The 58632-nt window shown below is 40.6% G+C and overlaps 2 protein-coding genes across 11 annotated transcripts in view; one reads left to right on the top strand and one right to left on the bottom strand.

Annotated features, from left to right (window-relative positions):
• gbf1.S (golgi brefeldin A resistant guanine nucleotide exchange factor 1 S homeolog) overlaps nt 1-16139 on the top strand; it is a 144615-nt gene extending 128476 nt beyond the window's left edge. For 9 of the 10 annotated variants that reach the window (XM_018227592.2, XM_018227597.2, XM_018227591.2 and 6 more), the window contains 7 exons: nt 4852-5002; nt 6509-6639; nt 7295-7396; nt 8700-8813; nt 8993-9170; nt 11083-11178; nt 15479-16139. In XM_018227592.2, the coding sequence (XP_018083081.1) occupies nt 4852-5002; nt 6509-6639; nt 7295-7396; nt 8700-8813; nt 8993-9170; nt 11083-11178; nt 15479-15747 (1041 nt within the window). In that variant the 3' untranslated portion in view covers nt 15748-16139. Of the gene's footprint in view, nt 1-4851; nt 5003-6508; nt 6640-7294; nt 7397-8134; nt 8280-8699; nt 8814-8992; nt 9171-11082; nt 11179-15478 lie in introns of those variants that run through there. The other variant, XM_018227598.2, reaches the window with a different exon arrangement.
• Nucleotides 16140-30463: 14324 nt separating this feature from the next.
• On the bottom strand, nt 30464-51280 carry LOC108697499 (elongation of very long chain fatty acids protein 6). The gene is made up of 5 exons (XM_018227602.2): nt 51160-51280; nt 45204-45380; nt 41137-41268; nt 35091-35242; nt 30464-31127 (listed from the first exon to the last, which is right to left on the bottom strand). The coding sequence occupies exons 2-5, from the start codon at nt 45305-45307 to the stop codon at nt 30685-30687; spliced, it is 831 nt and encodes a 276-aa protein (XP_018083091.1). The 5' UTR covers nt 45308-45380; nt 51160-51280; the 3' UTR covers nt 30464-30684.
• Between the last annotated feature and the right edge of the window lie 7352 nt (nt 51281-58632).

The following is a 58632-nucleotide window of genomic DNA, read 5'->3' on the forward strand; positions in this document are numbered from 1 at the left end:
TAAAGGGCTGTACACACCTACCTATGACGTCATATAGTAGTCTTTGGCGCCAAGTGGGGCATTTAAATGGAGTGTCTGTTTGTGTGATTTTCACTTCCTGATGACGGCTTAAGTGAATAGCCGAAACGTTGAAATAAACATTATTTTTGATTTTGCACCTTCAAAAAGTCCTGTGAGTGCGGTTTTTTTGCTCTTTTATTGATTTATTATAACCAGCACCTAGGCAGCTGCACTTGTTTTGTGTGCACCAGAATTTGGACTATGTATGTATGTATGTATATATATATATATATATATATAGATATAGATATAGATATAGATATAGATATAGATATAGATATAGATATAGATATAGATATAGATATAGATATAGATATAGATATAGATATATATATATATATATATATATATATATATATATATATATATATATATATATATATATAGAAAATTTTTTTACATGGGTCATATTTGTCTAGCTATCATAGACAGAAGCTCATCCCTAGGGGTTTTCGCTGAAGAATATTGATTCCAATTTACAGAAGTACAAACAGGAATTAGTATCATTCAAGGAGAGGAAACTGTTAACTGTTAAGGAGGATTATAGGCAGAAAAAAGTATATAGATGGTTACTGGGAATCTCGGATCAAACCACTAGGAGATCAAGTCGTAGATTTAAACCAAGGTCATTTAACACAATAGATAGTTCAGGTGACTCCACTGATTCAGATCCCAGTACCTCCACACAGACTGCCCAGCCTTTTTTAGGCACTCACCCTTCCCCTCCCACTCACCCAGACAGAGGAAGAGAGGGGCAACTAGGAGGGGAGGAACCAATCGTCACAAAAAAACCACCACGGGGGGGCACGAGGAGAATATAGTGGTAAATCTATCACAACACTCTCTAACCATGGGGGAGAGTAGACTTTTAAACAGGGGCTTGAAATTCATTCCCACTAACCATTCTGATGCATTTGGGGTTTATAAAGACATACATAGGTTTAAGAGGAATCTTAAACTAAGGGACTACTTCAAGGACAAGGATAAAGGGGAGATACCTGCTAAAGGACTCAAACCCAGAAGTAGTTTTGAACCTCCAAACACAGCCCCGTCGATCGCCACCTTTACCCATTTACTGGCTAATGATTCATGTACAATACATCAAAAGAAGGGCCACATGTACTCGAATTTACCCACTTGTGAAAGGGATGCCCTTAAATCTTTGAAAGCGGATAACAATCTTATCATTAGACAGGCGGATAAAGGTGGGGCGATAGTTCTATTGGACAGAACATACTATGAAAGGGAGATTCTCCAACAATTAGCTGACACGAACACGTACTCCAGACTGACAGGGGACCCAACAAAAGCTTACAAACAGTCGTTGGACTCTCTAATCAAATTAGCCAGGGACTCAGGATGGATCAATGACAGTATACATAGATTCCTAGTGACAGATTTTCCCAAGATACCTTTTATTTATACTCTACCTAAGATCCATAAATCCATAACTGAACCCCCGGGGCGTCCCATTATCTCGGCCATGGATTCCCTATTCCAACCAGTGGCCAAATATTTAGATCAGTATTTACAGTCCTATATTAGGGACACCACACATCTATTAACACTCCTGAAGGATTTGAATTTATCAGAAGACAGTCTATTGGTTACAATGGATGTGTCTAGTTTGTACACAGTAATTCCACACACTGGTGGTATTGGGGCATGCAGGGATGCGCTAACCAGAAGACACACAGGGGTACCTCCACTGAATTTTTGATGTCATTATTGGATCTCATTCTGTCCCATAATTACTTCACGTTCAAAGGGGCCTTTTTTCTACAAACCTCAGGGACCGCAATGGGCTCTAATGTCGCCCCGTCATTCGCCAATTTGTATATGGAACAATATGAGACCCAATATCTATTACCTATGGGTGGAAAGAATATCCACTTCTATAAACGCTATATAGACGATTTGCTGGTGATTTGGCAAGGTTCGGAAGATGAACTCCTAAGTTTCCATTCCTCTTTGAATAAGTTGGATTTACCCATTAAACTCAGCTTGGAAAATGATAAACAACAAATTCATTTTCTTGACATCACTATCTTCAGAAAGGGGGATAGACTAGGTACTTCTCTTTATAAGAAACCGACTGATCGCAATAGCCTTGTACATGCACACTCACACCATCCACCGCACATGTCTCGAGGGGTCCTTTTTTCCCAGTTTTTGCGAATTATTCGAAACAACTCTGACAGGGAGACTGCTGAACTTCAACTCTCTGCATTAAGGTCACAATTCGCCTCTAGGGGATACTCTAGTGTGTTGATCAATGAGCAGTTGCAACGGGCCAAATTGTATACACTGGAGGAGCTATTGTCTAAAGAGGAACACCACCCCAGAGAAAATCCTGACATAATCTTTGTGACAGATTGGACGGACAAGAGTGCACACATTAAGAAATCCTTAAAGAACAGATGGGAAATTCTAAAATCTGATGGCAGTTTGCCGTTTTTTGGGACAAAAACTCCATTGGTTGCATACAGAAGGGGTCCCAATTTGAGTGACTTGCTTGTAAAAAAAGACCTAATGGACACCCCTAAGAAGGGTACCACATGGTTAGACAAACCACTAAGAAAAGGATGTTTCAGGTGTGCTGGTTGTCTAACTTGTAACGGGATGTTACAGGGTTCCCAGTTCACGCATCCTAGGACTGGCCAGAAATTCAACATTTCACACAGGGTGACCTGCACCACGGACCATGTGGTGTATATGGCGTGGTGTCCATGTGGACTACACTATATAGGAAAAGCCTCTACCACCTACCGTGAGAGAATGAACAATCATAGGAGTGCGATCAGAATTGCCCTCAATTCAGGAAAAGCGGATCAACCGATATCGAAACACTGGCTGCATTGTAAACATACTTTACCACAATTTAGACATATGATAATAGACCACATACCGGTCCCCAAAAGAGGTGGTAACAGGGACTTACTATTAGTCCAAAGAGAATCAATGTGGATTTACAAATTGAACACCCTCGCTCCCCATGTTACTGATTTTTTGTAATTTTTTGGTGATTTAATAACTTATGAACTGTTTCTCAGGTGTCTTTTTCTTTATACCCCCGATGGAATAGGAAGGGTGGCGATTGAAGGTCGGCCGTGAGTAGTAAGACATGCCTTTGTGCATAAGTAAGCAAACCCTGACTGCCCTACCCACTAGAAGTACGAGCCCAAGGATGTGATATTGTGGAAAGCTTAAAGCAAAGCGACTTTCCAGGGCCCAAATCCAGCAATATTAAAATATAATGTTCCAATGGGATTGGACGTTTCTGACAGGGCTCCCCTCTGACTGACTGATGGTCGTGAACACCGGCATCCTTTGGACAACCTGTGCCCCACGCTGATCGCTGCAGTCATAATGAGAAGGCCCTCGACATAAATGAATTCGGATGATTGCCTGAGCGACGCACAGAGATGCGGGACCACTGATACCTTAGGACAGCGCTTGACACACGCGGATTGGTGCTAGTAGGACAGGTCGGCGCTTCACATCGTCACAGAATGACGAATACACAGTGTGCCACAGGGCTGATGGCAATCCAGATGTCAGCCAGATGGATGCCGGCAAGATGCGCAGATCTGCGTGAACACTGGTGCCTATTGGCAGCCTGTGTCACGCGCGGATCGGTGCAATTGAGAGAGGCCGGCGCTTCAGAACCGCTGCAGAAGGACGAATACACCGTGAGCCACAATGTTGATTGATGGGCGCGCGCACTCCAACCACACGCTGGGATTCTCGGGGAGCTTGGAGTATCTTGCTCTAGACACAGACGGATTGTCTTTGGATTCTATCTGAATGTTGCGGCAGCATAGGGCTTACTATTGCAATTATCGGAGGTGTCTGCACTACAGATACGGCGATAAGGTAAACAGGAGCGTTGTTAATAATTTCCTTGGGGGTATGAGACTAATAGCACATTAAATAAGTTTTTTAATCTACACATGAACACCGGATATGAGCACGATAGTTCACATGTGTCACTATGTATATATTTTAATAATGTGATATATGAAGTCCCGGATTGGACTCAACTATGTATTTTATAGCATTGTTTTCTTTATCCCAGCCATTATGGGGCCATACACGTTGTATTCACGATCACCAATGGAAACACTGTGGTGTGATGACGTCATCACCTCATGGTTGGCGCCATTTTAGCATTTAAATATGTGTGTTGTGTGTGCAGTTTTCACCTCCTGAAGACGGCTTAAGTTAGGAGCCGAAATGTCGAAAATAAAATAATCTTTGTTTTTTTCACACTTTACTAAAGTCCTGGTTGTGCGGTTTATTTACCAATTTTGCTATATATATATAGATATAGTTTGTTCAGGGCACTGAGCACCCCCAGCCACCCATAAGTTTGGATGAACTTGACTTACGTTGTTGAAAAATGGAACGCATAGCATCATACAACTGCATTCTGTACTGATAAATAACTTTTGTTTATGATTAGCAGGGCTACACACTGTGCCAGGGATCTGTGCCCTATTGTAGAGGTTGCACCACTCCCAGTGCCTCCTGCAAGTAACTGTTTGATTGGTTTTGCATAGCGCAGTGGCATAAATCATGACTGACATCTATTTTTTTACAGGTTTTTAGCAAATGTCCCTGCTCAGAGAAGAATCACTGAAAACTTGTTTTTCCATTTTTATTTATTAATGATTAGACTTTTGTATTGATTTGATACAATGTTTTGTAATGATCTCTCATATAAATGATTTTATCTGTTGCCTCAGAGTACTGCAGGCTCTGCAGCTCATGCGTGTCCTTCTCTTTCAGCTTTTGGACTTAATGCACACACTTCACACAAGAGCTGCCACCATATACAGTTCTTGGGCAGAGGAACAGCGCCACCTAGAGACAGCAACTGAGAAAATTACAGCTGATTCTAAGACACTGTGGTCAAATTGTTGGTGTCCTTTATTGCAAGGTGAGCAATAGCAACAAGAATTCAGATTGAAATGTAAGATTCCCTAAAGGGGTTATGTTATAATTCTTTTTTTCTTAACTTCAGAAAAGGCCTGTGAAAACTGTTTGTGACCAGTCCTGCTCCTCTTTACATATTTGTAACCAACAAAGCAACAGTACTGATACTTGTGTAATGGACAGCACCACTCACGATTCTCTGTTTCTTTAAAAAGCCTTTATTCAGCCATGGGCTCTGACCCCAAACAATTCGGCAACGTTTCAGACCGCCATCGGTCTTTTGTCAAGCCACCTTGGCAACACCTGTGCACAATCATTTATACAATACATCACAGTGCCCCCTACTGGTGCATTAAAACATTTACAAACACCTGAAAAATTGTGTCACATATGCAGTCTGCAACATTATCTCAATATCATTACATTTAAATTACACGTGGATACGTTCTATCTACCTTAGTGCAATATCCTTTTCGATAGTGTCCATAAGTTTTCTCGTGAAAAAATTACACTGTAAAAATACAAAAAATACATATAATTAAAATATTCTCCATCCATATACAGATTAAAATTTACTCCTTTAAAACTAAATTAACGATAAATCATACTTAAATCATATTCCCTGTTGAGGCCATGGGGAGCTAAAGTTTCCAATTTTCTGATCCATCTGGCTTCTTTTTTAAGTAATAATTTTACTCGGTCTCCACCTCTCCGTAATTTAGGTACGCTGTCTATTATTTGATATTTTAATTGTTGTACCCCATGGCCTGCAACAAGGAAATGACCTGCAACTGCTTGATCACTCTTTTTTGTATTGATAGCGGACTTGTGTTCTCTTATGCGTTCTTTTGCGCTTCGTGTAGTTTGTCCAACGTAAGCTAGCCCACATGGGCATTTTATCACGTATACCACAAAGGTACTTTCACATGTATAAAAGCCATTTATCTTAATAGCTGTACCTTTCCTCGGATGGTATAACACCTCTCCCTTCTGACAGTTTGAACAGCAACTGCATCCCAGGCATGGAAATGTTCCATACGCAGCTGTCGCTCAGTACTGATACCCTGTCCAATAGTTGTGTCATCTTTAAGCGCCCAATCCACACCCTCTAAAGACTGGCCGCACTGGTGTTGGTTACTGACAGAAAACTATAGTATTAACAAATGGTTAATAATAATAATAATACATGTGTAACCAGAATGTGTATAAAAAAGGCTTGAACTTCAACATTATATGAATTATAGATAAATGTATTTTCCAGTTAAGTACAAATTTGTAGACGGTTCCTTGACCATTAATCAGAACCTGAACCTTATCTACTGTATAATGGTCAGTAGGAGCCTTTATTCATGTATCTCTTATTTCCTATTATCCTGCAGTCTTCATACTCTGTATGGCACTTTATCTAGTAACTAATTGGAAATTGCCATGGGCACCAGGGATACATGGAGTGCGTTGAATGGCTTATTTCTTTCTTCTAATGATACACAATTTTTAAATATTTTTTCAGGTATTGCTTGGCTCTGCTGTGATGCTCGACGCCAGGTCAGAATGCAGGCTCTCACCTACCTGCAAAGAGCACTTTTAGTCCACGACTTACAGGTTCTTGATGCACTAGAATGGGAATCATGTTTCAATAAGGTCAGTAAATATACTATTAAAATATAGAGGTTTTATGAATACTGCTGTTTTATTCCTGTCTTTCAGTTTTAGTGAATGGGAAAAAATTATTTTAATTCATTAAATTCAAATTAACTCATCAAGTCTTTTAGTGAGCCTTACAGATTATTTGCTGTACTCGGGCTGATGCAGTATCTTAGAGTTGTATTATGTATCTCATAATATCAACATGCATGGAGCAGAATAAATTTCTTGTAAGATATGATGAATTGTAGTGGAACTTTGGCCGAATTGAGCAGGAGAAAAATGTCACATTTTTCTAGCTTGTTCTGCCATTAATAATTTTTTTTTAATTTTTATCCTTTTGTTCCAACTTTTCCCTATGACTGTAATGGAAAGGTACTTAAAATTCCCAGTATTAAATCAAACAAACGGCAGTAACAGACAGCAACACTGCAAGTACATTTAGGGCATTACAGATGTGAAGCAACATAGGTGGTTCTTCACAGTGAGGTTAAGAGAAAGTGGAAGCAGCACATTTTACTACTCAAAGTAAATTTGAGAGAAGAATATGTAATAACTTTATTAATTCCATTCCTATAAAAAATGAATTTATGTAAATCTGTTCTGTGATTTCATGTTATGTTATTATATTTCTCTGTATCTCTCTGTGTAGGTGCTGTTTCCATTGCTGACCAAACTATTGGAAAATATTAGCCCAGCTGATGTGGGTGGAATGGAGGAGACCCGGATGAGAGGCTCCACTCTGCTCTCAAAGGTATCTTTGGTTTAGAATTCTGATAGTAGAGCAGTTAGGCGTAAATAATTCTTCTTTTGTTGCTAATTTTTTCTAACAGAAGTTTCTAACATTCTGCCTCAGCACCAGAACAGAAACAATTTTTATGATTGGGTTTAGGGACAGTTTTGGGATTTTCTTTTTCTTTTTTTTGTGGGTCTATGGATTATGGCTTGCCAAATTTTTCAGGGAAATGGCAGATGGACAATTTTCCATTCACATTAAATCACAGGCAAAAACACCTCAAAAATGTCTGGTGCCATTTTTCAAATGTGCCTGCAATGCATTTCAACAAGCTTGCACGATTTGGATAACTTAGCCGCAAAAACGTACTTTGTGGGCAATGGAAAAGAGCTTTATTGCCCACAATTAAACACAGGCATTAAATGCCTCATCTAACATTGCCCTAATATCCCAGAGGTCTAGGCTGCTCAACTTTCCTGCAAATTCATTCACATTGCACCAGTTTGGGGACTCACACAGTAAGTGCCAATCCATGCATGCACATGGCATTCTCAGGAGAATGGGACCAGGTGCTTTGGATGCCTGCTTTTAAAAGAACAGTAACACCAAAAAATTAAAGTGTTTTAAAGGAATGGCAGTGTGACGTACTGTTGTCCTCCACTGTTACAACTGGTGTGTTTTGGATAGAAACATAACTATTTTTTACAGTCATATGATAAAGTTTGGGAACGAGTAATGTTTATGTGTACACTGCAGTTTGTGTATGTACTGGTGCCGAAACTTCTGTCTGCGCGAGTGGTTGAAATGGAATGCAAGATTTGTTATCACATGCTACAATTCAACTTTTGACACGCAAGAGCATTTGGAAAGATTGGAACAGTGTTCAGGATTTTTCATGTGGCACTTTGCGTTTTGAGTGAGTATATCTGTTGGAATGGATCTGTTATTCAGAATGCTCAAGACCTGGGCTTTACAGATAAGGGGTCTTTTCATAATTTGGATCTCCATGACTTAATTAAACTAAAAAAATTATTTAAAGGCAATCCTTTTTAAAAATGTAAATAATTTTATTAAAATGGAGTCTATGAAAGATGGCCTTCCCATTCTTCATAGTTTTCTGGAAAATGGATGGCACGCCTGGAATTAACTACAGATTATACAATTGAAAGTACGATTTGTCAGAGATCATAAATAATAAATTTCTTTCTTATCCTAGCAATCCCAGCAAGTCCTACACCCTGCTTTGTGGCATTTTAATGTAATGCTATATTCTAGCAACTACTATACATTCCAGTTAATTAATGAATATTTCTTCTGATAGGTATTTCTCCAGCATCTGTTTCCGCTGCTTTCTTTGTCAACATTTGCTGCCTTGTGGCTCACCATTCTTGATTTCATGGACAAGTACATGCATGCTGGCTCCAGTGACTTACTGGTATGGATTTCAAGGGAATTTGTTTGTTTTTTGTTTTGTTTTGCAAAAAAAAAAAAGAATATTAAATACATTGGCCCATGGTAGGGTACTTTGTAACATTATTTTTTCTTTTTGGATTATGTACCATTATATGCTCTTCAAACAAAAATAATTGTACTTTGGCTTTATTTTTGTTTTAGCCTGAGGCAATTCCGGAGTCACTGAAAAACATGCTCCTGGTAATGGACACTGCTGGAATATTCCACTGTGCAGACTCACGGACTGGCTACTCTGATTTATGGGAGATCACGTGGGAAAGGATAGATTGCTTTTTGCCTCGTCTGAGGGAGGATCTTTTTAAACAAACTGTTATACAAGGTGGGCCCATCTTATATTTTACAGCTAAGACTGTATCAAATTCCCAGGAGAATTCTGTACAACTAGTGTCATTAGTTCTCTCTATGTTAAAGAACAATGAAATCCTAGTAGACTGGTGGTGCCAGTAATTCAGCAGCACCATGCCACCATCTTACTTACCTTCCCCAGGCATCCCTCTTCAGATTCCGTGTATAGTCTGCACTAGGGATGCCTGGGAAAGGTAAGTAAAATGACAGCACTGTGTTAGTTTTATTTCCCCAGGGCCAGAGCTTTTTTTCTAAAAGGAACACTAGCCCTTACTGTGAGTAAGCTGAAGAGGGGTGCAGCAGTCCGACATTACTAACCTGATCACTTATTTGCCATGTAGAAATAATTTCTACCAAAAACATTTACTAGTAGGTGTAGTAGAGTAATAGAAAACCAACAGACATACATGCTGCTGATTCTGTGTCATGGTATCATTAATTGAGGATTGTTCCAAATACTGTGTCCAAAATAATAATAGCTTGTTCCAAATAATAGCAGTGTTCAGAGTTCAATTAGTGAGGTCATTTATTCTGCGAATAAACAGGTGTCAATTATGCCCCTTATTTAAGAAGGGAAGGCAGCAAATGTTGTGCATGCTGGTTATAGCGTAGTAGTAAAATCTGAGTAAAATGGGGCGTTCCAGACATTGTTCAGAAGAACAGCATACTTTGTTGAGTTTGTTGAGAGGGGAAAACATATAAAGAAGTGTTGAAAATGTTAGGCTGCTCAACTAAAACCTAAAAGACGTGAAGGAAAAAAAAAAAAGCTACCATTCAAATGGAGAGAAGAATAGCCAAAATGGCAAATACTCATGCCAATGATCAGCTCCAGGGAGATCAAAGAAGGTGTAAAGTCACCTGTGAGTACTGTTACAATTAGAAGACGTCTATGTGATGCCAAGCTATTGGCAAGAAGACCCACATAGCCACATTGTTAAAAAAAAAAAAAAAAAAAAGACGTGGTGAAGAGATAACACTTTGCCAAAGAACACATTGACTCGTACTGTGTTGGGCCTATTTATCACATACCAGGGATCAGGGGCGATCCTGGCCCCTCCGCTGCCTGAGGCAGCAGCAGTTGCTGCTGCCCCCACTCTCCCGGAAATTCGCTCTTAAAGTACCAGGTGCAGCATTTTTGCTGCCCCTGGTACCCAGTGGAATGCTGCCGCCTGAGGCGACAGCCTCAACTCGCCTCATTGGCGAAGCACCCCTGCCAGGGATCGTGGATCAGTTTCAATACATCAAAATAATTGAAACGGTCATGTTGCCTTATGCTGAAGAGGAAATGCCCTTGAAATGGATGTTTCAACAAGACAATGACCCAAACACACCAGTAAACCAGCAACATCTTGGTTCCAGACCAACAAGATTGACGTTATGGAGTGACCAGCCCAATCCCCAGACCTTAATCCAATAGAAAACTTGTGGGGTGACATCAAAAATGCTGTTTCTGAGGCAGAACAAAGAAATGCAGAAGAATTGTGGAATGTAACAGGTGCCAGAAGTTGGGCGACTCCATACAATACAGATGTGACAAAAGCTTCCCCCACCGACAATAATGTAATGATATTGTTTGTTTTTCCGAAGTTGGCAACTTTGGAAGAAGGAAATATTCCAAAGTTGGGAAAAGTAAAGTCCCCCGTATGATCGCTGGTGGGTAAGGATTACCTGTGGGTAACTTATCTCCTTGTGTATCATTGCCCTAAAAGTTAGTCAAATCGTGATTCATTCCATTGTGCCTAATAAGTAAGTTCCTAATGTTGTTATACTAGTTATCTACTAAGTATAAGGATTTATCATCTGTCATTTCTGCTGCTGTACTACTCCTCAGTAAATATATAAATATATAAACGTATTTGTAAGTAAATATCTTGCTGTTTCTCTAGATCCACCCAATGTAGTTGCAACAGAAACTCCTGTTGAGCCAAGGCCTCCCCCACAACCTGCACAATCAGAGAGACCTGTGGAACAAGGACATTGCGGTAAGTTTTATTTCCTGTGCCGTAATCACATATTATAATGATTTAAGCAGTGTGAATTATTCCTCTGCTAGATGCTCTGGAAGCCCTGCCCTTCTCTGGACGTCAGCTAGAGCAATATTTGTGGTGAGCACTTCTTCAGTGTCTTAGATATTCTTGGGTCTATTGCTGATCCATCCGCTTTTTTATATTTTCAACCTTCATGTGACCTAAGTGGGTCCCTGGCCTCTAAGGGAGTTTTAACTGTATAAGTCCAACATTCTCTGCTTTAGAGTATAACCATGTAAATCATCTTTCCCTGTCATCCTGGGGGAGGTCAAAAATGTATTTTATTATTGCATGCATTATTTAATTGGACACAAAATGGAACAAAACATAAACCAGAGGCCTTTGGGAAGTGTTCGATGACTACTTTTTGTTGATAGAATGTTGCTCTTCCACCTGCAACATCCAGTCTGTCTCATAAATCAGATCTTGCCATTCTGTAGGATTTGACCAAAAGCTGCAAAAAATGTACCTAGGGGTTTTTTAAAGGTCCTGTGTTGTAATCTACTTTCTGTTTACCCCCAATCACTAATAATATTGCACTACGGCTGAGTATCCAAGAAATGTAAAGTGCACAAAGCATGTTGCAAGGAGAAATCGTATACAGGACCTAGGGTTTTTGGGTACTGAGCTCAGTTTTGGGGCCCATTTGCCTGCACAACATAATGATTTGCCATGCAATGCTGGGTATGACTTGTCTACTTATCTAACCAATGACTATGGTATTACATTGCACTTGAGAAATACTCACCACTGGTTTAGGGATGCACCTAAACCAGGATTCGGCCAGGATTCAGCCTTTTTCAGCAGGATTCGGCCGGGCTGAACTGAATCCTAATTTGCATATGCTAATTAGGGGCGGGGAGGGAAATCGCGTGACTTTTTGTCACAAAACAAGGAAGTAAAAAATGTTGTCCCCGTCCCACCCGTAATTTGCATATGCAAATTAGGATCCGGTTAGGTATTCGGCCAAATATTTTGCAAAGGATTCGGGGGGTTCGGCTGAATCCAAAATAGTGGATTTGATGCATCCCTAGTAAGTTTTCACACAGAACTTTTTTTAAAAAAAAAAATATATATGTATATATATTGTAATATTTTAAGACTGTAACCAGAGCAATACAAGGTACCTCAGTTAGTACTATATACAGTGGTGTGAAAAACTATTTGTCCCCTTCCTGATTTCTTATTCTTTTGCATGTTTGTCACACTTAAATGTTTCTGCTCATCAAAAATCGTTAACTATTAGTCAAAGATAACATAATTGAACACAAAATGCAGTTTTTAAATGAAGGTTTACATTATTAAGGGAGAAAAAAAACTCCAAAGCTACATGGGCCTGTGTGAAAAAGTGATTGCCCCCCTTGTTAAAAAATAACTTAACTGTGGTTTATCACACCTGAGTTCAATTTCAAAGGTTATAAAGCCATTTCTAAAGCTTTGGGACTCCAGCGAACCACAGTGAGAGCCATTATCCACAAATGGCAAAAACATGGAACAGTGGTGAACCTTCCCAGGAGTGGCTGGCCGACCAAAATTACCCCAAGAGCGCAGAGACAACTCATCCGAGAGGCCACAAAAGACCCCAGGACAACATCTAAAGAACTGCAGGCCTCACTTGCCTCAATTAAGGTCAGTGTTCACGACTCCACCATAAGAAAGAGACTGGGCAAAAACGGCCTGCATGGCAGATTTCCAAGGCGCAAACCACTTTTAAGCAAAAAGAACATTAAGGCTCGTCTCAATTTTGCTTAAAAACATCTCAATGATTGCCAAGACTTTTGGGAAAATACCTTGTGGACCGACGAGACAAAAGTTGAACTTTTAGGAAGGTGCGCGTCCCGTTACATCTGGCGTAAAAGTAACACAGCATTTCAGAAAAAGAACATCATACCAACAGTAAAATATGGTGGTGGTAGTGTGATGGTCTGGGGTTGTTTTGCTGCTTCAGGACCTGGAAGACTTGCTGTGATAGATGGAACCATGAATTCTACTGTCTACCAAAAAATCCTGAAGGAGAATATCCGGCATCTGTTCATCAACTCAAGCTGAAGCGATCTTGGGTGCTGCAGCAGGACAATGACCCAAAACACACCAGCAAATCCACCTCTGAATGGCTGAAGAAAAACAAAATGAAGACTTTGGAGTGGCCTAGTCAAAGTCCTGACCTGAATCCTATTGAGATGTTGTGGCATGACCTTAAAAAGGCGGTTCATGCTAGAAAACCCTCAAATAAAGCTGAATTACAACAATTCTGCAAAGATGAGTGGGCCAAAATTCCTCCAGAGCGCTGTAAAAGACTCGTTGCAAGTTATCGCAAACGCTTGATTGCAGTTATTGCTGCTAAGGGTGGCCCAACCAGTTATTAGGTTCAGGGGGCAATTACTTTTTCACACAGGTTTGGATTTCTTTTCTCCCTAAATAATAAAAACCCATTTAAAACACTCATTTAAAAACTGCATTTTGTGTTTACTTGTGTTATCTTTGACTAATAGTTAAATGTGTTTGATGATCAGAAACATTTAAGTGTGACAAACATGCAAAAGAATAAGAAATCAGGAAGGGGGCAAATAGTTTTTCACACCACTGTATTTTACATATCACAGAGATAGTTTCCCTTTTGTTGCAACCACACTACACAACATCAGGTCCGGACTGAGAATTGAAATAGGCCCTGGCATTTCAGGTACACAAAGGCCCAATCAGCCCACATAGAGGCCCAAACAGCCCCCACCAGCCCATTAAATACTGATTTTCTATGGGACCTTATAGCAGCCCCTCTGGCATTTGCCAGAACCCACAGATTGTCAGTCCGGGTCCATTTTGAGATGATACTTTTTTTTTTTTTTAAGATTTAGCTGAACCTTAGGCTGTGACACAGTAGATTCACACAATCATTACAGTTAGAAACGACCACTGGGTTCAGTGACAAATCCAGATGGAGAGCAGTTTATATTGTGCTGTCCTCTAGATTGTTCTTGACAATGAAAAGCAGCCTAATGGATTTTATTCCTTAGGATCGGCATTTGGGCATTTTCACTGGCACTGCCATCAGTAGCAAGCAAAACACCTCTTATAGTAATCTGTGGGAAATGCTGTGCCAGAAGCACAAGTAGTGGCGATTGACAGACCTTCACTAAGAAATGCTTAAAGGAGAACTAAACTCTAAAAATGAATGTGGCTGAAAATGCCATATTTTATATACTGTTACTAATTGCACCAACCTAAAGTTTCAGCTTGTCAATAGCCGCAATGATCCAGGACTTCAAACTTGTCACAGGGGGTCACCATCTTGGATAGTGTCTGCGACAAATTATCAAGCAGCAAATAAGGTTGGCCTGTAGTATAAGCTGATGCTACAGGGCTTATTATTAAATTCTGATGCCAATTGCACTGGTTTCTGTGCTGCCATGTAGTAATTATCTGTATTAATGACTAATCAGCCTTTTATTGTGACAGTTATATTCTATGTGTACTGTATATTGTGAGTGGGTCCCTAAGCTCAGTAAATGACAGCAGCACAGAGCATGTGCAGTGAATCAGCAGAAAAGAAGATGGGGAGCTACTGGGGCATCTTTGGAGACACAGATCTTTACTGCTAAAGGGCTGTGGTTGCCTTGGGCTGGTACAGAATCCCCAAACATAATGTACAACATTTTTAGCTTCTTTAGTTAAGCTTTAGTTCCTTTAAGCAAACAATTTACCCAGTAGCCCAACAATGGACTTATTGGGAACACTGTATGGCCTATGCAGCTAGAATGGACTTATAACCTAGAGTTACAACCGGCCTGGCCGGTAAGAATGATGCTTGATGCCAATGTTATTAACAGGAAAAAACTGCAAGAATATAGGAAAGCCGTTTTTTTTCTCTAGAAAAGGGGGCAACTCTATTATAACCACACAAGCTTTGTTTGAAGTGTACTGCCATGTTTGATAACAAGTTATTTTTTAGGTCCATAACACCCGCATTGTTAACTTGAGAAGGGATAAATGTAGCAAGTGCAAATAATAAGTGATACTAGAAAACATGTTGTTAATATTACAACTGGATCAAGCATTAGCTATGTAGTGTATGGGGGTTATGTAATAAAAGGCACTAAGTTTGCCCAGGAGCAGTAACCCATAGCAACCAATCGGCAGCTAGCAATTTCTGGTCACCAGTATTAGTTGCTATGGGTGCCTTTTATTATATATGTTTCTAACCATGCCAGCTGTGAATGTCAACAAAAATGTCATTGCTTTGGTTTTCTCCCAACAGACTCTGAGGCTCGAAGTTTAGGAATCCTGTCTGCACCAGTACTAGGATCAAGTTCTTCCTGCACCCCAGTTAGAGTAAGCCCTGTGACAGACATACCTCCACCTATAACTCAGTCTCCAGTCATCCTCCATCCTCTGACGTCCCATCTGCAGGTGGGAGTCCCACCAATGTCGCTGCCAATCATCCTCAACCCTGCATTAATTGAAGCTACCTCTCCAGTTCCACTCTTATCCACCCCCCGACCTGCTGATGTATCAGAGGTCAACTAACATCTCACGGTGGACCTTTTTGAACTTGCAGTGCTGCTGCTTAACTGGCTACTGCTTTATTTGACTATTAGAATTACTTAGAGAAATAAACAGCCGCCAGGAGAAAAACAGATGCCGGGATAATGTCGAGAAGAAGCAAGACTGTGTCTTGGTCCTCTTTTCTTTTGAATCATGGTGAAATGTCGAATACTATCTTAACTCCAAACTTTTAGATTTGTGTCTGAGTGAATGCGAGAGCCATTTCCTTTAGCTTGGATGTGACATTCCTTTGCTGAATCTGCTCAGTATGCCTTGGGCAAAAAAGAAAAAAAAAAGAGCTGTTCTTATTGTCATCCTTAAAGGAGAAGGAAATTCCCTGGGCGCAAAAACCCTCCCCTGTGTTGCCTCCTCCCCCCTGGCCTACCTGTCCCCCCGGGCAAATGTCCCTAACTTGTTACTCACCCCTCTGCGCAGGTCCTGTCCACGGAGTTCACAGGCACCATCTTCTCCCAAACCTTCTTCCTGGATTAATCGGCATCTTCTGGCGCATGCGCAGTAGGAGCATTTACAGGTACGGATCTACTGCGCATGCGCCGCATGTCACGAAAACATTCGGCGCATGCGCAGTAGATCCGTACCTGTAAATGCTCCTACTGCGCATGCGCCAAAAACGCCGGTCAAAGCAGGAAGAAGACCGCTTGGGAGAAGATGGCGTCTGTGAACTCCATGGACAGGACCTGCGCAGAGAGGTAAGTAACAAGTTAGGGACATTTGCCCGGGGGGACAGGTAGGCCAGGAGGGAGGGGGCAACACAGGGGAGGGGGGGAGGGATTTTTGCGCCCAGGGCGTTTCCTTCTCCTTTAAGCTGGCCATAGATGCAAAGATCCGATTTTTCGAATCCTTGAACAATCGGACTTTCCCATCTCCTGACCTGCCACTAACCATACAGATCAAATGAAGTAGTAAAAGAACAGATCAGCCGATGTTCTGCCCCTGAGAGCAAACGTACAAAAGTTATGACAAAGCTGGTGACAGTCTCCCACTGAAAATCGTAGGATCGGCAATACATGCAGAGAAATTATCGACAGCCGACAGAAATCTTTTAACATGTCTGAACGACCGTGGGATGAAAAAAGTCGGGACTCTCCACACACGGTCCGAAAATCAAGGATTCGTACGATCAGATCTTTGCGTCTATGGCCAGCTTTAGTTGTCGCTTTGGAAATAACCCGTACCCTTTGCATGTCTGCAGTAGTCCGTCCTATTCCTTCCTCCTACCTATACAATCAATTCAACATAAAGGGAACAACGGTGCTAGTTTCTTTCTTAGGCCCAAGTCACACTTCCCCAGGTTATAAAAATTGCCTTTTATAAATGTGTTTTGCTGAAATGCTTTGTTACTAGCGATTGAAAATATTCTAGCCCCGTTTCTTGGACTTCACTAGTAAAATTAATTTAATATCTGGGTAACGATAGAGCAACGGCAATGCTAATTCATGACTGCACATTAACTTCACTTTATAAGCAAGTGGTAGATGGAAACAAGACAGATGTATTATTGTGTAAAGACAAAAAACTGTCTATTTTTAAATCTCATTCTATTTTATTTTTATGTAAATGAAAGAAGAAGAGTATTTTAGCCCCATGCAATTGGGGGGGGGGAATTGGCACACCTCCATTCAACATTCACGCACTTTGTTTCATGCACCTTTGCCTGTAAAGGGACAAATGTTCTCACACTGTGCTGTCCCATTATATCCATATAATACACAAAAGCCATTAATATCTTGTAAATTATATCCTTATAAACGGTGAGTTCTGATGTCATCAGTTATAAACGGTGAGTTCTGATGTCATTTCTGTCACATGACTCACTGAAATTTGTGTATTATAATTAATAAAGTACCCCCAGTTGTAAAATATGAGGATATTAGAAGTTACCTCGGCGTTCCATGACCTCGTGTTTTTATATGGTCATGAAACTCCTCGGTAACTTATAATATCCTTATATTTTACAAGAGGGGGTACTTTATTCACTATATATTTAATCACAAAGCAGAATGTGCTGAATCTCCCAGGCATACTGGCCAGTAAATAGGCAGCACATTGGTCCATTACATCCTAGTTTAGTCCTAATAACGCTTTACCAAAGCTGCTTTGGTTCCTTTACTTTAGCTCACATTGTAACTCACCTGTCCATTTACCTTCACATTTTTTTCTTTTTCCATATTTATGTCTGTTCTATGGCTGCTGAGATTTTCAAAGAAACGCTATAATTGTACTGTTTGCTCAAACTCTGTAAAGCAGGACATTAGCAGATACAAATAATGTATATAGCAGATACAAGAGGAAAATGTTCTTTTTATGGTGTAATAAAAGTTTGTGTAAATTCAATCAATTTTGCTGTTGTCCTCATTTACTTGTCATAAGCACTAACCTGTACTTTGATACACCAGGAACACTGGGAAAATTTGCCTGTGGGCAGTAACCCATGGAAACCAATCAAATTGCTGCATTCATTGTTCTACCTGCAGCTGGCTGAAAAAAAGCCACTCACTGATTGGTCGTTATAGGTTACTGCCCGTGGGCAAATTTGCCCAGTGTTGATAAATGAGCCCCATTGTGTAAGGTATATACTATTGCTATGGATCTGTTATCTGGAATGCTTGGTGACCTGGAGTTTCAGGGTAATGTATCTTTATGAAATTTGGATTGCAATACCTTAACGGGGGAATTTAATAAAAGTCAGTAACGGAAAAAATATACGTAATGTGAAAAGTTATGCGTTTGCGCAAACAAATTTTGCTTTGCGCGAATTTAATATAGCTTTTTCCAACCCAGAAACCGTTTGCGAATTTTATAGTTTGCGCTAATGTGCAATAAATGAAATAAAACTTCTTACTAAAAAAGTCGTTATGTTGTGTAAAATTCTCAATGCGCAATTAAAATTCGCAATGCAATAACAGTTTAAGGAACAATATTACATTGCGAGATGTGGATTTTAGTCTTATTGGTGCGAATTGTTTTTCTCTTTGTGACTTTAATTACATTCCCCCCCGTGTTGAAAAAAAATGGAAGCATTGAATATTTATTGCCAGTGGCAAAACTAGATACTGTATTACTGGGCCCCACAGCAAATTATTTTTCACGCCCCTGAAATGTCTAGAGGTTGACCTATTTTACCAATATTTATTGAAATTGCTTATGAATTAGGGACTCCTGGGGCCCCTATACCTCCTGGTAGAGTCCTGCAGCGGGTCGGGTACCGCGGGATACCTGCAAAAACCTGTGGTACCTTGCGGGTTGAGGGGAGAAGTTCTGGGTGCGGGTAAAGACGCGGTTCTGTGGGTCGGGCCATGGGTCTTCTCAGTACCGGTATTTACTCATTTTTTCTGGTCACGGTTACTTCTGATGACGTCACTTCCAGTTTACAATGACAGCACTTCCTGATTCTTGATGGTCAGCGGGTCCGGGTTGCGGATAAGGTACTTGCAGGTAGGGTCGGGTAGCGGTTCCAAGCGGGTAAGAATAGGGGTCCGGGTTGCGTATTGCAGGTTGCGTGTACGGGTCCCAAAAAATTGACCCGCGCAAGACTTTAACTCCTGGCCCTCCCTCTGCTTCCTCTGTAGTTACGCCCCTGCTTATTGCTTTATACAGCTTGCTTAGAACCAAATACAAGGAACTGTTTTATTATTAAAGAGACAAAGGAAATAACTTTTATACAATATAAAATATATTGTATAAATATATATAATATATACAGCAGGGAAGAGAAGTATTAAACACCTGTTTAATTTCTAATGGGGCTATTGACATGAAATTTACACTAGATGGCGCTACCAACACAAGTAATCCACACATACAAAGAATTCAAAATAAATACATGTATATATTTATATATATTATATATATGATATAAATATTTATATATAATATATGGGAAAAAATGGGAATAGGATTTTTTATGTAATTCAAAGCTTTCTGGGTATCAGGTTTCCGGATAATGGATCCTATACCTGTATGTAATTAAAGTTCCCCTATGTAAAGTAGGATATTATAAGCTATGCTGCAGTCTCTTGTCTTTATATGGTCATCAAAGTCCTTGGTCACATCTTATAAGTTTTGTATATTTTTGCCACAGTGCATAGTAATAATAGCAGAGGGTTGTGAACTTCATGCCAAAAAAATCATGCACATGTATAAAATATCTATTCTCCCCATTAGGATGTGGAACACCATTGAAGCTAAATAAGAAGCATTTTTTAATACTTAGATCTGTGAGTCAAGCAGAGATTTATATAAGCACCGGTATCTTGTTGAGCTTGATAGGATGGAAGCTATCTAATGTATCAGCCAGTACAACTGATTCAGGGAGAGAATTCCACATCTTCACAGCTCTCACTGTAAAAAACCTCTTCCGAATATTAAGGCGGAACCTCTTTTCTTCTAATCGGAATGGGTGACCTCGTGTCAGCTGGAAAGACCTACTGGTAAATAAAGCATTAGAGAGATTATTATATGATCCCCTTATATATTTATACATAGTTATCATATCATCCCTTAAGCGCCTCTTCTCCAGCGTGAACATCTCCAATTTGGCAAGTCTTTCCTCATAGCTAAGATTTTCCATACCTTTTACCAGCTTAGTTGCCCTTCTCTGTAACCTCTCTAATACAATAATGTCCTGTTTGAGTGATGGAGACCAAACCTGTACGACATATTCTAGATGGGGCCTTACAAGTGCTCTATACAGTGGAAGAATGACCCCCTCCTCCAGTGACTCTATGCCCCTTTAATACAGCTCAAGACCTTATTTACTCTTGATGCTGCTGACTGGTATTGCTTGCTACAGCCAAGTTTATCATCTACAAGGACTCCAAGGTCCTTTTCCATAATGGATTTGCCTAGTGCAGTCCCATTAAGGGTATAAGTGGCTTGGATATTTTGTCGAGATCCTGTTGCAAGGATGCCACATCCTGGATGGAATTAATTGGGCTGGATAGTTTTGTGTCATCTGCAAACACTGATACATTACTTACAACACCCTCCCCTAAGTCATTAATGAACAAGTTAAATAAAAGTGGACCTAATACGGAGCCCTGAGGGACCCCACTAAGAACCTTACTCCAAGTAGAGAATGTACCATTACCAACCACCCTCTGTACCCGATCCTGTAGCCAGTTTCCTATCCATGTGCAAATGACTTCATTAAGCCCAACAGACCTTAGTCGGTATCAAATGCTTTATCAATATCCAAATAGATCACATCTACTGCCCCCCCCCATTGTCCAGCATCTTAGTTAAAGCAATCAGATTTGTCTGACATGACCTATCCTTTATAAAGTCATGCTGAGCTCACAGTATACACCTGCCTTCCATTCATACATTATCACTGTCATCTTCTTCCGTCACTTGTCATTCATTTGAGTCTGCTAGAAGCCTCTAGAATGGAAATAGAAAACAATTAGTCACTTTGCATTCAGCTAATCTGCTTTCCGTGCTTAAACTTGAGACAACTTTCTATTTATACAGTATATACATATATATTAATTGTCTCTGCCACCTACAGTGTTTTATCCAATATCCCATATGATGCTTGAGGGCCAGGCTGGCATTAATTGAAACTTTTCTAATTGGCATTAATTGAACTTTTCAGTTAATACATTTGTGTTGCAATAAAGTATATCTGTTAAATATTAATTGTAGTTTCCCATCTATTGACCCTTGGGATTTCCACACAGTCTGACTGACAGATATGCAGTTTATCGAACTTGATAAAGGTACAGTCTGCATCTGTTATCTCCCTCACTTTGTTTTTAACCCATTCAGTGTGATTATGACTGTTAATAGTTAAAGGAGAAGAAAAGGTGAACTTACTGCGGGTGCCAAAATGTATGCACTCCTAGCGATTATAATCATTTACTTGATACCCTGGGCTGGTGCTCCTGAAAACTGCACAGACCTGGGGAATTTCTGCAGGAGTGATCATCTTCATCATCTTCTTCTGCTTCTTCATTCTGCAATGGCCCTGGGCTGTTGGATGCACTGTAGAGTGAAAAAGCTGTCCTTTTGCTTGAAGTTGAGGGAACCTCTGTGCAGGACAGTGCACTCTTTCCAGGGTGTGTAAATAAAGGAGCCATTGATTAACGTTTGATTCTTTCAGGGCACAGAAACTCAAAGGGAGTTCTTATCAGGTCTCTGAGACATTTTTTTCCATGTAAAACTACTTTGACCCCACTCCACAGTCAGGGAACTAGGGATAGGCAGAGGAGACACATGCCTAGGGCACAAAATGGGAAGTGGGGGAGGCATTGGGTATGTATCTCTTGCCTGTATACCCCTAGCCCAGGCCCTTAAATCCCTCTAGTCCTGGCTGCTCCTCTCTGCACCCCAATCTCACCACCCCCACTGTCATATGTCTGCCCATATAGTACACACTCCTTCTGGAATCGGTGGAGAACCCGGTGGCCTGGCCCTGCCTACAGCACCCATGGTAAAATGTATGTTACTGCATGGTTGCAGGCAGAAGGGTGGGACAAGGGGCATTTCTGGGTCCCCCTGTGTGCACAGGTACTACTGCTAGGTAGGTACTTACTCCTAGGGTTGTCACCTTTTCGCTTCGATCAAAAGGGGCAGGGGGCAGTGAAGATGTCATTGGGGGGTGGGCGGGTGAAGTCAGGGGGCAGATCCAGTCAAGACAGGTGATATTGCCAAGATCCACTCCTTTCTTTAAGAAGAACACATCCGTGCCCCTCTATCTGGGATAGACTATGCGGCACATGTATGCCCACAAGTGCAGTGAAAGAAGTATTATTTTGAGCACAATCACCATGTTCTTTCCCCACGTTGCAGCATATTCCCCAGAATTCCAGCTTCATTGCAGCTGCAAGGTAGCAATGCGCTTGGGGCTGATTCCCCACAATTAATGCCACTAAATGTGTGCTGTGTGGCAAACCTGTCACAATTTTAACAAATGTTTTCTAAATCTGCCTGTAGTCTTTTTTTGGTGTTTGGCTTGCAAGTGGCATGTGCGTCCAATTCTCTTGGTGCAACTGAACTGCACCGATTGCTGCAAGTGGCAACCCACCTCCGCACCAAATGGCAGCTCCGGGGTTCCCCTGCATCATTAGGCACAGCAGCAGGTCTGGACTGAGAGTCAAAATAGGCCCTGGCATTCCAAGTATTCAGAGGCCCAAATAGTCCTTCACCAGCCCACTAAATAGTAACTGTCTATGGGACATTACAGCAGCCCTTCTGGCATTTGCCAGAACCCACAGATTGCCAGTCCGGGCCTGCTGCTAGTCATCCCTGTGTGTACTTTTGTACATTGTTTGTACCACACTGCATCTCCATGTATGTGCTTTATACTGTACATACCATACATACATTCATGTTCCCTTTGTCTTGGTTATAATAAATGAATTGACTAACTGGTCCACTGTGCAGTAAATGTCTATATACCTCACCATTGTATATTGTTTATTTATGTCTTTGCACTTCTACATTTTTGGGCTGCAGACACTATATAAAGAAACGGCATTTTGTGTTTTCATGTAGTTGTGAAATACTGTCAGATTCAGAGCAGACCAAGAAGAAAACCCAATCCTATAATATTTTACTGTACTTGACAACAACTCACTTTGCTCAGCACTAATATGACCCACAAAGAGTTAAATCTTCTTTGTCATGCAGAATTAGATTGTGTGGACTTTAAGCCGCCTCTCTGTGGGCAATGTTCCAGGAGCCGCACCTCAGCTCACAGCGAACACCTGCCTTTCATTCAAACATTGTCTCATCAGTGAAGTTTTCATTTTTCTCTGGTAGAAACCTCTGGAAATGAAAATAATTACTCATTGTGCTTCATTAATAGATACACTGGACCGATTTTCTCCTCACGACGCCCGGAAGCCAGTGTTCTCCGTCCCCCCTTCCCTCCCGTAGAATTTCGTGCATGTGCATCTTTTCGCCCGTAGAATCTCGTGCATGCGCATCTTTTTGCACAGGAGCACTAAGCATCTATAGCGCTCCAGAAAATCGCAAACCACCGCTGCGGCTGGGCGGCACACCACCCCTTAATTTATGCCGCCCTAGGCCCGGGCCTATGCAGCCTCGCCGCAAATCCGGGCCTGTAGATACAAGCAGGGGTGTAACAACACCTCCACCTCGAGATGTGAGCACACCAATTTTTAAAAGTAGAAAGCGACGGGGAGGGAATTTCACAACTATAGAGGAAACAGACCCTGCAGTTGGGGTCCCCTTGTTCTCTGGGCCCCTGGAGTCTGCTTCCTCTAGATTAGTGAACCCCAACCAGTGGCTCTTGAGCAACATGTCTCTCCCCAACCCTCGTATGTTGCTCCCAGGGGCCTCAAAGCAGGTGCTTATTTTTGAATTCCTGGCTTGGAAGCAATTTTGATTGTATAAAAACCAGGTGCACTGCCAAACATAAGCTGCCAGTCCATATAGGGGATACCAAATAGCCAATCACAGCCCTTATTTGGACCCCAGAAACTTTTTCATGTGTTGCTCTCCAACTCTTTTTAAGCTTGAATGTGGCTGACAGATAAAAAAGGTTGGGGAACCCTGCTCTATAGTTACACCAGTAGATATAACATGTTTGTTGGGCCCTAGGAACCACAAAGCTGCTAAAATGCCAAACAAGGAGCTGCTGAACAAAAAGCTAAATCATTTAAAACCCCAACAAATAATATAAAATTAAGGCAAATTCCAAAATATCACATTATACATCATGCTAAAAGTTAATGTAAAGGTGAACAATCTCTTGGATAATTCATTTTTTGTAAAAACGGTGACACTGAGATAGCGCTATGTGATGACTATCCTTGTAATACAGTATGTGTGCACAGGTTCTAATCCAATTAATCAACAATACACAAACAAATTGAAAAAACAAAATGTTTATTTAAAATAACTGCTACAAATATAAACATGTCAAATGTACACAGAGTAATATTTAGCACATTTACGACTTGTAGCAAAAAAAATAAAATATTCTCCTAAATATGTACAGCTTACATTGTAAACATGATTATTGTTAGTATTTCGGGTGTCCTGTCCTTTATCAGAAAGTGGGATGTTTCTCATAGTGATCCAAGAGGCTAATCTTGGATTCCCATTTCTTCATTAAAGGACCAAAGGCACAGTAAGAGCAGGGTAAAGATTGATGTTGCTGTACCTTCAGAGACAGCCAAATAAGTCTGGCAAGATTTTTATTATAATTTGTATTTACTGAATAAATTGGTTATTTTTTTGTTGAGATCTAGGAGATGGGTCTCCAGTCATTTCACATTGGAATGTTTTAAGAGCAAATGAATTGAACACACTGAAACTGAAAGGCTGTACATTACTGACCGGCACAGGCCAAACGTGATACCAGGGATGGGAAACCAGCAGCCCCTCCAGATGTCGCTGGAAGCTACAGTCCCACATACCCTATTACAAACAAGGATTTTTGGGTGGGAGCTGAAAGCTGTAGTCCGAGGGCACCACATGTTGCCTATTCATTATAGAGGTTACGTATTACAGATAATTATAGGAAATTATTAAAAGAGACTTTGGCCACATACTGGCTTGGATAGCCTACATTCAATTCTATTATCTCCTGGTAATAGTGCTTCCCAAACCAGTGACAGGGGAGCCCAATGTGAGGGTATTTTGGGTAAAATGTGCTTAAATTCTAGGATTTGTCCACATGAATTCATAAAGCTATACCTCGTTATGAGTCAACCTAAACAATTAGCCAGAAAAGGTGTGGCCTAGCAGTCCACTGTTCCAGTTGGGGATTTATTTGCAATACATTTGTTCTTAGTCAGAAAAGAGTGACAAATGAATACCCTTTTAAACCAAATAGACCGCTCCAAACTTACACTCCCATCGGCTGTTCCAATCCCTCCTTGTTAGGTGCTCTGTCCGCATCGTCCCCACCCAGTAAGGGGCAAATTCCTCAAGGGTCGAATATCGAGGGTTAATTAACCCTCGATATTCGACTGGGAATGAAAATCCTTTGACTTCGAATATCGAAGTCAAAGGATTTTGCGCAAATACCTCGATCGAATGATCAAAGGAATAATCGTTCGATCGAATGATCGAAGGAATAATCGTTTGATCGAACGATTCGAAGGATTTTAATCCAACGATCGAAGGATTATCCTTCGACCAAAAAAACTTAGCCAAGCCTATAGGGACCTTCCCCATAGGCTAACATTGGGTTCCGTAGCTTTTAGGTGGCGAACTAGGGGGTCGAAGTTTTATATTAAAGAGACAGTACTTCGACTATGGTCGAATAGTCAAACGATTTTTAGTTCGAATCCTTCGATTCGAAGTTGTGGTCGAAGTAGCCCATTCGATGGTCGAAGTAGCCCAAAAAACACTTCGACATTCGAAGTTTTTTTTACTTCGAATCCTTCACTCGAAGTTAATGAATTGGCCAAAAAGATGGACGGCACTCCGTTCAAGGAGGTAGCAAGTTTATTGCAGGCTCCTACAAGGCTCTTATGCCCTACGCGTTTCGGGATACAATCCCTTAATCATGATGCCCTATGATTAAGGGATTGTATACCAGAACGCGTAGAGCGTAAGATCCTTGTAGGAGCCTGCAATAAACTTGCTACCTCCTTGAACAGAGTGCCGTCCATCTTTTTGGCTTTGACATAACAAATAAATATATTAGGTATTCCCTTGTGTACCAAGTACAAGTCATGAAACATCTAAGCTGAATCTAAATCTAAAACTAAAGCAAATACTAGAGGTTTACAGTAAATAAGCCTTCAGATAAGTGACTGAGCAATGAGATACTAATGTTTGCTCTGAATGGTGTTACACCCAATTCTTTCTGATTTCACCCACATATCAAAGATCTAAACTTAAAAATATTCAGAAAGTAAAGCAAAGATCAACATGTTTTGCAGACAGATCAGAACGGCCTCTGTTTTTCTCTTGATAACACATTGCAATGGCTCTTATCAAATTTAGCATGAATTACAACAAATTCAATGGACTTTAAAAATAGGGGGGAACCAAAGGCAAAGATTTTTAAAAAAACGGAAACGAGTCAATCACAGTCATAATAAATATAAAACAGAATTACATTTAGGAAGATAGTCCAATAACTTATTTGGCTTTGATATTGCTTCATTTAAACAAATGAATACAGATTTTCTGTTAAATATTCTGTTGTTTTTTTTGGCTTTGCGCTTGTTAATTACACATGGAGACTGTACATCTCTAGCCTCTGTGCTTCACATTCTCAGGTACTAAAGGTGGCCATAGACGCAAAGATCCGCTCGTTTGGCGACATCGTCAAACGAGCCGATCTTTCTCCGATATGCCACTAACGGACATGGCTATATCGGGGCTAATCTGAACGTTCAGCCTACGATGAGAGCGCAATGGGCTCCGGCGGGATCGGTCGGGACAAAATTAAACCTGTACGATCGACCAAACGACCGATCTTCGCCGGACGAAAAATGTCGGGACTCTCCTCAATTCGTACGATTGGATCTTTGCGTCTATACCCACCTTTACTCATTACTAAAAGTTGAACATTGACTTTTGTTGAATGGAAATCTGCTACGCCACTGGCAATTTATTAATGATGAGCACAACAAGTTTTGGCAAATAATCTTTCAATTGATGAAAATTCTCTTTGGTGAAACTTTGGATCTTTTTGCCAGGTGACATTTCTCCAGTGAATCTTCACCTATTGAGCACAACAATTAATATTAGAAATTTCTCAAGGATCAGGCTGGTAAACTTCAATGATAAAGACAGAGCCTTTTAGTGCAGCTAAACATGGAAGCGTATTGGCCACCTTTTCTGAAAAAAAAACATTTATCTTTTTTGCCTATTAACAACATTGGGATCAACCTTCATTTTTAATTGGATCTGATCTTCAGAGCGGGGCATATGCTTATTGTGCCCTTATCCTTATGGTTTTTTTGGGAGTCAGCTGTCAGTAAGTTTGCACAGAAGCAAGAGAGAGTTACAGTTAGTTACAATACGATAACTAAAAAGATGTTTTTTTTAAATACAAATTCCAATAAAACAGTTTAAAAGGAAAAAAAAGAAAAGCAGCTCCAGTTCCATTTTGTGTTTGTGCTAATATGTGTTTATAAATTGGCTTCAGTATCCATTTTTGTGCATTTCCAAGTCATTCCTGGCCCTAAACACAAACACCTTGACTGTTATCCAAGTAACTTTCCATTTCTAGATTACAAAAATAAACCTGGTCTGAACATGAAACTGGATATCAATGTCTATGGATCATATATACTGTATAGGGATGCATCGAATCCAGGATTCAGTTCAGGATTCTGCCGAATCCTTCTGCCAGGCCGAACTGAATACAAATCCTAATTTGCATATGCAAATTATGGGTGGGGACTGGGGAGGGAAATCATTCCCCTTCCCACCCTTAATTTACATATGCAAATTAGTATTTGGATTCGGTTCGGCAGAATGTTTCGTGAAGGGTTCGGGGGTTTGGCCAAATCCAAAATTGTGGATTCGGTGCATCCCTCATACAGTATATAAAAATACTTTTCCATGTGTGATATCTCTGTAATATTCCACAAATTCAAAAATAATTGTTAATGCAAAATGTTATCACTTCCACTGTACTTCCAGTTTTGCTAACCGGCTAAATAAAGCTAATCAGACAAAAACAATGCATTCGAAAAATGCAATTATCTTATTCTACGACAACATATAGTTTAGTAAGAATTTTGAGCTGACTAGCTGGATAAACAATGACATTTTATGGATTTGATTACCAAAAAAAAGTAAAAGAAGATTTAACATATTCCTGGAATTAAGGGGCCGAATAACCTAACATTCTAATACCCGTACTAGTGCTGTAACTATCAATGTTTCTGGTGTTGTGCAGATACACAGATATAATCCAAATAATTAGCAGCAATGAATTTAAAGTGATACTGTCATGGGGAAACATGGTTTTTTCAAAACACATCAGTTAATAGTACTACTCCAGCAGAATTCTGCACATTTCTCAAAAGACCAAACAGATTTTTTTATATTCAATTTTGAAATCTGACATGGGGCAAGACATATTGTCAGTTTCCCAGCTGCCCCAGTCATGTGACTTGTGCCTGCACTTTAGGAAGGTACTACTTTCTGGCAGGCTGTTATCGCCTACTTAATGTAACGGAAGGAGTCTCAGTGGGACTTGGCTTTTACTATTGAGTGTTGTTCTTAGATCTTGCAGGGAGCTGTTATCTTGTGTTAGGGAGCTGCTATCTGGTTACCTTCCCATGGTTCTTTTGTTTGGCTGCTGGGAGAGCGGGGTGATATCACTCCAACTTGCAGTACAGCAGTAAAAAGTAACTGAAGTTTATCAGAGCACAAGTCACATGACTGGGGGCAGCTGGGAAACTGACAATATGTCTAGCCCCATGTCAGATTTCAAAACTGATAATAAAAAAATCTGTTTACTCTTTTGAAAAATGGATTTCAGTGCGGAATTCTGCTGGAGCAGCACTATTAACTGATGCGATTTGAAAAAAACATGTTTTCCCATGACAGTATCCCTTTAAAGACAAATTTGATCTCTTTGGTCTCTGCAGTCATTTAAATACTGGATTGTAAACCAGGCCTGAATTAGAAAATGCCAGAGAGCCGCTGCCATAGACAGTAACTATGTATTGGGCCTGTGGGGGGCTGTGTGGTCCACTGGGTACTTGAAATGCCAGGGCCTATTTTGAATCCCAGTCCAGGCCTGTTCTAAAAATCAGACAAAAAAATAAATGTGAAGATGCACAGAATCACACAGTAGTACAAAAGTTCTTACCCAAGAGCTTAGTTATGGAAACAGAACACTGAGAATAGTCACAAATTCTATGGGGAAACTAAGTATATACCCTGTTCTAGCATTTCTCATTTAGTCCTGTGCAATGGCAGCTGCAGGAGATGCCCATGTGACTTTAATGTTTAGTTTTTCCATAGATTTTTATGGCTAATTACCATAACTTAACTATGTGCGCCGGCTGATATGTGTCTTACAATGATGTCTTTACTGTGTCTGGAGCATGGGTTAAAATGGTGCTATATTTATGTTGGTTTCATTACAGGACAACAAATTTCTTTTGTTTTCAGAAATGAATTAAAAGAAAACACTTAAATGAGCTGCCTAGAAAAACCCATCCGGGTTATACCGATATCTGTTTTGCACTTTACAGAGCAAATCCATTTTCACTTTGCGGTTCTTTGAATATCTTTATCTGAGCCCACATTGATAAACCAATAACATAATGAGGTATTTTTGCATCAGTCGAAAATGTTACTGTTATTCTCAAATTCATAGAAAATGTTCCCTTTACATAAAAAATGTTGATGGCTTCAATATTTTTTTTTTTTTTGCATTGTCAGCACCTCATTTTCTATTGAAATAAATAACACATTAACATGGCTTGCATATGTCATACTTTTACATTACAAACTTTATAGAGATGGTACTGTTGGCACCCCATCCTTATTAATTATAAGTGGTTGCTTTGCTTTCAACCCTAATATAGGTATGGGACCAATTATCCAGAAACACAGAAAGTTCCAAATTACGGAAAGGCCGGCTCCCATAGACTCCATTATAAACAAATAATCAAAAATGATTTCCTTTTTCTCTGTAATAATAAAACAGTAGCTTGTACTTGATCCAAACTAAGATTTAATTAATCCTTATTGGAAGCAAAACCAGCCAATTGGGTTTATTTAATGTTTACATGACTTTCTAGTAGACTTAAGGTATGAAGATCCAAATTACAGAAAGAACTATTATAAGGAAAGCACCAGGTCCCGAGCATTCTTGATAAGAGGTCCCATACCTGTTTACAATATTCAGTGTAGATGCAGTCCTTGGTCACAGTGTCGTTGGAAATGTACAGATGTTGGCAACACTGCTCCAAGAAACAGGCCACGGATCTCACCAATTTAATCATTTTTCTTATGAGTGGGATCATTTTTCTTTTGAGTGGGAAGTTTCAGGTATGCTTGATAGAAGAAGCTGCAGAAAAGCACCAAGTAACTAAAATACATCAGAGAAGACCAGAATATATTTTCTGTGCGGCTTGAACAACTTCCATCCTGCATCCACTTATAAATGAAAAAATTCACCACGATGCCCATAACCATCTGTAAGATCTGAGTAAATGTGATGAACATGGCACAGGATCGTGGGACGGGAATCCCAGCTGCACGGAATGTGTAGTAAGAATACATGAAGGCATGCACCGTGAAGTTCATGGACATGAACCATCCGCCTCCAGCAACCGTGTCCTTGTAGGCGTACCAGGTATAAAGTAGCACAGTGATATGGTGGTACCAATGAAGGAAGATCAGCTTTTGCTTGCGCAGGACAATAAACAAGGTGTCACCTATAAAAAAGTCAATAAATCAGTTATAGAATAGATTGGAATAGTGTAATTACAGTAAAGGTGGCCATAGAGATTCGCTTGTTTGGTGATTTTGCCAAATGAGCGGATCTCTCCCCGATATGCTCACATTGAGGTGGACGATATCGGGCTGATCCGATCGTGGGCCCTAGGGCCCAATGATTGAATCATAATGTAACCAACACAGGCGGTCGGATCACGGGACCGAATCAACGAATAGATGCGGCCGACTGGATTTTTAATCCTACCCAATCAACATCTACCTGATTTACTGCCAGATATCGATGGGGAAGCCGGTAGGGCCGCACACACTCTGTCTGTCGGCAGCTTTTATCAGCCCGTGTATGGCCAGCTTTACACAAAGATATATTTTTAAGCAGGTACAGGTATATATTCCATTATTTAGAAACCCATTATCCAAAAACCTCTGAATTATGGGGAGGCTGTCTCCCATAGAGCACCCTTTAATCAAATAATTCTAATTTTTCAAAATTTGCTTTTCTTATTTGCTTTCTGTCTGTAATAATAAAACAGTACCTCCTACTTGATTCCAATTAAGATACAATTCATTCTTATTGGAGCCAAAACATTCCTTTTGGTTTATTTCATGTTTAAATTATCTTTTTGACTTAAAATCCTCAGCATTCTGGATAATAGGTCCCATTCATGTTGTAATTAAAAAAACTCAAGACATTATTCATGATGTAAAATAAATCAGACATAATGGCATGTTAAATTAGATAGAGAGCGGTATAATTATCTTATACCAATACTGCACCACTCTACTGTTGGAAGGAAGGGGGCTGCTTCCTTGAAAATCACTGTTCGGACCAGACTAATACGAGACAGGAAATCTAAAATAGAATGCAAAAGGAAGATCCCCAGGCACCTTTTAAAACACTTTGTGGCTTGATGGGCTTTACTATTAATTTTACTAATTAAGACAATACTACTCTTTGTGTGTGCTTCGTTTTGCATTCTATTTTATGCCATGTTAATAAGGTAAAATATATTTAAGATTTAAGATTGCCAGAAATTAATATTTATTTTAAAATGTAACACTTAACCGGTGGTGACCAGGCAGGGGGTGGGGCCATGATGTGGAGGGGCGGACCGTGGCATTGGAGGCGGGGCTACGCCACAGCAATCAGCGATTGGCTGATCGCCGTGTCAATCATGGGGAATCCTGATCTGGGCAGCCCTTCAAAATACCGTGCTGTCTAGGTCAAAACCAGACAGTTGCCAAACCTACTCTCTTTTTATACTGCTTTCCACCATCACCTCTACATTCTATTTTTTAGCCCCTTTTCTCTAGTTTCTTTTCATTTACCTAAACCATCTTCTCTTCTATCACTTCACAGGTTTCCAGACTGGTGGGGTAAGGGGCAGAAGGGAATTAAAGCAAAGGAATAAAGATAAAAAAAGGTACCTGGGTGCTGACTCTGATACACATAACCCAGGAATAGTTAATCACTGCAGCAGACAGTGACTAAACTTCAGCTTTTTTTCTGTCAAAGTGCAAGTTCCTGTCCTGCCAGTAAGCGATTGGCTGGGCTGCAGAAACTTCAAATTTCTTTGAGCCTAGCCAATCCTCTTGAGGCTGTACCGGGACTTATATCTTGAAGGGGAAAAAACAGGAAGTAAAACGTTTTCTTTCTTTTTTTCCCCTTCTTGATTCTTTATTATTAGGCAGGTTTGGGAAGACTTAGCCTTCCCTAGCCTTAGTGAAAATCCGTCCATGTGGAAAGAAACAAATATAATTATCCTATTAATAGTTGACACCCTGGCAAGTGACTGGGTTCCTTACATAAGGTGCATGACTGAGTGGGGGCAAAGGACAACAGAAGCAGACAGATGCTATAGGTCACATTACACAATAGTAATGTGTAATAGAAGTGAGCAGCCTAATAAAAATCGGTCACTTGGATGATTTCACAACCAGTAGGCATTCTTTACAGATGTGAAATCAGTTTTAGATATACTTATATAGCATATGCCCAGCTGTACACTGACTAATGTCTAAATATAGAATGTGGTTTCATATTTTAGTACACTGTAGGGGGCCGATTCACTAAGCTCGAGTGAAGGATTCGAATGAAAAATACTTCGAATTTCGAAGTATTTTTTGGGTACTTCGACCATCAAATGGGCTACTTCGACCTTCGACTACGACCTTCGACTTCGATTCGAACGTTTCGAACGAAAAATCGTTCGACTATTCGACCATTCGATAGTCAAAGTACTTTCCCTTTAAAAAAAACTTCGACCCCCTACTTCGGCAGATAAAACCTACCGAAGTCAATGTTAGCCTATGGGGAAGGTCCCCATAGGTTTGCTAACCTTTTTTTGATCGAAGGATTTTCCTTCGATCGTTGGATTAAAATCCTTCGAATCGTTCGAACGTTTAGCGCTAAATCCTTCGACTTCGATATTCGAAGTCGAAGGATTTCAATTCGAGGGTCGAATTTCGAAGTATTTTTAACTTCGAGATTCGACCCTTAGTGAATCTGCCCCTAGGTGTAAAAGGTACGATATATTTTTCATGTTATTATCAAACTGTTAATCATGCAATAAAATGGAACAAATGGTGAAAATCTTATTTAAGAGAGATGGGTGAAAGCATTTTTTTACACCCCTTTTAAAACAAGGCACTGTTACACCCTGAGAAAACAGAGAGGAATGCCAACTCTGATAAACAGATAAAAGTGTATTGGTTGTTCTGCATTTCCAACATCTCACTTCTTTTATTATTCATTCCTCCCTCATGTTGATAAGAACGAAATAAAAAAAAAATCTAACCAGTAATTTGGATCCAGAGCTGCTTTACCAAGCTGTGCAGATCATATTCGTATTATTACTTTTTAGAGCCACAATGAACAGATCTTTTAATATAGAAAAGCAATTCTATTAAATGTTATCACGTTTTTATCAACAGGAAGGAATGGTGCCAAACATCAAGAAAAGCCCTGAAGCATTGCCCCATCACTAGTGTAGAAATACTTTCCTTTTTAAAGAATGTTTAGAAAAATTCCCAACAGCACGAACCTACCCATTCCATAACTTAGACTTGGCTCATTTTAATGTCCCAGCCACTGGGAAAAAAACAACTATGGTGGCAGCTAATTGACAAAGAAAATGGCCATTTTTCCAGAGATGCAACACTGGGCCACTGCCATGTTTTTCCAGCGCCGGTCATTCTTTCCTAGTGTGCCATTGGTTAGTCGAAGCTTCTTATGGATTTAAATATAACCAGTGGCATACCTCAAGCCTGATTGGCTGGGGGCCCCCCTACAATAAATTGATGGCAGGCCTGGCTTGCACCCTGAGGCCCCAATCCCCACCCTGTTCCCAACAAACAACCAGCCAGCAACCTGCCACCTAAAAGTTTACAATGCAGGTGAGGGGGAACTACCATATAAAAGACCCCCTTGTTTCCTCAGCAAAATCACAGGATCTTCTGTAGGTTAGTTTTGCCAGTAAATATACTGTAACAAACTGTTACTCAGCACTTGTAACATTGCTGTGTTTGTTTGTAGAATTGTGTAGCTATGCATTCATTCATGGCTCTCCATCTACCTTTCTGTTGCAAAATAGGGCTTTTGCTGCCAAGAAATACAGTATTTTATTTGCACAAGCTGAATAGACTGGTGGCAGAACAATAGGAGTAGCAGATCCCATAATTGGGAGGAGCAGGAAAAAGGAACCTATCAGACCTGAATTGACAATCTGTAGGTTCTGGCAAATGCCACAAGGGCTGCTGTAAGGTGGGGCTGTTTAGGCCTCTGTATTTTACCTGAATTTTGAATTTGAGCCCATTACTGAACTGAAAAAAATACTTATTTTGTGTTTTTCCCCATGCCAATGTATACAGATATAGACCTTATTAGGTCTCTTTGTGCATTTATTTTTAAACAATAGAAGGAATCTTAAAAATAATTTACTCACCAAGTTCTGGTACTTTACTTAAAGTAAAGGCATAAGACCAGAATTTGCTAATGGGCCCGTTGTAAAAAGCACGGTCACATACCGACTGCTTGAAACCACTGCTAATAAGTAAATTTCCCATGAAACAACCAGTACGAAGTGCGCCTATGATACTGTAAAGATAAAAAAAGAATGAAAACATTTAAGGTGATTTACATGCTTAAGTAGCAGAGTAGGACATATAATAAAATCCAATAGGAATTTTGGAACTGTTCTTCAGAAACAACAAGAACCGACTCAGACGTAGCAGGCGTAAAGGGGGCACGAATGTTGGAGTACATCTAACAGCATTCTACAGCATACAGGTATGGGATCCATTAACCAGAAATCCATTATCCAGAATGCTCCAAATTACAGGAAGGCCAACTCCCATAGACTCCAGTTGAAATGATTTCCTTTTTTTCTGTTATAATAAAACAGTACCTTGTACTTGATCCAAAATAAAATATAAGTAATCCTTACTGGAGGCAAAATAATAGCATGTCCATGCAGATGAATGCAGAGCTCCCTGCTTTCAGCAGTGCTATATTTATTTGTGACGGGTAGATGAGGCACATAGACCTCTACCCATTCCCATGCACTGAGCATTATCTTCTACATCTCATACTAGATTTTAGTCCCCCGACACTTTTGGGCCCCACTCCATCTGCATCAGCTCTAGATGTAAGTGTAGGGGGATGTCCAACATTGGGGATTGTGGAATATGACGGGTAAGGGGGGGAGCAGAGGATCACAGGTCCATACTGGATCCCCAAAGTTATGCTCCACTGTTCACAAATGTACATGAGAAGACATATACTTATGTGCACATTTTTTCCAAACAACCCCATTTTACAGTAATCTGAATGTGATTCATAGGTTACAGTAGTAGAACAGTGCTGTCCAACTTCTGTGGTACCAGATTTTTTCTGGCCTATGTGGGGAAGTGCTGATAATGGAAGCTCTTGTGTTGACATTCAAAATAATGCTCACTAAATACACTCAAGCGCTGGCAGATATTGCATCTAGAGCTCCAATCTTCTTCACCATTGAGATAAGCCTGCCTCTAAAAACAAAAAAAAATCCTATTGGGTTTATTGAATTTTTAAATAGGGATGCACCGAATCCAGGATTCGGTTCGAGATTCGGGCCTTTTCAGCAGGATTCGGATTCGGCAGAATCCTTCTGCCAGGCCGAACCGAATCCGAATCCTAATTTGCATATGCAAATTAGGGTCAGGGAGCGAAATCGAGTGACTTTTTGTCACAAAACAAGGAAGTAAAAAATGTTTTTCCCTTCCCACCATATGCAAATTAGGATTCAGATTCGGTTCGGAATTCGGCCGAATCTTTCGCAAAGGATTCGGGGGTTCGACCAAATCCAAAATAGTGGATTCGGTGCATCCCTATTTTTAAATGATTTATTTGGAGACAAGGTATGTAGAGCCAAATAACAGAAAGACCCCAGGAAACTCTCAGGCCTTGAGCATTCTGGATAACAGGTGCCATACTTGTATTAGCAAGGGTTTAAAGCATGATGAGAGCTGTAGTACAGGGACAATTGAGATGGATTCTTTATATTGTGCAATTATACTTCTTCACTGTCCGGCAGGGCAGGTAATCTAATAGATGCACTCCTCATCATTCAGAATGCATTTTAGCATTAAACAGCTAAATAGCACAATTTCACTCCTTCTTTAGTTTAATTACAGTGCAATATTAGCAATAGCAAGCAAGTATTGTATGCAATGCCCCTATATTACATAACAGTAGGGATGCACTTAGTGCATCCCTACTTAGTGAAAGATTTGGTCGAATACTGAACCAAATCCGAATCCTAATATGAATATGCAAATTAGGGGCAGGAAAGGAAAAAGTGGGAAAAATTCTTCTTTTGTGATGAAAAGTCACGTGATTTCCATACCCGCCCCTAATTTACCTATGCAAATCAGGATTCGGTTCAGCCAGGCACAAGGATTCGGCCGAATCCTGCTGAAAAAGGCCAAATCCTGGTCGGATTCCGAACCGAATCCTGGATTCAGTGCATCCCTAGATAACAGGGAAGTCTATTAGTGAGGGTAGGAAAGATTTACACTAAATAATCTGAATCTGGAAAGCCGCTGGAAATCAGTTATATGGATGTATGGATGGCATCCCCTTTTAAGGAGAGCCCCCCCCCCAGAAACAAAAATTCCTCTGTGTACATCCTGCTCCCTGTTCTTAGTTCATGTGAAAGGTGCCAAAGTCATTAACAAACATTTTTACCACCAAACACCCAAGCAATGTCTCCCCTTTAGATGTTTGATACTAAAGAAATGGTCACTTTTTGCAGGGGTCGTCGGGGCCCCATAAATACTGCTGCTTTTCAATAACAGATGACTCATCACAGTGCAGGGCTGCAAGGGATTATACACCATGGATGATCCCTTTGCATGTATTAGATGTTTGTTTACAGTCTGCTTGCTGATAATAGATTCATTGGTTTGCTAATGGTAACAGAACACACATCATATGTCTATTAATGGCACGTTAATGAAACACTAACAATTAGCTCAGCTGCATATATATATATATATATTTTTTTTTTTTTTTTTTTTTTCAAAAAAGAACCAGCAACGGGGATATTTTTCAAAATATAATATTGCTAGCCTACATGTTAAATAATACATAACTGGTAACGTTTCTTAAGTGTTTTGCTCTAAACAGCATTGCATTTATTATCTAGTAAATTCTTGCTCTCTAACTGGTTTAATGGACCCCAAAGGTAAAAGATAACTACACATTTTGCAGAAAAAGATAATGCCCATATAATCCATATCATGGATTGTTAGATGGCAAATTTGTTCTCAGTGAGCTATAAAGTTCAGCTCATAAAATGCATTTATTATTTAGAGAGCAAGCTTACATAACTTGCACGACTGCCAAAGACTAGATTCTCCGTGGATACAGCAAACTGCAGAATGCATATACCTTCAAGCACAAGACAGTCCTCAGATAACACATGATCTTTGGTCTAGTATGCCATACAACTGTCTAAGACAAACTCTGCATATGTTGTTATCTTGTGTTCTGTGTCTATAAGAACCTTGTGCTTTATGCTTTGTTGCTACACAGGTCATGCAAGACCAATTACACAAAGTAGCCGTGCAAATGCAGTAAAGACAATTCCCAAGTATGTATTCCTAGTTATTGCAGCCCTGGGCCTTTACAGAGGATAATGCCATTTCCTTTGGAAAGTAAAGGTGGCCATACACGGGCCGATAAAAGCTGCAGACAGACCGAGTCGGCAGCTTATTGGCCCGTGTATGGGGTCCCCCGATGGGCTTCCCCGGAGAAGATCTGGCCCAAAAGTCGGCCAGATCTCGATCGGATGGGACTAAAAATCCCGTTGGATCGCAGCCGCATCTGTTTGTTGATGCGGTCCTGCGATCCGACCGCCCATTCCTGATCGTTAGGATCCGATCGTTGGGCCCTAGGGCCCACGATCGGATCAGCACGATATTGCCCACCTCAAGGTGGGCATATCGGAGAGAGATCCGCTCGTTTGGCGACATCGCCAATTGAGCGGATCTCTCCGTGTATGGCCACCTTAAGCCATCAAAATATTTTTCTGTACCAATTTTAGACTCCCAGATGACTCCCATTGCTCCATTTTTGCCCTTGCACTTTGCACCCCAACTTTTTCCCTTCATGACCTGCCATTGTCCTGTGGTTATGCAGATGAATACAGAGTTCCCTGCTTTCAGCTGTGCTTTATTCATTAGGGATAGGTACATGAGGCACATAAACCTGAACATGATCTACTACATCTCATACTGGATTCGTAGTCCCTCCACACTTTTGGGCCCCACTCTCCTTGCATCAGCTTTAGATGTAAGTGTAGGGGAGAGTCCATGGGGATTATGAAACATTACTGGGGGGAGCAGAGGATCACAGGTCCATTGGATACCCCAAAGTTATGCTCCCAACTGTTACTCCACTGTTCACAAATGTACATGAGAAGACATATACTTATGTGCACATTTTTTCCAAACAACCCCATTTTACAGTAATCTGAATGTGATTCATATGTTACTGTAGACTCATTTTCATGGTATTAATGTAAACAGTGCTGTCCATCTTCTGTGGTACCTGAATTTTTCTGGCCTACGTGGTGGAGGGCTGATAATGGAAGCCAGTGTTGACCACTCCCCCTATTAAACTGCACCTATTTAAACCACACCCATGTTATCTCAAGAACTTTTAAAATCCATGTCCACATTAAAGGAATTGTTCAGTGTAAAAATAAAAACTGGGTAAATAGATTAAGAATAAAAAATGTTTCTAATATAGTTAGTTAGCCAAAAATGTAATGTATAAAGGCTGGAGTGACTAAATTTCTAACATAATAGCCAGAACACTACTTCTTGCATTGCAGCTCTCTTGGTTTCCACTGATTGGTTAACAGGCAGTAACCAATCAGTGACTGAGGGGGCACAACAAGGGTCATAACTGTTGCGTTTGAATCTGAGCTGAATGCTGAGTTATCAATTGCAAACTCACTGAACAGTTATGTCCCATGTGGCCCCCTTCAGGTCACTGGGGGTCATTTATCAACACTGGGCAAATTTGCCCATGGGCAGTAACCCATGGCAGCCAATCAAATTGCTGCAATCCTTGTTCTACTTGCAGCTGGCTTCAAAAAGCTAATCACTGATTGGTTGCTATAGGTAACTGCCCATGGGCAAATTTGCCCAGTGTTGATAAATGAGCCCCACTGACTAACTTAGAGTTAGAGAGCTGAAAAGCAGGAAGTTGTGTTCTGTTATGTTACACATCCAATCACTCCAGCCGTTATAGATTACAATTTGGCTAACTAACTATATTAGAAAAAATTATTATTTCGCACTGCCTATCTATTTACCTAGTTTTTATTTTTATACTGAACTGTTTCTTTAATAGCGATTAAAAAATTAAATGGTTGGTGTTTACTGTAGGGATATCTCTCATCATCCATATGTGAAAAATATTCATACCATCAAATATACCATAAATATACCCTTAATTCCATATGCCACCTCCTTCCCTGTGGATAACACAGCCCCCCCAGCATATGATTAAACACCTTAGGGCCCCCCTAAAAAATTTTTCCAAATGCTAACACACCCAGGCAGGCAGAGTATGGCACATACAGGGGCCATAGGGCAGGCAAAGTATGGCACATACAGGGGGCATAGATCAGGCAGAGTATGGCACATACAGGGAGCATAGGGCAGACAGAGTATGGCACATACAGGGAGCACAGGGAAGGCAGAGTATGGCACACACAGGGAGCATAGGGAAAGCAGAGTATGACACATACAGGGATCATAGATCAGGCAGAGTATGGCACACACAGGGAGCATAGGGCAGGCTGAGTATGGTACACACAGGGAACACAGGGCAAGCAGAGTATGGCACACACAGGAAGCATAGGGGAGGCAGAGTATGGCACACATAGTTAGCATAGGGCAGGCAGAGTATGGCACACACTAGGGGCATAGGGCAGGCAGAGTATGGCACACAGGGGGCGTAGGGCAGATAGAGTATGGCACACACAGGAAGAATAGGAAATGCAGAATACAGCAGGAGACTGTGAAACTGATCAGGACCACTTTGAACAGTTCATACTGTGCTACATTCAGTGACAGAGTGCTGGTGCCCAACTAGCAGTTTGTCTGGGTTGTGAACAATGTGCACAGTTTTGAGTCTGGGGCTGAGGTGAGAACAGTGCAGGACTTTAGTGTGTGAACAGAAGATGTGTTACAGCTATGAACAATGCAGGAGTTTACTGTCTGAATTTGAGGTGTAAACAATGCAGGGGCCAGTAAATCTCTGTACTGATACCTTTTTAAGCTTACACAAAATAAGAAATTCACGGCCTGCAGATTCTGAGGGGAAAGATCAATTATGGACAGTTGTGGGCTAAGTGATAAGAGAGATCTGATGGGCAAATATTAATCCGGGGTTGGCAGTGCAGATTTCAGTGGAGACGCTTATAAAAGGCTTACCTGAACACAGCAAGTGTGAAGGACCAGAGAACTAAAGGCCTACGCAAATCAAACCTCTGTCTTTCTTTCATCATACGTTGACCTCCAAATATCAATGCAGCGTACAGCAATGAGAAGAAGAAAGACTTGCTCCTGAGGAAGAAAAATTATTTTTTGATTATTATCGCCTGCACACAATCTGCATTGAACTACAGTATATTTCTCTTGCTCTGCCACTTGCACTGGGAGCGGATATTGATCCTAGGATCCCTTTATAATGATAAGGACAACTAAAAACCAGTGGCAGCACTGGATTCCAGCTATAAAATTACCATTGGATCTGGTTGTGTTTAAGTCACCACAGACCTGACACTTTTACCTGCATCTATCTCTTTTCTGTGTTCTCCAAGGTGTTCACGCACTACTTCCATTATTGCTCTATTAAATGAAGTAGGGGTTAGGGGAGCAGTTTACTCTTGTCTTCATAATTTATATATGTTCCATCCTTTATTATTGCACATCCCTCAAGAAGAAGACCTTCCTTAGCAGTGTGTTCTTATTACATGTGATCACAAGTGGCAAACATTATAAGAATCACGTAAAAAAAACAAAAAAACAGGGAAAGGCATCAATCAATGAAACAGAGGGATGTAATCATTATCTCAGAAGTAAAAGTTAGACATCATTCCATAAAACAGAACATTTGACCTTTACATCAGGAAATGGTAGTTTAGTTTTATGACCAGTGGATAAGTATTGCATAATTCAGCTTCACAGGAATTTGCAGAATACATTTGTATCACCTTTGTACCATTGCCTAAAGTCATTTTCTGCTTCTTAGTTCTTTAAATTGCTTATGTAAGCTTTCTTAGACATTGCAGTAATATAATTATACTTGAATCTGATCTAGACATATCTACGTATCAATGGAGGCCAAGCCATGAGTGTTGATTCAACAATGGAGGACTGTGTTACCTCCACATTTGGTGGCCATTAGTGATGAGCTAATGTTTACGCCATCTGCAAATCATTTTGTAAAACTGCAGCAAAAATTTGGCACAGCAAAAAAATTGCCAAGACAAAAAAGTCACTGGAAGAAAAAAATACCCTTTGACTTTAATACATTGGGAGAGAGAAAATTAAAGTTGCAAAATTGTTTCATGCCTAATAACTTCAATGTGTTTGGTGAATTTTACAGGGACCAACTGGTAGGGTGTCCAAACCAATGGAATGGTCCAAGGGCTAAAGGGAGAGATACCAGTGGTGTAACTACAGAGATACAGGGGACACAGCTGGGGTCTGCTTTCTCGTTTGCCACCCACAATATTTTGCAGGAGGCAAAATAGCAGGTCACTTGTGACACGCTCCCCGACACACAAAATGGAAGAGGGGACAGGCCCCCTTTATAGTATATGGAACCAGTGGTGTAACTATATATAATTGGGCCTCACAGCAAATTATTTTTCAGGCCCCAAAATATCTAGAGGTTGACTTATTTTACTAATATTTATCAAAACTATAAAGAGATACAGGGAGAAGTAGACAGGTAGAGATGTGGTTCTGTACAGTGCCTGAGATTAAGGCATGTGGAAAGCAAATAGGGAACCTCTGTGGCAGGAAAGCACACTTTTCAAGGCATAGAAACCACAGAGATTCTTATCAGGGTTGGGATAAACAGTAGCTCCAGATTCCCAGCATCCTCTGACAGTTTCCAGCTGCTGGCACAAACAAGTCTAAACAGAAATATGAGGAAGCTTCTTCTCACTGTGAAATTGCCATTGGCAGATTATATTTCTAGTCTTTACTTTCCCCTCAGGAACAAGGCCACTACCATAATCACAGGATAGCTTTATTTGTTTCTGTCATAAAATAAACCTTTTTTTAAATAAAGTATATTCTCCCTTTTTCCTCCATTCATATTTCATAATGTTTTTGTGGCAATAATCTGATACAGACAGTGCCAGTGCAGTCATCACCCCACATATTCGATATTCTGAAGCCACCAAATAATAAAATGTTGGAGGAACTTTACAGGGTGCTACAGTATATTACAATTTCGGTATATATTGTCATGAAAATGATCAGGCAAATCAGGGTAAAGAGCAAGTGAATGCAAAGGTACCTCCGCCCACTGAAATTCCTCGCACACCTTAGTATACACTTCTGTATACACATGCAGGCCGGCTTAATTTAGCACAAAGAGAACTGTCAAATCCAGTCAAATAGACATGGCTATGCTCTGTCTGCTGTGTACTCACTTAGCAACTCTGTATATTATGGTATCTTCTCCATTGTTATCAGTACTGGCAATAGAGAGAGTGAGGGGTCATTCCCTGAAGCCACCATAACATAGTGCCTATCCTGCATCCCAATTCTAAATAGCATAACACTGCCTGGCACCCTAGTATGCACGGTCCAACACCTATTTATCAGAACAATTTAAAGGGGTTGGTCACCTTTGAGTTAACTTGTATTATGGGGTAGAGAGTGATATTCTGAGACAATTTGCTATTGGATTTAATGTTTTTTTATTCATTTGTTTTTTGTGGGTTTTGGGTTATTTAGCTTTTTTATTTAGCTTTTTTTATTCAGCAGCTCTCCAGTTTGCAGTTTCAGCAATATGGCTGCTAGGGTCCAAATTCCCATAGAAACCATACACTGATTTAAATTAGGGACTGGAGTATGAATAGGAGAGGCCTTAATAGAAAGATGAGTAATAAAATGTAGCAATAAGAATAAATATCAGTAACCCCAATTTGAGTCAAAAAAAGATAGCAAAAATATAACTATTAAAAATATAATGAAGACAAATCGAAAAGTTGCTTAGAATTGGCCAACATAATAAAACTTAATTTAGAGCTGAACCAAAATAGAACAAAGAAAGGTACATGGAACAAAGCATTTTATTTGGCAATCTATATGGTTAACTTTGTAATTTGTCCCCATTCAATTATACAAGTTTGTATTTATGGATTGGCTTCTCTCTACAAAATTGCAATTATACTGTGTCCTGTATTTGTTATTTTACTATTACAGATCCTATCCATATACTCCTGTGTCTCTGAATACCCTGACAAAAAGAAAATTAGCACTTTTTATCAATGTCCAAGAAGAAACTATTACAGTGCAGCATGACATGGTATTGTTCTTATTTAGCACAGAAAATGACTTGGTCTTGTTCCTCCATTTGAAAGATAGTGAAGTAGCAATTTACAGGCCATATCTGATGTGTTTATTACACTATAACAGTCTTTTATTCAGCTATGGAAAATATAGTCTGGTTAATGTGTTATTGGAGCTGATAGTTTGCAACTGATAAATATAAATACTTCAAATATTGTTCTCTATCTATATAACTGAGTTTATTTTAAGCAATTGTGTACAAGATAACCAGGTCGTTCGGTTGCAATAATATTTATCACACTGACAAGGAAGAGATTGTCCCATTAATTATGGTGTCAATCCAACACTTGTTGGGCAAAGGAGGAAACGTAGGTGTGGGGAATGAAATGGAAAGAGTGTACCACAAGTACATCATTTGGAAACAAATCTACACACGCTCAATGGGCTGGAACTATACATGTAATAATAAGAGCCTTATCTAAGGAATCGTGTGATTCGTGGAATGAGACAATAAATATGGACAGTGAAATGCTCAGTGATTAACTGTGATGCCTGGAGATGTCTGGTGTATTTTGGTTTTTACACAGCATGATAAATAGGCACTTTAGTGTAGCTCCACACAGGCTTATGCTGTGCCTGACAATAGAGCTACAGGAAGAAGCGCATTACAGCAAATCCACTTTCCTCAACCTGTGCACAAAATGCAGGTGGAGGAAAGCAGAAGACCCTATATATACCAATGTCTGTAGCAGGCTTTAGTCAGGGCCAAGAACCAATCACCTAATGGAAAGAGCTCCAAACAGATACTGAAGCCCAAATAATGACACCCATATATATTTAAAATACAATAATAAACAGAAACATAACTTGTGATTAGTTTCTGGAAACAGCACCAAGCTGGACAGGGAGCAATAAGACACATAAGATGAACATGATTATTTTCTGTTTATATGTAAAGCACTCACCAGTTTTCCTGCATCCATTGAATGGCACTCTGATCATCAAACTGTCGCTCAAAGTCATATTCCTGCAGAATAACTGACAGGTTGTGCCCATCTGGTTCACCCATTGCAGTTCCAGGCAGAATGTGAGTCGAACAGCAGAGCCCACGTGCACCTTCCTAGTACCTTCGATGCTGCCGGCTGAATGGCAGGGAAGTAGCAATGAGAAACTAGATCAACCAGTCTGACAGTTCTTGCCTCTAGATATCCCGCCCCCATACCTGCCCTGCCCCTGTCTCACCCGAACTAACAGTTCAGGTGAGACATTTAAAGACACAAGCAAATGTAACATTACCATGAGATTTGTAATAGGAAAACTGCATTACCAGGGATGAAAATACATAAGTTACTAGATCAATGGTAATAACAATAAAAGGGAAAACAATCTAGCAGAAATCAGCTGATTAACAGGCCAGTTGGAGAACTGGCTTCTAATACATTGTTAAAAATAGATAGAGATATAATATGAATGTACAGAAAGAAAGATAATATAACTGTGGGGCCAAGTTTTTAGGAACCCATCAATGGTTCTAGTTGCATACCTGTGACCCAGGCTGGTGCTCCAATTCTAGACAAAATGCATCAGCCCCAAGTACTTTTTGAGGAGCATCATGCCAAGAGGATTCCATTGTTCCAGGCATCGCCTGCTCCTACTGAAGCTGTGGGCATTTGCAGTATTGTCAAAAAAGTTCAGTACTGTGCATGTGCTTGGTCAGGGTGGCACAGGGATGCCTGGGACACCAGAACAAGATGGTGACATGACACTCCTCATGGTTTCAGTTGCAATCTCATTTACAGATAGCTCAATTAATGTATAATGGGAAGTTACTTACGGTTACTAAGAATTATACTTTCTTTCATTAGGAAAATGTTATTTTAGGGTTTAATACCCTAAAGTTGATATTTGGGTTATTTTATGTCTTCCTCCATTGCAGTGCATACATGTCCATGCCGGTGGTTGTGGGCAAAAGGGTGTTCAGAGGTCAAAAGCTATTCATGGCATCTGCTTAGACAGTACATTGTAGAATGAGAACCTAGTGCAGGAACACAAGCAACCGGAGCAGAGGAAGTCTAATAGCAGAGTCAACCCAGTCACAGGTAGAATCCCATTGTATTGCAGACTCTTGTGCAACTAAACTTGACTATTACCAGCAATTATACTCCTCCAGATCCAAATTACCCTATGTGGGCAATCAAAATGACCCTCAGTTACATCCCATACAGCATGGAACATTGTGGTACAATTCTTGCCTCCATCACTGTCAACAACCTTACATATATCAGATGGCCCCAAGCTGGGGTTAAAACCTTGGAGGATGACATCTCAGAAGGCCAACTAACAACTAACAAGAAATTGCTAAGGAATAACCAAGATATGGCAAATAATCACATGGTTTATTTACAATTTTAACTTGCCTTTCTAACTAACTAACTAACACAACTCAGAAAACAATTTGTTACAGAGTAACATTGCCACTGCCCTTCTCCCAGGCATACTAGACCTGGCAGGACTACCCACTAGGCTTGGGCGAATTTGACCTGCTTCGTTTCGACAAAGCCGCCGGCGAGATGTCATTTGCAATTGATTTTGAATTTTTATTATTTGTGGGGGTTGAGTTATTTGGCTTTTTACTGAGCAGCTCTCCAGTTTGTAATTTCAGCGATCTGTTTGCTAGGGTCCAAATTACCCTAGCACTGCACTGATTTCAGTTAGAGACTGGAATATGAATAGGAAATGCCTGAATAGAAAAATGAGATATATAAAGTAGCAATAACAATACATTTGTAGCCTTACGGAGTTGTTTTTTAGATGGGGTCAGAAAAAGAAAAATCAGAAAATCAAGATCCTTCACCTTACCTATTACGTATTGAAATGTTAATAGATTGTCATGTTGTATGTGCTCATAATTTGTATGTTAAGTACTGTACCTTTGAAAAATCATAGGAAAAGTTAACTCATCTGTGTACTTGCATCTAGAAGCTAAAAATTTGCACATGCACCCAGTGTGCCCTCAGTCACTCCCTACCCCTTTTGTTCTGTACCCCCAAACCTGTTTGGAAATTGAGAAGCAATAAACAAAAGATGAAAAAATCCTTCAAACCATATACAGGTATGGGACCTTTTTTACAGAATGATCAGGATCTGGGGGTTTTCCGGACTAGGGATCTTTCTGGGATCTCCTTACCATAAATTTGCTGAAAAATCATTTAACTATTGAAAAAACCCAATAAGATTGTTGGCTTCCAATGTTAGTTTGGATCAAGTAAAAGGTACTGTTTTATTATTACTGAGAAAAAGGAAATCATTTTTAAAAAGTTGAATTAATTAAAATGGAGTCTATGTCAGAGCTTTCTGGAAAACAGTTTTCTGGATAATGGATCCCATACTTTTAATATAGGACTTTTCTTGCAATGAATTATTTTATTTGTAGGTGCAAGATAAACAGATGCAAGCTTTAAATAATACTGGTTCTTCAATCTTTAGCTACTATTGATTCCCCAGATATAAAGTTTCAGTGACAGAACTACCGGGGGGTGCTCGTGCGCATCTGGCTTGAAAAATGGGTCCTGGAGGTGGGGCACCTGGCTGCACGCCCTGCACCCAGGCCCCGGGACGGCTACTTACGTTACTGAATGTTTTATACTGTTATTGGGTAATGGTTAGAATCTGTTGAAATAGTTTTTCTATTGAATATTCTGTCATCTGTTCAGGAATAGGGTTTATCCGGATTGCTTGGGACCAGGGTCTTTCCAAGGGTCGGATTTGTCTTCCAGGCACCTAGAGGCCAGCAAACTCCGTTAGCCTTCACCACTCTAGGATTGTGCATGCAAAGGGGAAAAGACACACAGAAATCTCATGCACAGCCAGACCCCTGTGACCCACATGTGCTCATGTGTGGACTGGCAATCGAAATAGGCCGTGGCATTTTAAGTACACAGAGGCCCAATAAATAGTGACTGTCTATGGCAATTTACAGCAGCCTCTCTGGCATTTGCCATAATCCACAGATTGCCAGTCAGGGCCTGTGTGTGCCCCAACTACAGGTGCAGCTGGATGGCATGCCACCCCTTATTTTGTGCCACCCTAGGCCCAGGTCTTTGTGGCCTTAGCACAAATCCAGGTCTGGTCTTTCCATAATTTGGATCACCAAACCTTTATGGGAGATTCCATAATTCGGGATATCGGGTTTCCAGACAAGGGATTCTATAGCTGTACTATTATTTCCTATTTCAATGAATTATACCTCATTTTGCTAACAAGTGCTGCTGTCATGATAACAGGAAAGTTGGATGATTTCCCAAGGACTGTATACAGGTATTGAGACTGGGCCCCCATGAATAACAAGATTGTGGCATGGGTGGGGCATCTCTCTCCAAATCATCTTATCATTTTAAATCACATTGTCATTATTTACACGCTTTACTAAATCAGCAAAGTAAACTGGGCTATACCACAAAAATTAAATGCCTACAAAGTATCTCTGAGACCTGGCATGACCTTACTACTTAGTTATATATAATCAACCAGGCAAATAGCATTGAGGTCATTCTTTTAGCTGATGACTTTAACCCCCGTAGAAAATGCCCTGCGGATCCTATGTCACAGAGATCAAAGTGTCTTGTGTGCAAACAGACCATACACTACACATTAAATTCACAACTCTATGCCAGCACACAACTCCTCCACTGTTACGGTGCACGTTCAATAGTGGCCACCAATCACTGTAGAATATCCAACAGGGTAGAGAACAGCACCTTGTAATGAAATAAAAAAGGCCTTTATTTAAAGATGGCTCAGACCAGATACAGCAACGTTTCAAGCCTTCCACGGCTTTTTTTTCAAGTTAACACACCTGGTCACTTAGACTTCCTTTTAAACATATAAAATGAGTTGAACTCAAATTCCAGGTGGTCCTGGTGGTGGACCATGACCCCCATTTACAACAGGGAGGTGATAGAGCAAAGAGGCTCCTCAAAAAGGGAGCCTTTTGGGCCTGGAAACCCTTAGCCCAACCAAATCTGTACTATTTCCGATTGATCCTCTCTTGTGAAAATCTGGAAGCATGCACCTTACAAATAGTCAATAAATTCACGTATCTAGGAGTACAAGTATCTCTGCCCCTATAGGTGCAATATTGAACCACTACTTGCGTGTACAAAGGGCAAGATAGAGGCGTGGGCCACATTGCCTCTGGGTCCAGTGGGTCGCTTGCAGTTAATCAAGATGATTATTTCTCCAAAGTTACAATACCCATTGTGGCATTCCCCAATATGGGTCACACAATTTTTTTTATCCTTTTAAATCCCTTAGAGACCTCCTAAAAAGCTTTTTATGGGGCAAAAGCCATAGTAGACTTCCACTAGAGACCCTCCAGTTGCCATAGAAAGTAAAGCCTCTCCTTAGACTACTAAGGAAGGTGTGGAATGTAGCTCATCAACTAATCAAATACCGAGCCTGTCACCCACAAACCCCAGTCATCAATAACGTGAGTTTCCCAGCTGTGGGGCGAGTTACGTTGCTCCCGATATGGTCAAAACTGGGGTTATGCAAGATAAGTGAAGTATGGGAGTCAAACAATCCAATACCATTTGCAGCACTTAGAGCTAGGTCTGGCCTACCTAACTTACAATGGCTTTTATACAGTAGCTTACGCTCAGCTCTGGTAAAGCAAAACGAACTTACCCCAATCCAGATAGGAAGCTCACCACTAGCAAGTGAAATAGCAGCCACCAAGCACAAAGGACTAATGTCCAACTTGTGCTCCCCTCACCTTTGATAACCTAATCTTCACAAAGTGTTATTTTTGGCTAGGAAATGGATAACTCTTTGCTGGAAAAACCCCAACCCTCCAACTTACGAACAGTGGTATAACTCTGTGAATGATCTGGCAAAAATTTAAAAAAGCTATGAACAAAAAGAATGAACAAGATCAGTCATATAGGGCAATATGGGAAAAGTGGAACGCATCATAAGTTACTCTAATTGATATATCTTAAACTGAGATCACTGTATGTAATCATTAATAAATGTTATATCAAACCATGATCTGTAAACATTTGCTTACATGTCCTATATTCCCTGTAATGCATGTATGTATATTATCTCAAATAAACTTTCTGAGCAACATTGGTGTTTCTTTTATGCACTTTTTACAAATGCATATTGAGTACAACCAGGCAGAATATAATGGAAACGATTAACTGGTGCATTTAGGTGTGCTCAAGCGTGCAACTCAATTGAGCGTCAAACACATGAAAAATAGTAAGTAAGAACCATTCAAAAATTGAATGAGACTTCACAGAGAAACTTATTCAAGGGCTTGCCCAACTTTAACTTTTAATATGATGAAGAGAGTGATATTCTGACACAATTTGCAATTGGTTTTCATTTTTTTTCTCATTATGGTTTTTGAGTTATTTAGCTTTTTACTTAGCAGCTCTCCAGTTTGCAAAAAAAAGTCAGAAGGTGGCAAATAATTCAAGAACTATAAAAACGAAAAAATGAAGTTAAGAGTTAATTAAAGGCGAACCACCCCTTTAACTCATAATTACACTACTCAAATACATCAGAGTGTTAAGAAAAATGTGGCTGAAATCTTTCAAAAAAACAAAGCTCAAAGTGAAAGAGTTCACTCCCCCGAACAACTCGCCCATTCCCACCAAACGCCGGCCCCTTTTTTAGATCCACAAACTGCTATGGCCGATTTGGCCCCTAACAGGCCTAGTATCTGGCTGATCATGATCAGTAATACGGCATACATTATATCACTGAGAATCACTTTATGGCAGACAATGTACTGTTAACCCCTCCCCCTCACTCTACCACAGGGACTCTGCCAAAACTCCCTCATGTCCCACCATGTCCTGCCTGGTACCAACTGCCCTATAGAAATCCCCCTGCCTGCAGCCCAGCACATACTTCATAACAGGCAGAACAGCACTTCTGTCTAGACAGGTCTCCCTCTGTTGTGCCTGCTCTCTCTGGGCTTCTACACTCAATCTCTGGAATCACTGCAGGACGCTTCCTCCCATTGGCTAAAGTTACAGGAAATTAGAGCTGAGGTAAGACTCCCTCTCCCATTGGCTAATGTTACAGAAAATTAGAGCTGAGGCAAGACTCCATCTCCCATTGGCTAAAGTTACAGGAAATTAGAGCTGAGGCAAGACTCCCTCTCCCATTGGCTAATGTTACAGGAAATTAGACCTGAGGCAAGACTTCCTCTCCCATTGGCAATTAGAGCTGAGGCAAGACTTCCTTTCCCATTGGATAAAGTAACAGGAAATTAGAGCTGAGGCAAGACTCCATCTCCCATTGGCTAAAGTTACAGGAAATTAGAGCTGAGGCAAGACTCCCTCTCCCATTGGCTAATGTTACAGGAAATTAGACCTGAGGCAAGACTTCCTCTCCCATTGGCAATTAGAGCTGAGGCAAGACTTCCTTTCCCATTGGATAAAGTAACAGGAAATTAGAGCTGAGGCAAGACTCCTTCTCTCACTGGCTGTGGGATACTCTGTTCCACTGGCTAAAATGACAGGAAGTGACCATTTCCAGCCATGATACAAGATGCTGCTCTCCCATTGGCTGCAGGTTACTTTCCTCTGCCTTGATTGGCTGAACTTGCAGGGGATGGTTTCTCTCACAGAAAGCCCTCCATGATGTGCTTGTGTGTGACACAGGGATGGGGGTGGGACTGTGTGTGTTACTTTTATACCAAAAAAGCATAAAACTGGTGTAAAATTTAAGTTATGTTTATAAAGCTGCACCATGTGAATTAACCCTGCCCTTTGGCAATTATTCCATATAGTAAAGCTGTGAGGCACTTGTTTATAACCCTGCGTATACCAGACTTACACCAGAATTAACACACAGAGCCCTTGTATATCAAAATACCTGCACTTACAATAGATGTTATCTAACTGCCATAACACTGATGTACATGAAGAATCATATACCTGCCGTCTAATCATGTAAGGTCTTTCATTGACCTTTTAGTATAAGCCCTTTATTTAATGCCACCTTTATACCTTCATTCATATCCCCCTATTCATGTTATCCTCTTCCTCTGCTGGGCAGAACTGCCATACCACTTGCCAATGTAAGGGCACCAGGAATGCTGCTGTGAATGGACACTGGCAATTTACCTCATACAAAGTGTAAGTATACTGTAGTCAGTGTTGGACTGGCTCACCAGATACCAGGAAAACTCCCAGTGGGCCCAGGTGTCAGTGGACCCTCATGCTTTTAAAACATTTGGCCTATTTCATGGCCATTCCTTATTTCTATGAGAACAAAGAGGGTAAATAGATGGAATGTTAGATTATAGTATGTAAAGAAAATAGACAAGAGAATAGAGGTTGAGTGAGGAGAGTGAATAGAACTGAGAGTAGGCCCCTGGTCTAAGGTTTTTGGATGGGCCCTGTCCGACACAGACTGTAGTTGGTCTGTTTAATAGAAAGATAAATCAGGAACACAATAATATTTATACATTGATTTATTCATCTTTACTGTAACTCTAAAATCCCTGTGATTTAAAAAGCGTTACCCCCTCAGCAGGTTGCGGTATGAGAAAGATGAGAATGTTCATCCAAGGTGGGAGAGAGCATCACTGCAGACCTTCTATCAACAAGGAAGGATCTATTGCAGAGATTTCTCACACCTACTGTGGGTCCATCACTGGCGAGGGCACCCTGGGAGATGATACTGTGGCCAATGGAGAGGCTGATGAGATCTGTGAATATGGCGTTTCCTCACCAGCCGGAGCCAATTTCTCTAGAAATGTAATTACCCCCTATAATGTTCATATCCATAGAGGTTCATGGAATATCAAATTAGGGCTGGCACACTGTAAAGTCTTATGTTGGCAGTGAGGCCCAGGGGGCTCTGCGCTCTGCCAATGAGGCGAGTTGAGGCACTCGCCTCAGGCAGCAGTGCCCCCCTGTTTTATTCCCAACTGCTCTTTTAAGAGCACAAAGACTGGGGGACGCAATGCCATTCTGGGCCCCCCAGAGGAAGGTAAGGCAGCCAATACCATTTGATTTAAATTAAGGGTTTAAAGTATACGATGTTAAGTAAAGTATTCAGTGTTCACCCATTCAGTAACACAGTGCAGGCCATATGCAGCTCTATAAAGGGTCCATATTGGGGGCAGCTTATCACAGAATCAGACTGTAAACTTGAAATCTGTACCCAGCTGTATTATAAGGGGATTACATGTCACTAGAAATGAATAATAGTTTGGTTCTTATCCAGGGGTTTAACTATAGAGTAAGGAGACCCTGTGACTAATGGGGGCCCAGAGGTTTAGGGGACAGTGGTTTGTGGGGGACAGAGGTTTAGGGGGCATGGTGGGGTATTAATCAAAAATGGGTTCATGAAAATGCATTAGTGTGCCCTAAAATGATTGTGCTATGGGGCTCAGTAACTTCTAATTGCATCACTGTCCTGTATACTTTACTGAGTGGTAACTTTGGGGAGAGGGTATCTGTCACACTGGGAAGTACCATTTAGTACCAAGTGTTGTACCATATAATGTCCCTTTACACTAATGATCATTCTTTTTTCCCTCAGCGACAAGCGGAATGCGGGTCCCTCTCCGAGACTTATAAGGTGAGAAGAAAAGAGGGTAAAATACATGACTCAGTAACTGTAGGGGCTGCCTGAGCATGGAATCTGGTAGTAGGTTTGGTGATGCCTCCGCCCAGTTGTAAAACTCTCCCACTTGGCAGTTGCCTCTCTATTTCAAGTACCTTATTGCCAATCCTCCCCTCTTCCTTTGTCTGCCCCCCCAGGTAAGTGATACATTTTTTTGATACCCTGTGGCATATTATGTTATCAATAAAATTCCTCTTTTATTCTATTCTATTTTCCAGCCTCCTGATGGTCGGCTGACCAAGGTCGTTCTTCTCGGAGTGGGTGGAACTGGAGACGTGTATAAGGTAAGGGAAAAACCAATCACTAAATGGCAGGGGGAACTGGAAGTAACTTCCAAGTGCTAATGGCATGTTGTGGTCCCCGAATAGAATAGACAGTAAACTCTTGTTCCCAAAATGAATCTTGATATTTGCAGCTAATATTGAATGTCAGTTAAACCTTTTCTATCTGTATTACAGGGTCGCCACCATCGCAAAGGAGTGGAGGCTGTGAAGATAGCCAACATCAGCAGGGTAATGTATTTTTATAGTTCCATTCTCCATATCATTCCTATTTGTGTGGTCGACTGTGTGAGCTGAAGAGTTTCCCATTATCCCACTCCAGGATGAAGAGTCTGTTTGCCGGGAAATTAATTTTCTCCGGAAGTTCAGCGGCCACAAGAACGTCGCCGCTTTCCATGGAGCCTATTATAGTGCTCCACTTAATGAGTGCTCATCGGAGCTGCTGGAGGTAAGAAATTATTTGCTGTTTCACATTTATCCCTCTTGTGCCAAAGGGATCTCCATTAAAGGTAATAGAAGGCCTTGAATAATTTATTTCTATTTTTCTACTGCAGATTATCCTTGAATACTGTGGGGGCGGCTCCCTATATAACATGATTAATTCCACCGAAGGCCAATCCCTGAAAGAGACCTGGATTGGCTATGTATGCAAAGATGTGTTAAAGGTAAGGCCAGATTTGCTTTACATACACACACACACACATATAGATATATATATATACTTTTTGTAGATCATTATTATTATTGTTAATGCTTAGACCTATGTCTGTTATAGTCTTATAACATGAATCTCATTCCCCCCAGGCACTCAAGCACATCCACAAGAACAGGGCCGTGCACCGAGACATCAAGAGCCCGAACATAATGCTTACAGAGAAAGGGAAGGCTAAGCTGAGTGAGTAAAACAGTTATAAGATGACTTCTGTGAATATAGAGTCAGAGGGTTTCTTTCATAATACAGGTCTTTATGTTATTGCATTTAAAAATGAATTTTTCATTCATTTGTCATTTCAGTCGATTTTGGACTCTGCTGGGACCTGGACCCACAGACTGGAAAGTGCTATGAGAGTGAAGGCACTGTGCACTGGATGGCACCCGAGGCCATAAGGAGGAGAGGCAAACCAGTGGCGTATGACACCAAAGTATGTTGTACTCATGATACTTGGTGCACTTACCTTTCATTGTTACTTTACATTTTTCTCTAACCTCTCCCCTCCTGTCTGCACAAACGAGTGCTGCATTCAGTTAACGTCAATTTATGTTACAGAAGAGCTAAACTTGAAGCCATGGGGGCCAATTCTTCTGTGTTTTCCATTCATTGTATGTAGGCACTGGTGGAAAAGCCAACTGGGCAAGAAGTAGTTTACAAATACACTAACCAAATCTCTCCTTATAATTCTTTTTGGTGTCTTTTTTTCCAGTGTGACATCTGGTCGCTGGGGATTACTGCCATCGAAATGGCCGAGGGAGAAACACGTAAGTGACTCATAATTGTTGTGGGTCTTCTGCTGCTCCAATGAGTTAAATAATTGAATATCGTATACAGTATTTGTATGAATGGTCTAATATATATATATTTTTACTTTTAGCATATGCCGAGCAGTATCCAGTGTCAGACCTCATACTGAACAACGATGCACCGGAGCTTCAATCAAAGACCTGGTGAGTCCTTCCCAGCTCATGATGTGCTTGTGTGTAGTTACTGTGTAAAACCTCTCTGGGAATAATGATCTTTTTCTCACCTATATACTGCTCTCCACTAAATCCTCTACATACCTGAGTCTGCCATCACCACACACCTTGGGTACTAACTGTCCATGTAGCCATAGTTGAACTGGATACATTAAACAAGGCAATACCCTGCATTTATAGCTAAAACCCAAAGTCATTGCATTTTAATGTTTCATTAGATAAAGCTAAAAGCTGTTCTCATTTCATTTTTTTTACAGGTCACAGAATTTTGTGTCCTTTTTGAAGTGTTGTCTGGAAAAGGAACCATCAAAGAGGTGGAGCGCTGAAGAACTTCTGCAGCACCCGTTCATTACTGAATAGGGATGTCGCGGACTGTTCGCCCGCGAACTAATTCGCGCGAACATCGACCGTTCGCGTCCGCCAAATGTTCGCGAACGTTGCGCAACGTTCGCCAATTTGGGTTCGCCTTAGCTGGCGCTTTTTTTTGCCATTTCTCCCCCAGACCAGCAGATACATGGCAGCCAATCAGGAAGCTCTCCCTCCTGGACCACCCCCACACCCCCTGGACCACTCCCCTTCCATATATAAACTGAAGCCCTGCAGCGTTTTTTCATTCTGCCTGTGTGTGCTTGGAAGAGCTAGTGTAGGGAGAGAGCTGTTAGTGATTTGAGGGACAGTTGATAGTAACTTTGCTGGCTAGTAATCTACTTGATACTGCTCTGTATTGTAGGGACAGAAGTCTGCAGGGATTTGAGGGACATTTTAGGTTAGGTAGCTTTGCTGGCTAGTAATGCCACCTAGCTGTGTGAGCTTGTTCACATTCTGTCTAAATAATAACAATAATAATTCCGTGTCCGTAAACACCACCTGAGTGACGTTTTTCAAGCAGCAATAATATATTCCGTATCCACTGCTGTAGTAGTGTATACGTTGACCTTGCAGGCATTGTTTGCCCAGTGTTTAACCAAGTGCCACCTAGCTGTGTGAGCTTTTTCACATTCTGTGTCCAGAAACACCACCTGAGTGACGTAGTGTGATTTCTGCCCTTTACAGCACAGCACAGTGCTGTGTCAACAATGGATTTTTCAGATACATTTTTGCCCTTGATCCCCCTCTGGCATGCCACTGTCCAGGTCGTTGCACCCTTTAAACAACTTTAAAATCATTTTTCTGGCCAGAAATGTCTTTTCTAGCTTTTAAAATTCGCCTTCCCATTGAAGTCTATGGGGTTCGCGACGTTCGCGAACCGTTCGCATTTTTGTCCGGACGTTCGCGAACATGTTCGCGAACATTTTTTCCGACGTTCGCTACATCCCTATTACTGAACTGCCCCCAAAGAAGACCATTAGGGCTGAAATAAAGAAACACCTTCAGGTGCTGCAGAACCATCTGACCAAGAACGGTAAGTGAATCCATTATGTTAAGTTTAAATCCCCCCCCCCCTTTTGCACAACTTAAATCAGCACTAAATTGAGAAGCTGAAAAATGTGGTTGTATTATATTGGCACTAGGATTAATAAACATTTTAAGGGGGACTTAAAGGAAAAGGAAAGACTTTAGTTACTTTGGGGTGCCAAAAATTAGCCACCCCAAGTGATTGTATATACTTATCTTAAACCCCAGGCTGGTGCTCCTATCATCAGAAAACTGCACCGGCCCATGGTTTCAGGTCGGGCTTCCCTAAAATCGGTCGTTCGGCAAGAAGAATCGTTACGTCTATGGGGAGCTTTAGACAATTTGCATTTTTATTTTTGAATCATGCACATTTTATCCTGTAGCAATACTATGCAGCAATACACACTCACTAGCTTACATCTGTGCAGGTTTAACAGCATTTGCGTACATTTTGATTTTATCCAATAAATGAAACAAAAACAGGATATTCATTTTGGCTATTTCCTTACTGTGATTTTATTCATTTACACAGGATTGAAGGGAGCAGCTGTCTGGACCATGAAGAAGCTGCAGAGTGCTTGTTCCTTCTGCACTCACCAGACATTGCCAGAACAAAGCGTGGCTGAGCAAATGGCACTGGAGGGCTTTCCCTCTTACTGATTTTGTGGTGAATAACATCAATGCTCAAGATGAATCTCTTAAATAACATCCAAGGAGAAACATCCACAGGGAAAGGTAACATCTTCATTAAATATTCCTACATATTGGTCCTAGAGAGCTTTAGGACAATAGTTTCTCTGCCGGCAGACAAATCCCAATTTGGTCCCCTTCTACCCAGTGTGTGTATGCATTGACAGTAACTAAATCCACTTGTCACTGTGCACAAGAGGTGGATTTCTGCTAAAAAAAGTCGTATGCATTTTCCGATCAAAATCCTCTCCGTGAGCTAAGTGATAATTGGGTGCATACACACACCAGGCAGTGGTGGATAAATGAACCAGCCCTGGAAAAATAACTGATTAGCCATCTTTCCTTTCCTAGTCATCCTTGTAGACTTGGGGGCAAAATTATTAGTTAAATTAACAGAATTTATCAAGCTGTATATTTTTACACCATGCGAATGCCAGATTTTAAGCAAATATTTGACATTGCTTCTAGCGTTAAGAAAAAACGCGTAAAAAAATGTACACCGTTTTTTTACGCGGCAAAGCCGTGTGATGTAATATGGTCTATTATCCCGCTGCTTTTTACACAGCATAATAAATATGCTCCTTATACTTGCACATGTGCGGTAGACCAATATTTTCTGACTTTACTTTGCTGCACATGAGCGAATTGTGCCAATAAATTTTATTTAATAGAGGAGCCCCCC

This window comes from Xenopus laevis, chromosome 7S (assembly GCF_017654675.1).
Source record: "Xenopus laevis strain J_2021 chromosome 7S, Xenopus_laevis_v10.1, whole genome shotgun sequence".
NCBI classification, from domain to species: domain Eukaryota; kingdom Metazoa; phylum Chordata; class Amphibia; order Anura; family Pipidae; genus Xenopus; species Xenopus laevis.

Bases quoted from the DNA above. Each gene is read 5' to 3' on its own strand.
- LOC108697499 (XM_018227602.2), bottom strand. From the start codon at position 45,307: ATGGGTGAACCAGATGGGCACAACCTGTCAGTTATTCTGCAGGAATAT. The intron at 35,243-41,136 runs GTAAGCCTTTTA...TTATCTTTACAG, and splicing joins TTCACACTTGCTGTGTTCAG to TATCATAGGCGCACTTCGTA. The intron at 31,128-35,090 runs GTGAGTAAATTA...ACTTTTTTATAG, and splicing joins AAGTAAAGTACCAGAACTTG to GTGACACCTTGTTTATTGTC.